The sequence below is a fragment of the Taurulus bubalis genome (genome assembly GCF_910589615.1).
Source record: "Taurulus bubalis genome assembly, chromosome: 3".
In the NCBI taxonomy this organism is placed as follows: domain Eukaryota; kingdom Metazoa; phylum Chordata; class Actinopteri; order Perciformes; family Cottidae; genus Taurulus; species Taurulus bubalis.
In genome coordinates, this window is record NC_136591.1 from 36,576,966 (window position 1) to 36,649,054 (window position 72,089).

Consider the following 72,089-nt stretch of genomic DNA (forward strand, 5'->3'; position numbering starts at 1 on the left):
TTTAACAGTATCTCTGCAAAGTTTGACTTTGATTAAGTGAAGTCAAATATTTTTGGTAATTCATTTAGTGCAGATTTCATGAACCGTAGGTTTAGGTCGGCTGAAAGCAAAAATGCCCTAACTTTCTTCCTGGACCTTGGACGCCTCTGGTTCCACAACAGATGGGCTTTGCTCAAGCAGATGCATGTATTGTTTAATCGATAAGTCATATTTCAGTTTCTTGGCTGGAATAAAAATTCAATGTGGTTGATATCTTGCTGAGGCTTTGTCTGATAGTAGTTTGGGCGTAATTGACGGATTCCGTAGGTCGTAACCTTTTAGAAAGGTGCGCCAATCATGTGTGGCATCAAGCTAGGGATATGAACATGTCTATTTTTATAACTTAATATTTATGGTTGAATTGTTATAAACCTGTACAATGGACTTGTATGCTCTTGTAAGGCCAGGCTTTGCAGTTTTATTTTTCTATGTCACATCAGTGGTTTTGGTATTGATTCATGGGAGTACGAGGACTTGGAGAGTGAGGAAGAGCTGATGGAAAATTCTGCTCCCATTTTTGGAATGTAAGCCGTTATGTCAGCATCAAAAACATGAAGCAACAAACAATAGATTTAAAGCAATTGGAGACTTCTTATCAGCTGTTTTGGGAACCTGCCATCAAAGCCAAATTAATTAAGTATTGTGATTAAAATGTGGGCTAACATAAGTCTTGGTTTTCTGTACCGATTTAATAGAGGCCAATGGATTACACAATCCTCGCTGCATGCTGATGCCACACCAAAATCAGACCGGAGGTTGCATGCGTGTACGTGGACACCCACGCAAAGACCATGTCCGAGCCTCCGAAGTGCTGCATCTGTCTGGATGAGTTCATCAGCCCTGCTTCCCTGCCATGTGGACACTGCTTCTGCCTGTGTTGCATCGGCGAATACTGGAGGATCCACGGGGCCTGTCTCTGCCCACTCTGCAAGGCCTTTTTCCCCACGAGGCCGCAGCTCAAAACAGCCCAAACGCCTCATGCTGGTGCCCCGACCGAGGAGGCAGCTGTGCCTTTAAAAGCTGGAGAGGTTCCCTGTGATCTCTGCCCAACGAAGCATAGGGCAGTCAAGTCCTGCCTGGTGTGCCTGGCTTCCTACTGTGCCACTCATCTGGAGCCACATTACCAGAGAGAAGATCTTGGGCGCCATCTCCTGATCAGTGTGGTGAAGAACCTGGAGGACTCTGTGTGTAGACTGCATGGGAAGCAGTTAAACAAGTTCTGCAGGAGCGATCGAACGTGCATCTGTGCCATGTGTGCCCAGAACGAACACAGGAGCCATCAGATTATTTCTATCAACAGGGAAGCTACAAAGAAGAAGGTAAAGTCTAATAAAACCACTACACCAGTTAACAATATAGCTAAGTTAATGTTGGTAAACACTAGGAGCATTTGCATGTTGCTATTCAAATTTCATATTTTGTCTGCCCAAACATTGGACATTTGCAACTCATTTAAAGTTGCAGGGTGAAGAAATGTATCCGATTTACCATGTACCTTTTGAGGTACTCTAGCAAATCTGTCTTCTACAATATCACAATCGCATAGAACTAAGGTGCGCTCAATTATTTTTAATGGGAAATAAAGCAAAACGCCACATCTACTTTGCTTGGTTAAGGCAGCAATACTACTTGGTACACAAAATGTACACAGGACCCGACCAGCAGTCTCATGGGTAAAGCCCTATGTTTTTGTCCCCATCACCCACGCTAACCTCCTCCCTGCGCTGACTTCCACGGCCTCCTTTAAAGCCTATTTGTGATAGATCAAAAATTCTTGTATCGGCATATTGTGTTTGACTGCTATAGTATAAACAGACTTCCTATGACCGTATAAGTTGCAACTTTCAGAGAACGTCAGGGCTTGATTAGGAGGAACAAAAGAAAAAAGACATTGGCATGACTATTATATATAAAAGGTTCTAAGTTGATCACATATTTATACAAACATACCACAGTTATAATGACCACCATGATTTCACATAATCGTAAACACAAAGCATCTTTGAGAGGTCTGTTTTGAATTAAATTAAATGTATTGTGTACAGCCCAAAATCACAAATTACTTATTTGAGAAAGCACAAAAACTCAGGAAAAGGAGTGAAGTTAGTAATGCATTAGTGGTGCATGAGTTCATAGAAAGAAATAGAGAAAGGTGGGCGTCAGCAGGGCCGAGGCAGGACCAGCTCTAAACACAACCACGAGCCATGGAAACCTGAGAGGCGAGAAAGCACAGACTACGGGGAAGAAATAGAGTTAGTAATGTGCATTGATGGGAAATGAATTCATCCAGAAGGAGATAGAGGAGCTCAGTGCATCCTAAGATGCCCCCCAGCAGTCTAGGCCTAGGTGGGGTACTATGGTACCATGAGCTCTCTAGTGGGGTACTATGGCACCATGATCTCTCTACTGGGGTAATATGATACCATGAGCTCTCTAGTGGGGTTATATGGTACCATGAGCTCTCTAGTGGGGTAATATGGCACCATGATCTCTCTAGTGGGGTAATATGATACCATGAGCTCTCTAGTGGGGCTATATGGTACCATGAGCTCTCTAGTGGGGTAATATGATACCATGAGCTCTCTAGTGGGGTTATATGGTACCATGAGCTCTCTAGTGGGGTTATATGGCACCATGAACTCTCTAGTGGGGTAATATGGTACCATGAGCTCTCTAGTGGGGTTATATGGCACCATGAGCTCTCTAGTGGGGCTATATGGTACCATGAGCTCTCTAGTGGGGTAATATGATACCATGAGCTCTCTAGTGGGGTTATATGGTACCATGAGCTCTCTAGTGGGGTAATATGGCACCATGATCTCTCTAGTGGGGTAATATGATACCATGAGCTCTCTAGTGGGGCTATATGGTACCATGAGCTCTCTAGTGGGGTAATATGATACCATGAGCTCTCTAGTGGGGTTATATGGTACCATGAGCTCTCTAGTGGGGTTATATGGCACCATGAACTCTCTAGTGGGGTAATATGGTACCATGAGCTCTCTAGTGGGGTTATATGGCACCATGAGCTCTCTAGTGGGGCTATATGGTACCATGAGCTCTCTAGTGGGGTTATATGGCACCATGAGCTCTCTAGTGGGGTTATATGGCACCATGAGCTCTCTAGTGGGGTTATATGGTACCATGAGCTCTCTAGTGGGGTTATATGGTACTATAAACTCAAGGGAGTATGAGCCCAAATGGACATCAGTGATGGGGGTGTGTTCAGGATTGCATCATGTTTAGATATTGACGGATCAATACAACAATGCCATTGAACAGTGGCTTTACATTACACTGCACATTACACAGCTTGTTACCTGCCACAGAAGGTCTGCTGACGGAGTTGTTTTTGTGTTTCCCCCCACAGGTTAAACTAAAAAGGAAATTTATGAAACTTCAGCAAGCCATTCAAGAGCGACTGAGTAAAGTTGAGAAAATCAAGCTCTCCGTAGGCCTCAGTGGAAAAAATCAAGAAGAGGCAAGGGCACAAAACAAAGAGCTCATCGGACAACTGGAGGAAGAAATCTCAGAGCTGCAGAGCAGAAGCGCTGAGCTGAAACAGCTCTCAGAGACCGAAGATGACCTCCACTTCCTACAGGTCTGCATCATGATCAAAAGTCAACCGATCACAAATCATTCAATAAAAAGAAATCACATTTCATGTTTCAAAGAGCGATATCCGTGACCTTGAACACTGCACTTACTGTAGTCTCTCTCTTGTCTCTACAGACATTTACGGCGTCGTCTTAACAAGTGGACTGACACCTTCAAGCTATTTTTTGTGGGAGAATAATCCACAGCAGACATTGGTGGACGGTGTGTTTGCTTCAAAACAAATAGCTCACCATTTTGGGAAATACAGATGGACTTTCTGGTGGAGGTAATAGTTTGGGACATAAAATGGCAAATTGTCCTGTTTACATATCTTTTTTTGTACGGAATAAACAAACATGACTTTTGACCAGAGAAAAGCTCCGTTCCCAGTGTTTCCAGTATCTATGCTGAACTAAGCTAAACTAATTTGCTGCTGTTTTATATCTATTAAACTGATGTGTGAAGTTCTTCTCATCCAGCTCGCTGCCAGAAAGCAAATAATTACATTGTCCAAAATGAAACGTGAAACTTTTAGTTTAACATATTTATTTGAAAGCCCTGTTGAGCTGTTTAGCGCAGTGTTTTTCTTTTTTAAACAATTAAAATGATGATTTCTAAACAGTAAACCTCAGGAACTACAATAATTGCTTAAATCCATGATTAATCAAAACTATAACTCATTGAGAATATATTGTATGGATGTAACTTATGCCTGGATGGATGATGTGATTTATGTTAAAGGACAATGTGAGCTTACAGTATTTGTGTTTAAATGTATTTTGGTTTTATCCTCTTTTTTTTTTTTTTTTTTTTTATTTATAGAATGTCGAAACCCAAAACAATGTATTCATGCTGAACAATACAATGCATTTTAAGTAACCTTTTTGAATTTGATCCTTTTCAGTCTGCCAGTCAAACATTGAGCAATAGACAGAATTGTAAACACAGCAAAACCTTTTGGGAAGGCAATATGTGATGTGTGTGAACTTGCTCAACGTACAACACGCCCTGCAGCCTCCAAACAAATCATTGGGTTCCTCATTTGCATTTGGAAACGCCTCTTTGAGAACAGGAAATGACTACCAGAGCTTTTGAACAGAAATGAAACTTAACAGAGGAAGGCCGGCCGAGGAAGGACACGCGCACACACACACAGACACACACACACAGACACACACACACAGACACACACACCAGGTGGGAGTGGAGACAGAACGAGACACAGCATCTCAATAGCAGAAAGGTAACATCACACTCCACTCTCTTTTAAATGTTGAACTATTACTTTCAGGTTCTGTGTAACCTTTTGTTTTGATTGTACACTGTTAAAGTACCAGTAAAACACGATGTAATGCACTTCAAACTGTGCCTGTAGTGATTTCGACTGGGTTTTTATTTCCCTCATGCTTTGTTCATTGCTCAAGTCAGAACACCTTTGTACTTTCCTGCCAATGTGGACAGACACACACAGATACCCAAGAAGGAATTATCCAGTAGGTGTGTCAGTTGCATTATCTCCCTTTTGATCAGAGTGGAATTTTATTGATGTTTCCTTGTTGTTCAGAAATAAATGTGCTTTGTCATCTTGACTTTTGAAATCTGTCCATACAAAACCTAAATATGTAATGAGACCTAAATCTATAATTTATAATACCTGTAGAGCAAATGTGTGCTGTGCATCCAGTCTCATCTCATCAGAGACGAGGAATAGTTACAGCAGCAATGTCTCTGGAAGGTTAAATAATTCACAATTTTTTAAATGGAAGCATAATTTGGCCATTTTCTCACTTTTGTAGAGAACAGTCTTTCCAAAAGTTTCAGCAACTAGTTAAATACTGGAATGAAATAACAATCTTTTCAGACCTCTGCAACTATTATATTTCATTTTCTTAATAGATTGAAAAACAAACAATAAAACATATAAAGAAGTAAAACATTAAATAGTTACCAAGTATAAATAAGGGGGGAAGTAATGTACATTTGATAAAAGCAAAATGCCAAGCAAAAGAACATCTTTAAAAGGCTGGAATATAACAACATAATCTCATCCTGTTACATTTCCAAGTGAGTAACCTCATGCTGGTCTCTTTACGCAGACATGGCCGCCGCTCAAGCGTCACCCTGCGAGACCAACTCACTGGAGAAGCATCTCATCTGCCCCATCTGCATGGATCTATTTAGGAATCCGGTCACTACGGCTTGTGGCCACTCCTTTTGTAAGGATTGTCTGGACTGCAACTTTAAATACAATTTTGACACAAAGTGCCCCCTGTGCAAGGAGCATCTGAGGAAAACCCCAGAAGTTAGCATCGTTCTGAGAACCATTATCGAACAGATGAAATGCAGGAAAGATGATGAGTACACCGGGGCGCCCGGCGAAGTGGTCTGCGACATTTGCACCGAGCGAAAGCTGAAGGCCAAGAAGTCCTGTCTCGTGTGTCTTGCCTCATATTGTTCGACGCACCTGGAGAACCATTCCACAACGCCAAGGCTGAAGGGCCACAAGGTGGTGGAACCTGTGGAGAACTTGGACGAAAGGGCCTGTCTAACGCATGGACGGCCCTTGGAGCTGTACAGCAGGCAGACGGAGACGTGCATCTGTGTGCTTTGCATTCGAGAAGGCCAGGAGGAGATCGTTTCTATTGAAGACGAATGGGACAAGAAGAAGGTGAATTAACACATGCAAGGCCTTATACGTTTCTGATTCAAATCTTGCCAGTATTGTGTAGTTACTTAATTATTGGACAAATTGATATGTGGCAAAAACACCAAAATAAGGTACACATGATGAGACGAGTTTGGATTTTTCTTATTTGTTTACAACAGGCCAAGCTTGAAAACACAAAGACAGAGTTAAACGAGAAAATTCTGAAGAGAAAAACACGGATGGATGAGACCGAATCATCTCTAAAAAGCTGCGAGGTAAGCTGCAACACATACATTACTGAGCCTGGGTTAACCTGTATTGCAAACAACTGTCAAAACTGGCCAGGCAAGTCGGCAAACAGTGTGACGTTTAAATGGAACAACTAATTAATACTTTAAGAATGTGTCACACAAACATAGCCTGTATATAAGAAATGGACGTAATCACCATGACCTTCACCCGTTTTTAAGTCGTGAGTCCGGCATTTTGGCCGTCGCCATCTTAGCTGCTTCTTCTTGCTGTAAAAGATCTTTTTAGGCAACCAAAATATTACACATATCTTTCATGAACTGAAAACACGGACAAGAACTAGACCGGACAACGCATGCCCTGATTTATCGTAATTTTTCCCTCTAGATGGTCTGTAATTTAGATTTAGATTAAAACAAATTGTGACTGGTGTAGTGTTGTCTGCAAGTGTTGTCAAAATCAAAGAGCAATTTATAAAACAGAAAAAGGAGGTTTTACATCAATGCTCGCCCTAACCCTATAACTCTAAACGCATTTTCAGGACCAGATGGACACTGAGTGGTGGGACATTGACAATGTGTTCACAGCTGTTGCTGGCATTGTGGAGGAAGCCGAAGCGGCAGCTCTGAAGCCGCTGAAGGAGAGGAGAGAAGTTATCAAGGAAGAGGCAAACACCATCAAAAAGGAGTTGAAAGCTGAGATCACCAGTCTTGAGAAAACCATTTCTAAGCTGGACAACATATCTTTGCTCGAGGATCACATCCTTTTCCTCAAGGTAAGAGAAACATGTATATGTTGAACAGAAGAAGAAAGGCGGTGTCAAGAGTCCAGCTACTTGTGGCTTGTACCGTATGGTTAGATCTTCCTGTCTACAGTCCATTGGTTGATCTCTTTCGTTCTCCTTCTCCTTTTCTCAGAGTTACCCAGCTCTTTCAGATCTGGACAACGTCAAGGACTCCACAGGGGTAGAGCTTGACACGTCACTGTCTTTTGGCACCATGAGAAACACCACAACAACCATGTTGGAGCAGATTCAACAGAAACTTGAGAAGCTGACCTCCACCGGTAGGAATTAAATCACGGTGGTCAATGTTTAACGCTTCAATGTTGCCTTATTGTTCTAAGTTCTATTTCTTCACTTCACAGAACTTCAGAGAGTTCCAAAGTTCCGAGGTACATGATTATATTTCTTCTCTCAAAAAGTTGACTTTTGTGTTGAGATCTTGTATTGATCCTAAACGTGTAATCAACAGTGGACGTGAAGCTGGACCCGACCACCGCTCACCGGCGTCTTGTTCTGTCCGACGACGAGAAGGAAGTGAAAGATAAAGGCGAGGACCGAGAAGTAGACGATGCTCCGGAGAGGTTTGATCTGTTCGCGAGCATCCTGGGGGTCAACAGGTTGACCTCTGGGAAGGCCTTCTGGGAGGTGGAGGTCAGCAACAAGGCCGGGTGGGACCTGGGGGTGACGAGAAGCGACGCCAACCGCAAGGGGAGACTCTCGCTGAACCCAGAAAACGGTTACTGGGCCATCGTGCATTATGAGGAGGAAGAGTACGCGGCCCTGGCGGCGCCACCAGTTCGCCTTTCCCTGAAAAAGAAACCTGAGACAGTCGGGGTGTTTGTGGACTTCGAGAAAGGCCTCGTGTCCTTCTACGATATGACGGCTGAGTCTCACATCTACTCGTTCACGAAGGGTTCGTTCGGCGACGACCTCCTCCCATATTTCAGCCCACATGTGAAACAGGATGAGAAAAACGCTGATCCTTTGATTATTTCTGGAGGGAAACATTGCAAGGAGGACATAGACCAGTCATGAAGACTGTTTGGGCTTAGCAGTCAAAAAACGGTTTATTATTAGGGTGAATTAGTGCCTTTGTGGCAAGATAATCAAGTTATGGAGAATTTGTTGAAGATTACTTCTTTAATAAAAGTTCTGGGTGGAACTAAAGACCAAGGTTGCGTACAAAGTTCCATGTAATCATGCTGTTCATTACACTTAAATAAATATAAGTATACATTTCCTGTTATTTCCTGTTATAACTTTCCTGTTGCGGTTTCTGTGAAAGACAAACGAAAGAGAAGCTGTGTTTTTTGGTCCTTTTTTACGAGAGAGAGCAAACCAATATCGTAGCACAAAACAAAGTAACAATATTATTACAATATACCCTGCGTCCTGATTTATACTGCAGGTTAAAGTGTTGACCTGAATTACACCAACAGCTGTTATTACATGTCTAGAATGGAGGTTTTAAATGTCTACTTTCTATAGTTATAAAGACAAATCAAAAAAAGAAAAATAGAAATTAAAATCTTAATCTCATGCTGTCATCTTGGACCAGCAACGCCATAATAGCTGATAAACATCCAGTGGTGAAATGCATTCATGGGTTCATACTTATATATTTCTTATTTCTTATTATTCATTCATGGGTTGATTATTTGAGATGTATTCACCAACAATGTGTGTAAAATCGAGAGATACATGGACTCTTGGATTGTTGGTATACTTATTATGAAGATGGGCATATGTGTGTGTGTGTGTGTGTGTGTGTGTGTGTGTGTGTGTGTGTGTGTGTGTGTGTGTGTACAATGTAGCCAGATTATGTACAATGTGTGCTGTAATTAACTTGTTTTAATCTAAAAAACTAAATAAAAATGTAGTCAAATTTCCTTCTTCCTTCCTTATTGAATTGAACTGAATTGAATGTATGTTGTATTGCACAAAATCACAAACAAATTTACAATCTGTACTAATACGACCTCCTCTGTCCAAGGACCTTCACACTAGAACAGGAAAAACTCCCCGGATGGACAGAAGTTATATAATAATATACTGTATATATATATATTTAATAATAATATAAAATCTGATAATACTTTATTAGTCCCACAGTGGGGAAATTGCAGGATTACAGCAGCAGTGCACACAAGAGACACATAGTAAATAACAAATCAAGTAATATAAATAAACAGTAAAACAGTAATACAAACAAAGAAGAATACAATAGAAATATTAAATATACAGACGGAAGATGGTATGAAAATGATTTAAATGTATTATATATTGCACCAGATGAACGTAATTAAAGTGATGAAAGGGTTAAAGTGTTATATCATTAATAGATGGCATGTGTACAGAATGAACATCATAACAGAATTACAACACATTCATTATTCTATCCAACATCCTACAGAGCTGTATTGCGCAACAATGTGGATGAAAAGAGGGCAGATTTTGTTTCCTTTTTTTGAAGAAACAAAACTGAGAGCAGATTTCTTTTTTAAACCAACTGAAACTGAGCGTGGAGGACATTGTGTAAATGGCTGCTACGCAACACAAAATTTATTTAATAAAGTATATATTCATTCATTCATTCATACTTTACACATTTAGACACTTCATACAAAATATATATACATAATTAAAGATAACCTGTTTTAGATTACAATGCATCATCAATCATAATCCAGTGATACAATATGATACAAAATCTGAATACTTCCACCATTGAAAGTTGAATTAACATGTTTTTATATGATAACTTTGAACGATGATCTCAACACAACAGTCAGATCAGTGTTGCTCAATAACACGACAATCTGTGTTGTAATAAATGGCGCGTGGGACAATTAAAGAAAATCCTTAGTGTTGTTTTGGCTGAAACGAAAGTGAAACCGTTCAGGATGAACCGAGGAACGTAGAGTGAGAGAGAGAGAGAGAGAGAGAGAGAGAGAGAGTAAGAGAAAGAGGGAGAGAGAGAGAGAGAGAGAGAAAGAGAGAGAGAAAGAGAGTGAGAGTCGGGTCACTCAGAGCCCGAGGAGCGTCGTGTCAAGAGAGCGCGAGGTAAGCTGCTGCTGATTGATCCCTGAACCATGATGCAGTAACATATACCACCATTTTTTAAACACAATCATATGCTCTGTGACGACGCTGCTGTGTGACAAAAATGTTACTTAAAAAAAGGAAACACTGTTAAAAATGTGCATACCTGTTTAGGAAAGGGATTTGACTTTTAAGTTGTGTTTTGTTATTAGGCCAGTTTATTTTATTATACAAACATAAATGTACAGCTCCCCATGCTGCATAACACAATATGACTGCTGTGCACAGAGCATGTAACCGGTAATACACACACACAAACCGCAGGTTTCAGGGCGTGTACACACACACACACACACACACACACACACACACACACACACACACACACACACACACACACACACATTTAACACAGTTGTTTAATAATAGGCTGTTGTTTAGAGTGGGAAGTAAATAGTTTCATCTGATGAAAGTTATATTCAGACTAATGTTATGCATTGCCAAACTTTGTGCAAATTTATAACACAGATATTGTTTTGTTTTTTTAAGAATTAGAAGAGAGGAAAGAGTACTATTATTACTACTATTATATTAAAAGATTATTACTGTCATCATTATTATTATTTACTACTAGTATTATTATGTTATCTATATCATTTCATGTTCGTATTCTATGCTGTATTATATTATCTATTAATATTCCATTCAAACGGGTATACACACTCATATGTTGCTTATAGCACCATGCTTTATTAAATTCATTATACTAATCTATAAAAAAAATAATCCCAGATGTACTGTGATCGGTGCCACGTTGGTTTAGCAGGAAGTAGGTGATACTGCACAACTACTCTAGAGGACCACTAGAGGGCGACTAATCACTGTCTGAATTAAACATCCTACAGGTCGCAGACAGCTCATCGCTGACATTGTAAGAAAGAAAACAACTTGGTCGGACATTCAGTAGATCTAACACATAAAGGTACTTAGCACCTCATTAACCTTTGTTTTGTACTTCTGCAGACACACTCAACACGTCAGACATGAGCCACCAGGTGTGCCACTGCGGTTGGTCCAAGACTACGACATACCAAGGCCTGAGGATTCACCAGGGGAAGAAGGGATGCACACCGAAGGGAATGAGTATCCCCGAGAGTGAACAATTCAGATTTAGCAGTTACATTCCTCAACAAATCTACCAGGGACCTCCCATAAAAATTGAAGAGCCTTCGATGAATATCTTCACCCATCCTTTCAATTTTGGTGAGTGGTCTCTAGCCATGCACTGTCTTTATCACTGGCGTCTCCAATTCACCAAATGTTGGAAATAATAGAAGTGACAGAAACAGTTAAAGGCCCTCTCCCAAACCGCTGAATGGTCGTCTTTTTGTGGCTTCGAAAACAGCATTAACTTTAAATATTCTTCTTCTTATTTTCAGTGAGTCAACAGAACACCTGGGGAAACACCTGGGAAGACAGTGACCTGTTGACCTGGACCACTCCAGTCAGGACTGAGGTATATTCAAGCAAACATATCATTGCTATATGTGCTGAACATGTCACTTCAAAATTGGCCAATCAATTTTGGACAAAACGTGTTGTTGTCCAGAATACAAAAATCATACTGGATGATAAAAAAAAGGTATAGAATTAGTGCAAGATCGTGTAACAACAATGACATTCGACCAATGTAAATCAGAAACACACTGTGCAATCTTCTTCCTCTCTCTGACAGAATGTTCCCGTGTATCCAAAACTCACCACTCTTCCAGCAACAGAAGATGCAGTAATAGAGACCATCAAATCATGTATGCATTATAATGATAGTTTAGTCAGAGCTGGAATGTAACACAACGCAGCTGTGTTCAACAGTGACCCATGCTCTTCTCCTACAGTGATGGGAACTCATAACTTGGACAGAACTCACAGAGCGCTTGATTTCTCCAGCGGTGCACAGGTACAACGTCTTTCTGTGAAAACAAGTCAAAGTGTCAAGTCAAATTTTGAGCGATCTGGAAAAGTTCGGCAAAGCTTCGTTGAGCAAAACCTGTCAAATATCATCTTCTGCTTTTCTCTGACAGATGCCACTGAGGCCGGTGTCACAGATCTTCAGCACCCAAACCAATCCTGCAGCCGCGCTGGTCACAGTGGAGGAGGCAAACAAATCAGGTATGCTCCAGTACTGTAATTCATTCAGAACAGGAACAATGCAGAGATGATTCAAAGCAGCTTTGTTTGACGGCGACGAACTGGTTTCTCAACAGTGTTTCAGACTCCACCGCTCCACAGCACAGTGCACCAAACCACCGGCAACGCTCGTAGAGCGCTTGATTTCTCCACCGCTGCACAGCAGGTACAGAAGATTCTCAACTGGATTCTCAAAATCCAGCTTCATCATGTGAATCATCTTCCAACAACCATAGCACAGGAAACAGTCAAACCAAAAGAGAGAGAGAGAAGGAGACAGAGAGGGAGAAAGAGAGGGAGGCTCAGAAACTACAAAGGGTACTGTACTTGATAATACAGTGTATTACAAACATTCACGGTTACCAGATGTTGCATCCTAATGCCGTGTTCACACCAAACGCGGCACGAATTATTCGCGAGAGTAGATTGCATGCAAAGTCAATGCACACGATAGGTTGCGAAGACGCAAATTTTCCGCCGGGCGGCGCGGTGCGAATTTTTGCGAGTTGAAATTTCACAACTCTGGCGAAAAAATCACGTGACTCAGAGTTGCGTCAGCCAATCAGCGTTGAGAATCAGCGTTGAGAAGCTCCGCCCGTCACCACCGTTGTCTTGCCGTTGCTGAATCAAACTGTTGCTGCTCCGCCTAAACCAGCGCTGGTAGCGGCCGTCATTCAGACGCTGTTGTGGGACTACGGATAATATTATGAACCCAGACACCATGGAGTTTGATGTTCCGACGTATGTGGAGTTTACACAATAAGTATAAAGCAGAACTGGTGGTTATTTCCTTGGTGGATGAAGGAAACGGTATCTGTTTTACGAAGATAAGCCAGACGCAGTTCCTGAAGGAGTTGGTGAAATTCACCGAGCTGTGTGCGGCTACAGATGGTGTTATGAACCCAAACACGAGGGCGTTTGATGTTCCGACATATTTGAGACTTCCACAACAAGTATAACGCAGAAGTAATGGTTATTTATTCCACGGTCGATAGCAGAAATGATACCTCTTTTCACGGAGACAAGCCACGCCCCCTTTGACGCGGAGCAAATATTCACACCGCATCACCGAGCGCTTGATTTCTCCAGCGGTGCACAGGTACAACGTCTTTCTGTGAAAACAGGTCAAAGTGTCGGAGACATTTTGAACGATCTGGAAAAGTTAGCAAAGCTTCGTTGAGCAAAATCGATCAAATATCGTCTTTCGCTTTTCTCCGACAGCCGTCGCTGTGGCCGGTGTCACAGATCTTCAGCACCCAAACCAATCCTGCAGCCGCGCTGGTCACAGTGGAGGAGGCAAACAAATCAGGTATGCTCCAGTACTGTAATTCATTCAGAACAGGAACAATGCAGAGATGATTCAAAGCAGCTTTGTTTGACGGTGATGAACTGGTTTCTCAACAGTGTTTCAGACTCCACCGCTCCACAGCACAGTGCACCAAACCACCGGCAACGCTCGTAGAGCGCTTGATTTCTCCACCGCTGCACAGCAGGTACAGAAGATTCTCAACTTGTTTAAAAGAGAAAAGCCAGCTTCATCCTGTGAATCACTTCTTAAGTACATGTACATTTGTATACAACCTAATATTTACCCGTTGGATATCATTCTTTGTACAAATGCATGCAGTTAAAATGTAATTTGGTCTTTCATCCTGTAGGTGGGGCAACAGGTCTGGCATCTTCCAACAACCACAGCACAGGAAACAGTCAAACCAAAAGAGAGAGAGAAGGAGACAGAGAGGGAGAAAGAGAAAGAGAGGGAGGCGCAGAAACTACAAAGGGTACTATACTTTTAATATTACAGTGTATTGTTTTTAGCAAAAACTAGCTTATGGGCTCAAGGGCTACAATGTAAGTTGGGTCACTTTGCACCAATAGGAAATGTAATGTAATTGTAATGTAAATGTAATTTGGGGCGGGCATTTATGGTCCCCAGAGGATGAATCCTACTGACTTTGGTGATCATCTGACTTTCTATGGCCCCACTATGAAGTCTCAATTGTCACTTACCCAGTGACATTTCCCCAAATCTACTCGATAGAGTGGTGCAAAGCTTTGGACAAACATTCACGGTTACCAGATGTTGCATCCTCAGTGCCTTTTGTGATCTACTGATTTTTAAGTGTTAATTGGAAAATGTTAGCATGCAAACACGCTAAGCTAGCAAGTTGATTATACGTGCTACAAGTCAGCTGGTTAGCTTTGTTGCCATTAGCGTGTCTGTAGACTCTTAAACTTAGTTAATTAGGTGACGTCATGAAACCTACGTGTATAACCAATGCTTTAGTTTATTAAACTCTATTGGGTATTTTATACTTTTTAACACCTCTAATTTAGCCTTTCAGCATTTATTAGATTGAAGTTTTATCAGTTTAATTCAGCAATGCTGCCACTGTACTTGTACCTGGAAGCTGTCACTAAAATGCATGAACACTAATATAAGTATTATTTGTTTCATTCAAGGCGAGGCAAGACAGGGTGAGGGCTGAGTTACAGCAGACAATTCAGACGAGAGAACAAAAGAAGTCTGAAGTCAGATCATCTGTAAAAGCCTGCAAGGTGAGCTGTGGCTGATTTTTAGCTTTTAGCTTTTTGGTCATTAACGTTTCTTTAACATCCTCACTACCCGTTACTCTTTTCAGGTCGCCTTGGATGCTGAATGGCTGCAGATCAACAGCGTGTTCTCAGAGGTGATGAAGGTCGTCGAGGGCGCCCGGCAAAAAGCCCTCCAACCTGTGGAGGAGAGGTCGGTCAGGGATACGTCACACTAAGACCACAGTTAGGGGCCATCAATGAATAAAATGCTTAATGTTACTGTATGTTACTTTTAGGAGAAAGAGAGTGACAAGAGAAGCACAAGATCTGGTCCAGAAGCTGCAAAAGGAAATTGACAAATTAAAAATGGCCATTGACGAGTTGGACAAAAATCCAGGCCTACAGGTAAGAAGACATCCAAGCTTTTGACCATTTTAACATTTGAGTAATCATGTTTTTTTCTCTGCTACATCTGACAATATCCACATCTAGAGGAAGCGAAGCCAATATTCACGGTTTTGTGCTCATCGATTCTGTGTATTTTTACACTTTTATTCCTCAATTATTCTCATCTTTTCTTACACAGGTTTTACCTCAAATGTGTGACTGGAAAAACATTACTGTTGACACGTCATTCTCCTTCGGTACACTGAGAACTACAACATCAATCATGATGGAAGAAATCCAGCAGGAACTGGAAAAACTCTCATCTGTTGGTGAGTACCGTAAACGTCGGATTACGAGCCGCTACTACCTTGGGTCAGTGTCCCCGTTAGCTCCCCGCTTTAGCCAGCTGGGGCTCCTACTAGCGCTACGTTACTTCCCCGCTAACTTCCGCTAGCTCCCCGAAAAGCTAGCTCCTCCGACTTTTACGGTACCCCTCAAGTTGACCAAGGTATGCATTTAATTAGTAGTCACTTGTTTTGATATACTTTCTCTTTCCACAGAACTCAAGAGGATTCCCACATTTGCAGGTGTGTGACTCAGAACATTTAAAGAAAATCTGACTGTTTAAATAGGAAAACACAGTGGTAAGGGAACGAAACAGCTGGTTTCAACCTTGACAGGTATTCTTAAGGGTAAAAAATGAAGAGGCAACACCTGAGCCTGGAGCTCTTTTATACATTCATTCAAGGTGTATCCTAATTGGCTTATTAGGTAGTTAAGAGGTTGCTCTCTTATATTTGCTTTCTTTACGGAGTATTATCCATTTAATTCGTTGACTAATGTAAATTAAAATGAAGTGCATCATGATACCATTTCCATTATTCTGCTCAACTCCAGTGGACGTAAAGCTGGATCCAACCACCGCACACCCATGTCTCGTTCTATCCCCCGACGGGAAGTTGGTGCAAGATGGGGGAAAGCACCAGAAGGTTCCCGATGCTCCACAGAGGTTTGACATGTTCGGCAGCATCCTGGGGGTCAACAGGTTGACCTCTGGGAAGTCCTACTGGGAGGTGGAGGTCAGCAACAAGGCGGGGTGGGACCTGGGTGTAGCAAGCCGCGACGCGAACCGCAAGGGGAGACTCTCGCTGAACCCGGATAACGGCTACTGGGTCACCGTACATTACGAAGATGAAAAGTACGCGGCCCTGACGGAGCCACGCGTCAGCCTCTCTCTGACAGAGAAACCTCAGAAGGTCGGAGTTTTTGTGGACTACGAGGAAGGTCTCGTGTCCTTCTACGATGTGGAGGCTAAGTCTCACATCTACTCGTTTACTGAGTGCTCGTTCAGTGGTGGGATTTCCCCATATTTTAGTCCACATCTCAAACAAAACGAGAACTCTCATCCTCTGATTATCTCTGCTGTAGTAGTGAATGTATGAAGAGCATGCGTTACCAATGCACTGCTAGTTCTAATGCAGCAGGAGATTGGGTGTAACGTAAAACAAATTTGGGTTTTCTGGCCTGATTGTCTGAGGTGTTTGGGGATTGATTACCTGTCTAAGTTTAGACTTTTCTTCTTCTTTTTAATTAATGGAGATAGAGTTGTTTTTATCATTTAGTTTCATATGCTATATATTTTTTTAACTGAATAGGTTTCTGGCATTTATATAAAAAATAAATAATTCTTGGAGTTTCTTGGACCGTGCCCGTCCGTACGTGACTTGTCCGTCACATTTATTTTTTCATATACTTTCTCCATTGTGACTTTTTTGCTCTTCAGGGTCACAAAGAAATTAAAAAAATATAAAAGATCTTCGACTTTGTATTTGTTGATGTAAACCTATTTCCCTTCAGCTTCAGAAGCATTTTTTCCCCTTTGCTTTGCATTTCAATTCCAGATCATATTATTATCATCATTGTGGTCCAAAATTGTCTGTAGAAATAAAATGATGTTACACAGACATGGCTGCGTTTTGTCTTTCTTTATTCAAGCAAAGAATATTCAGCAGAGTTAAGGATTTCAGCTGAAAGGCCGATGCTCCTTCATGCACAGGTGAGAGCAGAGTGAACCTGCAGTAAAATAACAATTAATACTAAGAGTGGTGTGATATCTCAGCCATCGCTGACAAGTGTGATACTTTCTGAGTGTGCAGGATGTGAGAAAACTGCATGTGGAACCGTGAGTGTGAGATCACCATCGCCAACAACGTCACGTGATGTAACCACAGCTTTCTCTGAAAAATAGGCGACAGGTCTTTGTTTACCCCATGATTATGTGTCAAAAAACAGATGTCCTGTAGCTGTCTTTTTGGCCAACAAACTGAGTAAAAGGTAGAACAGGTTTTGGTAGTCTCAAGAGTAGGAGCAGACTGAAGAAAGCCTGTATAGTCTGAGATTTTTTTTCTTTCTCGGATGTGGATCATGGAAGAGAGATCTCCAGTATGACTTCATGCCTAAGAAACCCATCAGCTGTTTCTTGGTGATTAGTTTGGGTACAGATTGTATGGCTTGTATGCTTTATATTTGTAAGACAAATTGAAATGTGGAGATGCTAGCCTTGTGTCCATTGTTAGCAAGGCTTCTAAGCAAAACAGTGGTGTCAGATTTGCTTCCTAGACTACAGATCATAAGGTCATCCACGTGTTGGAACAAAACACAGCCACTGGGTTGATGTAGATTTAGTCTAAAAAACACCTGGAGACTCCGAGTAGGCCTTTGGGACAAAACAAAACAAACAAACCCATACTTGCTGTCTTTGTGCACTGGGACCAAGAAAAATGCATGAGCCAAGTCACGTCCTGGCATCAGGTGGAATTGATGACGTGACCAACCATAGCGCCACTGTGGTTGATTTTCTTCACTGGATGAATGGCCGTGCTGACAGGAGAGTCATTGCGGGGAATAATGACTCCAGCCTAAAACAACAGGTCTAATTCAGTCAATCGAATATGCCACCCTTCATCAGGTCGACGTCATATTTATGACGCGCTCATAGTTCAGACCTTTGACAGCTCAGCCATGTCTACAGGTGAATGCTTAACCATGGTGTTTGTAATGTGTGTAGATTGCATGAGCACTACATTTCTGTTAACTATAGACTGGTGGATGTCAATACTGTTTTGTACACAGCACCCCTTTTGCTGTGTAGCGTTCTGGGATCCCCTTCTACGGGACTGAAATTGGTCAGCTGCAGGACTGATTGAATATGGTGAGGGGAAATATCAATGGGGATCACTAGATGCTGCCAAAGACCATTCATAGACTGAATGTGTCAGTGTGAGTACTGTATTTTGTATTTTTTAGTTCATAGACTGGCAGGGGCTCCCTCGCCGTCAGACCTGTTTTCCATCGGGTGAGTGTGGTGGTTTCGTCGGTGGGTGCCGGCAAAGAGCCAAGCAGGGTGGCGGGGAGGACAGCAGGGAGTTTGGCTGCTGCTGCTGCTGCTGAGAGGACCCTGTTTTACAGCGAGATCACTCGTGAAGGGGGAGTTGGGAATATTTCACGTGAATTTTGTACCATATGTCTCTGCAACTGCTGCTAAATTTATAATCGGAAAAATCCACAAATTAGCCGCACAGATATTTAAGCCGCATAGGTCGAAGTTGAGGGGAAAAGTAGCGGCTTATAACTTGAATTTGACGGTGCATTGTATTCTTTGTTATAACATTTCTTGAGATGGATATAATAACATGTGTCATCCATGAAAGGGAATATTTTCTCTAAATTACATGAAGGTGGTGAGATACATTGAGTGATAGCAGTTTCATATTAAATCATTTCTATTGGGATTACTGAGACAACCTAGACAGAAACTGGACACAGTTTTGTTTCTTGAGTCTTGAATTGACACATAACCTCAAGTTTAATAGGTTGCTTGTCTATAATAAATGTATATATTTTCCATCATTAGTTCATTTGCAGTTTATATTTTCTTTTACTATATATTTATTGCTACAAACATCACCAAGCCAAATTCCTTGTAAGTGTAACGTACTCAGCAATAAACCATTTCTGATGCATACTATAATCCTCTCATTGTAAAACTTTTTCCCAAATGTATATCAATACCTTCCCCGTAACTGGGAGTTTAGTTTTTTTCCAGGAGTTTGAAGAGATGAAAAAGAGCTTAAAAAGGACACTAGAAATGGCTTAGTTTGGGTTCTTTATTGTTCAAACTAAAAAGAGAAGACAACAAAATTGTCAATTGGTGGTTTAAGGCAGTGATTTTCAACCACTGGGCCGTGGCACACCAGTGTGCCGTGAGAGATAGTCAGGTGTGCCGTGGGAAAATGTTTAATTTTACTTAACTCGTGTTGTCTCAAAATGACCCATCAACACATATACATATACACTCGTACACGGGTCATTTTGACCCCAAGACAACACAAGGGTTTTAATCGGCCCCAAAAAATATTATTTAGTTTCCGCAAATCATTTTCCATCGTTGACCGTCTGAGCCTGCAATATTGTCGCTGGCCTAGTAATTAAATACTCTTCCATGCCAGTAGGTAGCGCAATAATTATCTACCATATATGCTGTATTATGCTAAAATGTGGCATTTTGTAACTTTTTTAGTTGTTGGTGTGCCGCGGGATTTTTTTTATTGTAGAAAATGTGCCGCGGCTCAAAAAAGGTTGAAAAACACTGGTTTAAGGAAGGAACCCAAATGCAGATGCACAGGTTCTAAAGTAAATTTATTTAACAAAAACACAGGCTTCCAAAAACACTGGATCAAGCACAAGAACAGGAATCAAAACTGGGATAAAAAAAACTGGCACGGGAACGAACAGGGAACCCACCAACTAACACGCAGAAACAAACAGTATTATCCGACAAGGGGACAGGAGACAAACAGGGTTTAAATACAAGAGGAAGGTGATTGGACACATCAGGAAACAATCAGGGACCAGGGCAGACAATCAACAGACAATCACGGACAATCACAGGGGCAGGAAGTGCAGGGAACACAGAGGACACACAAGACAAGGACTTCAAAATAAAACAGGAAACAAGACAAACCTACATAATGACAGAAATACATTGTTTGATTAGTTAGGATTTTGGCATCGTTGTTATTATACAATTGTAGTTTTTATCATCATTCCATCGTCATTCAGCATTGTGTTTGTGTGTGTTACATAACACATTTGTCTTATGTCACAAATGGGTTAATTTAGGCGACTTCACTTACGTATTTGTCACTGAAATGACCTAACAAGAGATCCTTTACTAAACCTAACCAAGTAGTTTTGTCGTCTAAACCTAAGTGACGACAAGGGATACCTAGTGTGTTCAAAAGTGACACCAAGAGGTCTTCTCCAAACATCCGTATGTCAAATTTGGCACAGCTGTAAATTAGTTTTGGCCATACAATAGGAATCAGATTGAGACGTCTTGCTCAAATCTGGCCACCTCTATTCAGTCTTGTGCTGCTACTTGAGGTCATCCTTCTTTGGCACAGTATTTATTTTTAGTGGCTTGCGGAAGACAATAAAGTCCAATTATTTTAATTTTATTACCTCCATGTGAAAGTTCTTGTCGAACAAAACATAACATTATTAGAAAGTGACAATGAGATTGACACAGTCCACACAAAGAAGGAGACATCAGCCGTGTAAACACTAGCAATCTAAAAACTTACATCTTAGAAAATAAATCTTCCATACAAAGCAGAGGATCTTTTTGTCTACAAAAAAAAACCTACAACCACAATATACAGTTCATCAATTCTCACATTTGACTGACCAGAAAACCACTAAAAGTCATATGGATATCGGATCCCCAAACATGAGTATTTGCAGGCAGGAGCACATACACCTGGTCTCCTTGCTGCAGCTGCAGGAACGCTGCGTTTCCTCCATTATCAGTTACGTCACAGTCTGACTTGTGAAAGTCAGACTGTGACGTAACTGATAATTTGCGGCCAACATGTTTCAAGTAATAAGCCACAACTAACGCTCTTTAACAGGGGGAAACACCACGACATAACAGTACAGCTCAGCCACTTCACAACCAGAAGAAACTCCGTCGCAGGAAGAGACAAACCCTTTTTCTCAGTAACTTTTGAAAAATCTAAGCGAAAAAACGCTGAAAAATGTACATTTACAGACACCTGTCTTAACGACAGATCAAGGATCAGCTAAGTTTTCCAACACATCCGCTGTCTATAAAATCAATTTAGATCAAATGAGTTAATACAACACATTGGAATTGATACACATAACTTGAAAGTCTACCATAAATTGATCAAACTCCAGATGACTGAGTCATTATGGCTGTATGTATGTTAGTGTATCACTTAAGTAATTACAACTTTCAATGCCATTTAAGTTGGGTTAGCTGGTAGGTTTTACAGTGTACTATACACAAACAACTGTATTCATTATTCAATTTAAGTTTACCTTTGTTCCTCAGTTCAATAATCTGGGTCTCACTCTCCGTCAGCCTGGTCTCACTCTCCTTCAGCCTGGTCTCACTCTCCTTCAGCCTGGTCTCACTCTCTGTCAGCTTGGTCTCACTCTCCGTCAGCCTGGTCTCACTCTCCGTCAGCCTGGTTTCCATGTCATGGCACCAAACTCTTGCAGGATAACACACATGTCTGGATTGCATGATTGTATTTCAATTTCTTTTTCCATGACAATAGTATCATTAATATTCTGGGCCATAATCAAGCCGCAGAAAAGCAAAACAAAATATAAAATGGTGAAATTCATGTTGAATTGAATCCAAGTTGATGCAAGATCACTCAGTAACCTCAACTCTGACTGATGTGATCCCTCTGGCTGCTTTTATGTTGTTTCATGATGACCTGTTCATTCTTGACATCCCATTCCAAAGGTGTCTTTCTTGTCATATTGTTGAGATCAATGTATGAGCAATGAGGAAATAGTAATACATTGACTCTCAAACTAACTTTAATTTGGGGTTCAAAGTTTGAAACTCTCAGATCTCCAAGTTTAGAGCCGCTTTATTGAACCCAACACAAAGTCACTGAATGAATACATTTTTATACATATTGCATCCTAGGCAGAGCAGAACTGGCTCTTTCCAGCAACCAGTTTATAAATCCACAGACTCTTCCTTCACTTTTGCCCAGCAGATCGTAATCACGATCATATGCATTGGTGTTGGAAAATAGATTAGGAATATTTCTTCACAGTTTACTTTTAGGTGTGTAAATCTGCAAAAGAACAATTCCTAATCCTAAACGGAAACCGGATTCAATTTGCGGCCAATTCTGGACAGTTAACAATGAATAGTCAGCAGTCAACAGTATAAAACAGCCAATACAAAAGTTGTATTAGGTCTTTGAGCAGTCATAATGTGCACAAAACATATTTGGTTGATGGGTCCTGCAGTCTGTTAGATTAACCGTGGACAGACAGACAGATGCACAGAGACACGCACACACAAAACTGAACACATTAAGAGTCGGACAACCATAAAAGTGGTTGTCCGACTCTTAAGTGTCAGCCAAGTGTTTCCCTGTCGCTTCATAGTCTACAACAGCGGTCCCCAACCCCCGTGCCGCGGCCCGGTACCGGTCCATGGTTCCCTTGGTACCGGGCCGCAGAGAAAGAATTTATGAAAAAATAAAAATCAAAGTTGGGAAAATGTTTTATTTTGAAAAATGACCGGATACATCCGTCTGTGTGTAGCCTCAAACGTAACCTCTTGACACATGTCCAGAGGTTCCGTGATACGTTACCCCAAACATGAAATTTAAAAGTCCGTTTCAACTCAGTGTTCTGGATTAAAATCAATGCAGAGCTCTGAAACCCTGCCTCCATTTCAACATCCTGTCTTTTTGAAGCGGGTTTTAATGAAGTTACAGAGTACACATAAAGGTTTAAGTTACGGAGTAGAGTCAGTAGACTGGACATAAACACATATCGGGGGTCGTTGTCTCCCGTCACCCCGAGATGGGACCGGCTCTTAGCAGAGAAACAAGCTCAGGGCTCCCACTAATTTGGCGTAATGGTGAGTTGTATCTTTAGGCACTTTAGAATTGTCTTTATCATTTTATTACGTCATATTTATTACGTCATATTTATTACGTCATATTTTTCACCCACACCGTGAAGGCCGGTCCGTGAAAATATTGTCTGACGGTCCGTGGCTCAAAAAAGGTTGGGGACCGCTGGTCTACAAAGTCTCCATAGTGATACATTAAGATCACAGATTAGCTGTTGTTATTCATTGTGATTCTTTCCTGCATCATATAAACTCATAGTACAGTTGGTACAAGCTGTGACTTATTGCTGGTCTTACTGTAAGTCAACGTTTTATCTTGCAGTAGCCGTGTTGGAGTTATTAAATTTAATTCAAATGAACATATAGCATTTAAAATTCTCAAATAATGTCAGACCTGATAAAGGTGCAGTGTGTAGCATGTAGCATCTATTGGTAGACAAGTAATATGATATAAATAAGTAATGTTTATTTACTGTTTATCACATGAAAATAAGAATCGTGTTTTTCGTTACTTTAGAATGAGCCGTTTATATCGACATACCGTCCGTCCTCAAGGAGCCGGCCGCCATGTTGCTACAGTAGCCAAACACTGACACTAGAAAGGATCATTTGTGTTTTCTCGTCGGCCATCATTGTGTTCCTAGACGCTTGGCACACGGAAGAAGTTAAAACATTTTGCAATCTGCAACCTCACCACTAGATACCAACAAATCCTACACACTGCACATTTAAGTCTTAACCTTTAAATTGTAATCATTATGACAAATTAATTGCTTCTCTGTTTCTCAAACTTGGTTGACCATGAAACATATACGGAGGTCCTGCTCCAGGGAGGAAGAGGGGAGCAGGCTCCACATCTACCACGATGGCACTCCTGTGGCTTTCCTGACAGTCCCTGGTTTTAGGCGGCGTGTCCCTCACAGGTGTCGGTGTTAGGCCTACGGTCTTTTATCTCGCTCCGTAGTTGAATCGTTAGGATTTCGGAATAATGGGATTCCCGAGAGTGTTTTACAGCTTGTGCGCTCTAGGCCTTCTCGGTAGGTCGTAACCCTAACAACCCAGATTAAATGAGTTCGTAGAATGTCTGAACCAGCTCATTGCCTATTTTAATACACTCACATTTGTAGACACACTGCCAAGCCTTCACCCAGGTTCGTCACCTCAGTATCACACTTTTTACAGGACAGGGGAAGGGGGTTAGTCCAATCTAAAGAACTCGTCTCAAGATTGGAGCCCAGACACTTACTGAATGGTAAGGCTGTGGATTTATTTCAGGTTTCTTTTCTCAAAAGCACTTACAAAAATTACAGTTTAATGAAACAGTGACAGTGTCAGTCTCAAAAAGCTAATAAATCCTCCTGCCTTTAAGTTGAAACAGGAGGTTCTTTGCTTTATCCAATACTATTAGCTGAGTGGTCCTATTACACAGGAAAGATTATACAAAGTCGATTATAGAAGAAGGATTATATAACACTTGAGTGACATATAGCATCTATGCAGGTTATATTGAGCGACTATACTTTCTATACTTTTCATATTTTTCATTCAACAACAAAGAAGCCACTGAAGGTAGTTAATACATTGTTTCCCCAAACATGTCTATTAGCTTCTAAGCTCACAAACACCTGGTCGCCTTGCTGCAGCTGCACAAACACCGCGTTGCCTCCGTTGTCGGCACCGTCGTTTAATGTCTCATGGTCACTGGTCGTCACGACAGCCTCGTTGTTCTTGAAGAGGGCTAGATGCACTGGGTGACTCCCTCCAGCATGATAATAGAAGGTGAAGTAGTAAATGCCTGTAATGGGTGCAGTGAAGACACCTGTGGAAATTACAGGGTGGTCACTTTCTTTCAATTCAATAACACTTTGTGTAATAAGTCTGAATAATACTGATACAAAACTAAACATTTCGGCAACTGATGGTATTACCTGTGGATGGACTGTAGGCATTACCAAGGTTTGTAATAATCTTTTTGTAGATTAAAGTTGTGTCTGTGTTGAACGGTCCAATGCCTCTATCTTCTCCTCCAACTGCTGCACTGAACACCACCTTGGTTCTTTCTGTTAAAAACAAAACATGCTGAATACATAAGTACTTCCAGAGATCATCCATCCTTCGTCTTCAGCTTAACCTGGGCCAGGTCGTGGAGGCAGCAGGCTTAGGAGGTTATCCAGACGTCCATCTCCAGCGTGTTCTGAGTCGCATGTCCAATAGTCCAATTTACCGGTTGGACATGCGAGGGAGGCTCCAGGAGGCATCCTGATCAGATGCCAGAACCCCCTCAGCTGGCCCATTTTGATGCAAAAGAGTAACAGCTCTACCCTGAACTCGCTCCGGATGTCTGAGTTCCTCGGCCTATCTCTAATGCTGCGTTTCCACCAAAAGTCAATGAACAGAATGGATGCGAACAACGTACATTTTCGCCGGGGGGCACGAATAACGCGAATGGCGTGGCGCGAATGATGCAGCGCAAAAAAAATTGCCTCATGCGCGCGAGTTGACATTTTTCAACTCTGTGTTGCAAAGCCCATCCTGCCGTTGTTGAATCAAACTTGCTCTTGGTCAGCCTGAATTAGCGCTGGAAGCAGCAGTGATCCAGACTCAGTTCCTGGAGAAGTTGGTGAAATTCATCGAGCTGTGATGTTATGAACCCAAACACGAGTGTTCGATGTTCCGACGTTTGTGGAATTTCCACAACAAGTATAAAGCAGAAATAGTGGTTATTTCCATGGTGGATGGCGGAAATGATAACCGGGGGGCGCGCAGGAGGCCGGTGACCAGAGCTCCGGAGACCCACAGCCAACTGGAGCCCTGGACACTGTGGATCCTGGGACAGGGTTCCAGGGCACAAGAGTCCCGCACAAGAGTCCGGGTAATGAGAGTCTGGGGAACGAAAGTCTGGGGAACCGGCCTCGGGGGAGCAGGGCTGGGGAGAGCAGAGTATGGGGGACCGGACTCGGGGAAACCGGCCGGGACTCAGACGGGGGCCGGGACGGGGACTCGGAAGGGGCTCTAGGACAGGTCGGGGCGCCGGTGGGGAACCCGGTGTCGGCAGCGGCTTGAAGGCGGCAGCGGGGACATGGGACGGCTGTGAGGCGGCAGCGGGAACAAAGGGGGCAACCGGAAATGTGGCTAGCAGTGGCAAACCGTGACATGAACGGTGGGTGTTCAAATATTGTCACGATCCCCGTTAACTTTCGTTCAGTGAACGTAGTACGCTTAGTAGTGTTATAGCTCTGTTAATCATTACTCCCGTATTGTTTACCTCACGTTAGCTCCTACCACAGAGCGAGCGAGCTAACGATTGCTAACGGGGTTATATATGGCTACAGGGTGGATAAAAAACTGAACGGTGGGTGTTCAAATATTGTCACGATCCCTGTTAACTTTCGTTCAGCGAACGTAGTATGCTTAGTAGTGTGGGATCTCTGTTATGTGTTTGTGAGACTGAAATGACCATGTTGTTAGGTTAGCTGCGCGCTAACCGGAAGTAGCGGTGCAGTAGCTAAATGGGTACAGGGTGGTTATGAGACTGAACGGGGCGTAATCAAATATTGTCACTATCCTGTTACTTTCTTTCAGTGAACTTATACTAACTATTAGTAATGTATTTTTCAGAGAGGATTTGCAGCTGCCAGGGTCCAGAGGACAACATGCAGCATCGCTTTAGCAGCCTCCAGTCCGTCTCTGCCAAATCATCACTGCAGGCCACAACGCCAGCCACAGCTCATCACCTCACCATATAATAATAAATTTGATTTTAGACATTTATTTACATGTTTCTACCATTTTTGTATTCATATATTTCATTGCTTTTGTGAACCTAAGACCTTTGGTAAACTAATTTCAAGCACCAAAACAGTTCGACCTCCTGAGTAAAGCTATGTTTTCACAAGAGATATGAAGATTTTTCAAAATCTAGATTACATTTTTCAGCTTTAGAGTAATATTTCTCTTTACACTTTAGCCTTATGACAATGGTGCCTCATTATATAGAGAGCTGAGATTGTTCTGCAATTTTAGATGTAAAACACATGGGTATCTATCATATGCAAGTGACTTTAAAAAGTGAATTTAAGAAATTATGTAAAATCAAGAAAATGACCCCCGACTCCAGAGGGTTAAGAGTAGACTTAAGACTTTCCTCTTTGATAGCGCTTATAGTTAGGGCTGTTTCAGGCTTATAGTTAGGGCTGGCTCAGGTTTGCCCTGGTCCGGCCCCTAGATATGCTGCTATAGGCCTAGACTGCTGGGGGACATCTTAAGATACACTGAGCTCCTTCTCTTCCTCTTTCGCTCCTCCTCTCCTCTTCACCTCTTCTTTCTCTCCTTCTGGATAAATGATTGTCTCTTTAAGGCACATTACTAACTCTACTTTCTTTTTCCATGGATTCGTGGCTGCCTGGATCCAGGGGGGAGGACCACGGTCCTCCCCCCTGGATCGTGAATGGATCGTGGTTATCTGGATCATGGACCATGCCTCCTACTCATTATATGAATAATTTCATATTCATGTAATGTGCTGTAACTCTGCTACGTTATTCATTCTGGCCACATGACATTTATTGCTTCTGTCCATCCGGGGAGAGGGATCCTCCTCTGTTGCTCTCCCTCAGGTTTCTTCCTCTTTTTTCCCTGTGAAAGGGTTTTTACTATCTTTAGTGGGGGAGTTTTTCCTGATCCGATGTGAGGTTCTGGGACAGGGATGTCATGTGTACAGATTGTAAAGCCCTCCGAGGCAAACTTGGGCTATATAAAATAAACTGAATTGAATTGAAAAAATTCACTCATAAAGAAGAGATTTTATGGCAAAGGACGCACTTTACTACGGAGGAAGCTGTGGCGCCGATTTTGCCGACGAGGACGACCCTGAAGGCTTTGACTCCTGCGACCAAGAGGAAGATGCAGACAGAAGGGATCTATTTGAAGATGGGTAAGGGTATTTAGATACTACACTTTGTGTTGCAATAGCATATTTACGGTAGCAGAGTGAGCATATTTAGCTGGTCCCTTTCTGCTTGAGTCTGGCGTAATGCAGGTACGCACGTAGGTTGTTTACATTAGCAGTTAGCACAGTTAGCTCAGGCTCTGATCATAGTCCCTGCTGGATCTCTTTTACGGGTTTTGGTGTACAATCTTAACTTTCCTTCAGTCAATTTAGCAGTGACCAGTAGTCATTTGTTTTAAAGAGAGGATTAACATCTACAGCATTGGACAACATGCAGCTTCGATCCAGCCACCGTTGTGGAAGACTGACAATGTTTACCAGGTAAACAGCTCAGCTGCACATGTACACCTGTTGAACTGTTCAAACTGTGTTGACTTGTAGTCATTTATTTTACAGAGAGGATTCACCACCACCAGCCCCTCTAGCACAGCCATCCCCACCAACCCGGGTCTGTTTTCTATTTCTGAACATGTATATTGTGTAAATATATTTTAAATTTATAATACATATTTTTATAAAAAAAAAATGTTGTGATGGTCATTTTTCATTTGCACACACCCCCATGAAGCTTTATCTGCAGTATGGAGTCATTTCTCAGTCCCATTTTCATCATTTTGGTGAAGGGTGTGAAATACCATATTAAATATAATATTTTTATATATTTTTTTGTTTTAGACATTTATTTACATGTATTTACCATTGTATTCATATATTTCACTGCTTTTGTGAACCTAAAACCTTTGGTAAATCAATTTCCATTACCTAAACCGAGTTACCACCTATATACCACCTGTAAAGTTATGTTTTCACACGAAATATGAAGAATTTCCAAAAATCGAGATTCCATTTTTCAGCTTTAATCATGTTTTGTCTTTACACTTTTGCCTTATGACAATAGTGCCTCGTTATATAGAGAGCTGAGATTGTTCTGCAATTTATGATGTAAAACATGGGTATGTATCTTGTATGCAAGTGCCTTAAAAGGTGAATTTAAGAAATTATGTAAAATCCAGAAAATCGACTGAAAATTGTGTTCCAAGAGTTCCAAAACAGTGTTCCAAGAGTTAAAATCCTTTTACATCTGTAATTATGACAGTCCGCCTGGTCCGTGTTGTCTTTTTTATACATGTGTCAGAAAATCCTTTTTTTAGGATGAATGTAATTTTCAAAATCTGCTAAGTATTTGTTATTATTATATGTTATAAAGGCTTAACAGTGTGTAAAAACAACATGTATTTGAATTGTCATCAGGTTTCTCTTCATAAACAATTGTAAATGAACATGAAGAAAACTTTTGATATTATAAAAAATAAATGTAACCCATCTTCTCAGACAGTTGTGTCCAGCTGAAGACAGAGCCCAACCTTATAAAAGAGTGTTTTTATGGCATAGAGTACACTGTCTCCTCCCCAGGCTGCCTTCTGTCTGTTCTTCACTGTCCTTCTTTGTGTTTGAGGGGACAGGAAAGTTGCCTTGAGTGGGGGGTTTAGGTGGGCCAGCCAGTGGCAGAACTCTCAGAAAGTAAACTAATACTACTACTTACAACACCAACATATTATTTACAAAGAAAACACCACTGAAAGGGCCACTCAAACTACTTAAATTATTCAATTTAAGTTTACCTTTGTTCCTCAGTTCAAGAATCTGGTTTTCACTCTCCTTCAGCCTGGTCTCACTCTCCTTCAGCCTGGTCTCACTCTCCGTCAGCCTGGTCTCACTCTCCTTCAGCCTGGTCTCACTCTCCGTCAGCCTGGTTTCACTCTCCTTCAGCCTGGTCTCACTCTCCGTCAGCCTGGTCTCACTCTCCGTCAGCCTGGTCTCACTCTTCTTCAGCCTGGTTTCACTCTCCTTCAGCCCGATTTCCACAGCTCTGAGTTTTTCTGTCATGGCACCAAACTCTTTCAGGAAAACACACATGTCTGGATCACATGATTGTCCTCCAATTTCTTTTTCCATGACAGTAGTATCACTAAAATTCTGGGCCATATTCAAGCCGCAGAAAAGCAACAAAGAAAATGAAATGGCGAAATTCATGTTGAATTGAATCCAAGTTGATTCAAGATCACTCAGTAACCTCAACTCTAACTGATGTGATCAGCTGCGTTATATTGTTTCATGATGACCTGTTAATTTTTAACATCCCATTTCATTAGTGGCTTTCTTATCATGTTGTTGAGATCAATGTATGAGCAATGAGGAAATAGTAATACATTGACTCTCAAACTAACTTTAGTTTGGGGTTCAAAGTTTGAAACTCTCAGATCTTCACCGGTCCTACAGGCCAAGTTTAGAGCCGCTTTATTGAACCCAACAAAAAGTCACTGAATTAATACTTTTTTATACATTTTGCATCCTAGGCAGAGCAGAACTGGCTCTTTCCAGCAACCGGTTTATAATTCCACAGACTCTACCTTCACTTTTGCCCAGCAGATTGTAATCACGATCATATGCATTGGTGTTGATGGAAAAATAGATGAGGAATACTTCTTTGCAGTTTACTTAAGTGTGTAAATCTGCAAAAGAACAATTCCTAATCCCAAACGGAAACAAGATTCCAAACTGAAGCAGTTCTGGACCGTTATGAATGAGAAGTCAGCAGTCAATAACAGTCTAAAACAGTCAATACAAAAGTTGTAATAGGTCCTTGAGCATACAGTCATAATGTGCACCAAAAATATTGCACTCTTTGATATTAGCTGTGGACAGACAGACGGATGCACACAGACAGACACACACAAGACAGAGCACATGATCTCCCTGTAGGTCTACGCTTGGCAGAGATTATTATTCTCCTGACCATTAAGATGCACACCAAATATCACAGAAAGTACCAGAAATGTTCTGATTGATGGAAAATAAAACATATGTGTAATATTTTTGGAGGACGATGTATGAGTTTTCTTGGCCATGAAAGCACAATGCACCAGTTCTCACTATATCAACAATGAACCAAAATCCAAATATCCTACTTGGTCAGTGATTGTTTTCCTGAGTGGTTATGGTTCATTGGTGGCGGCATCTGTAGCGAAAATCAATGAACCCTGGCCTCATTTTATGGCTTGTTTTTGAGTTTGTAAATTCAAATTGCCCTGGAATTGTTTCAGATATCAGTTCCTTATTAGCTGACACCAGTAGATTATGAGCAGGAAGATAAACAGAACAGAGACTACAGATATGATCTATGACATGCATCATAAAAGTGGTTGTCCGACCCTTACGTGCCAAGTGTTTCCCTCTCGCCCAATGTCAGCTGCTTCAGCCCCGTATGTTTGAGCGATAGCACTTCATAATACCTACACACTATTTAGCATTAGTAAAGCATGAATAAACACTTAATTCATAATTTATAAAGCATTGTTCCAACATGAACAATCATTTGTAACTCATTAGTATGCTATTCATAAACACAGTTATACATTTTTCATTATTGATTAATAAGCTGACTATTTCATGATTGGATTTTCATACTTTAAATTATGGATTACCCATTGTGTTAGTAAATGATAATACAAATGATTTAAATGTCATTCATTCATGCATTTATTTATACATATAATGATTTAGATCACACTTTATAAACGTGTTTTAATACTGCAATTCATGATTCCGGGAAATCAGTCTGAATCTTCTCCCCCTCTGCTCGAGCTAAAATACCCACAGACACAGTCCACTCCTCATCTCAGCTGCATGTGTCTGCGTGAGTCACATTCTGATAAATCATCCTGCCTTTAAGTTGAAACCGGAGGTTCTTTGCTTTATCCAAGAATATTAGCTCAGTGGTCCTATTACACAGGAAAGATTATACAATGTCCATAGGATCAGAAAGGATCTAAATAAAACTTGAGTGAATAAATTACATTTAAATATATTTTTGTATCATTTACTAACACTTAATAAATGATTTCATTAATCATCTATAAGTCCTTACTAAGTGGTTTGTAATATATATTACTTAATTTACAAATGGGGAATCCATCATTTATAAAGTATGAAAACCCAATCATGAAATGCATACTAGTCAAGCTTATTAATCAAGAATAAAACATTTGTAACTGTGTTTATGAATTGCATACTAATGATTGTTAATGTTGGAACAATACTTTATAAATGATGAATTACGTGTTTACTCTTACTTAACTAATGCTAAATAGCATGTAGTTATTATAAAGTGTTATCGCACCCCTTTTGCTATGAAGCGTTTGGGATCCCCTTCTACAGAACTGACATTGGTCAGCTGCACCTTGGTACGGACCCACATTTCCTAATCCTTCCATGGCCATCCAGCAGGTTTGAACAGCGACACACGTGGACACGGCCGTCATATAGCTCGTGTTGTGCTTGGGACAGAGACACAGAAACAGCAGCAGCCTCCTTTGTCCAGAACACATGTTGTAAACACAACCTTTCTACTTCCTGTCTCATACGTTCTCAAAACCCTCGTTTGGTCCATCTAATACCTGTGCTGTGCAGTGTAGAGAGTCTGGCTGGTTTGGTGAAATGTCAATAGGGGATCACCAGATGCCGCCAAAGACCCTTCACCATTCACTGACTGACTCCGTCACCCCCAGGACTATTTTTCTTTCTTTTCTTGCTTCTTTCTTTTCTTTCTTCTTACCGGTTACTCCCCTGCACACTTCATATTTAAACACTCATGCCACTTCAAATACACTTTAACTTAAACACACATGTCACTTTAACATACACTTACATTAACGTTATCTGTTTGTCTGAGCACTTTATTGTATACTTAATTTAATACCCATTGCACTGTTGTTGTCGTTGATTGTTGATTGTTGTTTGTCTCGTCTGACGTCTCATGTCTAATGTTATGCACCAACCGCCAAGAAAAATTCCTTTTTTGTGTAAACATTTCTGGCAAATGAACGGTTTCTGATTCTGACATGTGTCAGTGTGTGAGTACTGTATTTTGCCATGTGTGTGTTCACAGACAGCCTGGTCACTTTTAAACCATCAGGATGTGAAGTTGACAAGATTCCAACATTTCATATAGATTTCATATAAATTGATGTCACACTACTGCTTTATTTACATATTTCAAAGTAATAAAACTAGATTGTAAATGTAATTTACAACCTAGTTTCAACAACAATTGTTGTTGACCTACATCAACAACAATTGTATAGTTCAAAGTCTAGTGAAGGACAGAAAACGTGTAATTGTATCATGTGATGTCGATTTTGAGAGATACACCAACCAAAGACCAGACAAACATGCTGAAACAATGGCGGTTTTCTGCTAACATGCTAAACACATTTTTAGATTTCATTCTTAAGCTACATTATATTTTTTGTTATAACAATTCTTGAGATAAGCATGGATATAATAACATGTGTCATCCATGAAAGGGAATATTTTCTCTCAGCTACATGAAGGAGATGAGATACATTCAGTGATAACAGTATTATATTAAACATATTTCTATTGGGATTACTGAGACAACCTAAACAGAAACTGAACACAGTTTTGTTTCTTGAGTCTTGAATTGACACCTAACCTCAAGTTTAATTGGTTGCTCGGCTATAATACATTGATGTATTTTCTATCATGAGTTTATATGCACTTTCTAAATTTTGTAATATTATCTTTTACTCTTGTACTATGTTTATTGTCACAAACCAATCACCAATCAAATTCCTTACATGTGTTCTGTTGTCTAGTCTCCAAAAGCTGGAAGCTCCAGCCCAGAAAATCCAGGAAAAATCTGAATCTTCTCCCCTCTGCTCGAGCTAAAATACCCACAGACACAGTCCACTCCTCATCTCAGCTGCATGTGTCACATTCTAATAAATCCTCCTGCCTTTAAGTTGAAAAAGGAGGTTCTTCGCTTTATCCAATATAAGCCGAGTGGTCCTATTACACAGGAAAGATTATACAATGTTCATAGAAGAAGGATTATATAACACTTGAGTGACATATAGCGTCCATGCAGGTTATATTGAGCGATTACACTTTTTATATTTATTTTTTTCAACAACCAAGAAACCGCTGAAGGTGGTTAAGTCATTGGCTCCCCAAACATGTGTATTAGCACTTAAGCGCATAAACATCTGGTCCCCTTGCTACAACTGCACAAACACTGAGTTGCCTCCGTTGTCGGCAGTGTCGTACTGTGTCTTATGGTCACTGGTCATCACGAGAGCCTCGTTGTTCTTGAAGAGATGAAGATCCACTGGGTAAAATCCTCCAGCATGATAAGAGAAGGTGAAGTAGTAAATGCCTGTAATGGGTGCAGCGAAGACACCTGCGGAAATTAAAGGGTGGTCACTTTCTTTCAATTCAATAACACTTTGTGTAAAAAGTCTGAATAATACTGATACAAAACTAAACATTTAGCCAACTGATGGTATTACCTGTGAATGGACTGTAGGCAGTACCAATGTTTGTAATCACTCTTCTGTAGATTAAAGTTGTGTCTGTGTTGAAGGGTCCAATGTCTCCAGCTCCTCTAACTGCTGCACTGAATATCACCTTGGTTCTTTCTGTGTTAATCAAAACATGCCGATTACATAAGTACTTCCAGAGATCCTCCATCCATCGTCCTCAGCTTAACCTGGGCCAGATCGTGGGGGCATCAGGCTTAGGAGGTTATTCCAGACGTCTCCACAGCAACGCTTTCAACTCTCCGAGGCGTTTCCAGGCAAGACAAGACATATAATCTCTCCAGAGTGTTCTGGTTCGCGGGAGCCGTCTAGAAGGCATCCTGATCAGATGCCAGAAGCTGCTCAGCTGGCCCCTTTTGATGCAAAAGAATACCGGCTCTACCCTGAACTCGTTCTGGATGTCTGTGTTCCTTGCTCTATCTCTAAGTCCAGAAAACCTCCAAAGGAAGCATATTTTGATCGCTTATATCCGTGATCTTATCCTTTCAGTGACTACCTAACACTCATGATCATATGTGGATCGAGAGTTTTGCCTTCTGGCTCAGCTCCCTCTTTAACACAACGGTCTGGTACAATGCCAGCAGCTCTGTCCATCTCACGCTCTGTCCATGAACTCCCTCTTGTGGCAATGATTCACTCCCAACGGCATGGTACTATTGCCTCAGACTTGGAGGTATTGTCTATCATCCCGACCGCTTCACACTCGGCTGCAAACTGCCCCAATATGTGCTGACGGTCACGTTCTGAAGCCAACAGAACCACATCATCTGCAAAGTACAGGGGGCGCAATTCTGAGGTCCACAAACAAGACATCTCATCCTAGTTAGAAGAGATGGTTAGTGTTCAGGAGAAACATTATTCTGTGCTACTTCCATCTCCTGTTGTTTAATTTGTAAGACTTGTTTTGTTTTACTTAAATTAATCATGTGTATTCTACTACAATACACAAAAAGCGGTATTAATTATTCAATTTAAGTTTACCTTTGTTCCTCAGTTCAAGTATCTGGTTTTCACTCTCCTTCAGCCTGGTCTCACTCTCCTTCAGCCTGGTCTCACTCTCCTTCAGCCTGGTCTCACTCTCCGTCAGCCTGGTCTCACTCTCCGTCAGCCTGGTCTCACTCTCCTTCAGCCTGGTCTCACTCTCCTTCAGCCTGGTCTCACTCTCCTTCAGCCTGGTCTCACTCTCCGTCAGCCTGGTCTCACTCTCCTTCAGCCTGGTCTCACTCTCCGTCAGCCTGGTCTCACTCTCCGTCAGCCTGGTCTCACTCGCTCCGTCAGCCTGGTCTCACTCTCCGTCAGCCTGGTCTCACTCTCCGTCAGCCTGGTCTCACTCTCCGTCAGCCTGGTTTCACTCTCCGTCAGCCTGGTCTCACTCTCCGTCAGCCCGATTTCCACAGCTCTGAGTTTTTCTGTCATGGCACCAAACTTCATCAGGACATCACACATGTCTGGATTGCATGATTTTGTTCCAATTTATTTTTCCATGATAATAGCATCATTACTATTCTGGGCCATATTTAAGCCGAAGAAGAGCAAAAAAAAAAATGAAAATGGCAAAATTCATGTTGAATTGAATCCAAGTTGATGCAAGATCACTCAGTCCCCTCAACTCTGACTGATGTGATCCCTCTGGCTGCTTTTATGTTGTGTCATGATGTTTATTTGTAACATCCCATTTCAAAGGTGTCTTTCTTATCGTATTGTTGAGATTATGAGCAATGAGGAAATAGTAATACATTGACTCTCAAACTAACTTTAGTATTTGGGTTCAAAGTTTGAAACTCTCAGTTCTTCACTGGTCCTACAAGCCAAGTTTAGAGCCGCTTTATTGAACCCAACAAGAAAGGCACTGAATTAATACATGTTTATACATTTTGCATTCCTAGGTGGAGGCGAGGTTTATAATCCATCCCACAGACTCTACCTTCATTTTGAATCACGATCATATGCATTGGTGTTGATGGAAAAAATCGATTAGGAATACTTCTTTGCAGTTTACTTAGGTGTGTAAATCTGCAAAAGAACAATTCCTAATCGCAAACGGAAACAAGATTCCAAACTGAAGCAGTTGTTGAACAGAATTAAACAGAAAAGTTCTGATTGCTAAAAAATAAAACGTATACCTTTATTTGCTTAATTACTTACATTTTCAGCTTGTGTCTTGAACATGTGCTATATTTTTTTAGCATGATATCTGAGTTCTTCTGGCCGTGAAAGCACAATGCACCAACCAGTTCTCACTATATCAACAAAATAAACCAAAATCCAAATATCTTACTTGGTCAGTGGCTGTTTTTTTTTTTATGGTTCATTGGCGGCATCTGTAACAAAAATCAATGAACCCTTCCCTCATTTTATTGCTTGTTTTTGAGTTTGCGACATAAAATATTGTTTATGAGAAGAGATATGATCTAGACATGCATCATAAAAGTGATTGTCCGACTTTCACGTGTCAGCCAAGTGTTTCCCTCTCGCCCAATGTCAGCTGCTTCAGCCCCACATGTGTGACCCTTTTGTTTACGTTAGGTTCAGTTGGCAATCTGGTATACAGGGGTCGGAAGCATGGGTGGAGACACAAATATGAGGTTCATTTATATTGATACTATTCTCACTTTAACTTATTAATATTGGCTTGTATACCACTTTTATACTGTGGCTGTGAATTAACACTATCTATCATTGTTTTACCCATCTTTGGAATTATGCATACGGTGAATGATGCAATTAATGGACCCAGACATTGAATTGGCTTCATAAAGATAATGATAGCAAACCTGTACACCATTTTTACATTCTTACTTTTTAGTTTTAATCAATAAACACACACAAGCTAAACAACTTCATAGTCTACAAAGTGATACAAAAAGAAAAAAAGGAGATAAACTAAGATCACAGATTAGCTGTTATTAATCATTTTGATTCTTTCCTGCATCATATAAACTCATAGTACAGTTGATACAAGTTGTGACTTAGCATTTAAAATTCTCAAATAATGTCAGACCTGTTAAAGGTGCAGTGTGTAGCATTTAGGAAGATATATCGGTAGAAAGGAATATGATATAAATAAGTAACATTTCTTGACTGTTTATCACAAGAAAATAAGAATCATGTTTTCGTTACTTTGGAATGAGCCATTTATATCGACATACCGTCTGTCCTCAAGGAGCCGGCCGCCATGTTGCTACAGTAGCCAAACACTGACACTAGAAAGGATAGTTTGCATTTTCGCGTCGGCCATCGTAAGTTAAACATTTTTGCAATCTCACCACTAGATACCAACAAATCCTACACACTGCCCATTTAAGTCTTAACCTTTAATTCTTAATCATGATGATAAATTAATCGTCTTTCGCTTTTTCTCAAACCTCCTTGACCAAGAAACCGCTGAAGGTGGTTGATTCATTGTTTCCCCAAACCCATGTATTAGCACCTAAGCGCACAAACACCTGGTCCCCTTGCTGCAGCTGCACAAACACTGCGTTGCCTCCGTTGTCGGCCTTGTCGGACCCTGTACTATGGTCATGGGACGTCACGAGAGCCTCGTTGTTCTTGAAGAGGGTTAGAAGCACTGGGTGACTCCCTCCAGCATGATAAGAGAAGGTGAAGTAGTAAATGCCTATAATGGGTGCGGCAAAGATACCTGAGGAAATTAAAAGGTGGTCACTTTCTTTCAATTCAATAACACTTTGTGTAAAAAGTCTGAATAATACTGATACAAAACTAAACATTTAGGCAACTGATGGTATTACCTGTGGATGGACTGTAGGCATTACCCATGTTTGTAATCACTCTTCTGTAGATTAAAGTTGTGTCTGTGTTGAAGGGTCCAATGTTTCTCTCTTTTCCTCCAATTGCTGCACTGAACACCACCTTGGTTCTTTCTGTGAGAAACAAAACATGCTGATTACATAAGTATACTTATTGCTGGATCCAGAGTCGGCGACTTGCACAGAGTGACTGGCACCCTGAACCAAAACGGCTACAGCATTTTGCAGCACCATGCAATACCCTCTGGTATACACCTAGTTGCTCAGGGGTTCATCCTACAGCAAAAATGTAGATTACATTTTGTTAAACAAAATGATTCCATGATTTATTTTTCATCTCCAATTGTTTATTTGTTCTATGCTTTAATTTCAGAATACATTGAGAAATTAAACTGTGTGCATTTCAATAAAAACTGGAAAAAATTAGGTATATATATATTTATATATATAAATATACTGAATTGTATGAATAAGATGTTCTTATTATGTCAGTGTTGGAATAAATGATAAAAATGTAACCGCAAAGTAGTAATCCATTTTTAATACCTTTTTTTTTGCATTGAATCATACTAGGATGTTTGCTGAAATTGATTGGCTGGCCCTACCTACCCCAAAAAAATCCACCAGCCGCCACTGGTTGAAATACTTTTTTATTGTGTAGCTTTATTTGAGAGAGACAACTTTGAGGGATATCTTAATGTTATTACATACATGTAATGTAATATAATTTATTTATAACATTATAAAACTATCAAAGAGCAACGTGTAAACAGTCAGATGCCATGTATCTTTACACACACATGGCCAATAAAAGCTGATTCTGATAAGAATGTGTGTCTGTGTGTCTCAGTCAGTTTAGGCCCACTTCTATAATGCCAGAATCGGCATTATAGAAGTGGGCAGCCATCAATGGGCCAGAGCCGTTTCAGTGCTGGTTGTCGATAAACCCGGCTGCCATGTCTCAGCCAGAATAGGCCCATGTCCGTAACAGCTACATCTGGGCCAGATATGACAACAATGAATTGGGCCAAAGCTAGCTCACATTCGGCCGCATCGAGCCGGAACACAGCCGAGTCAGCCGACACTCAGCCGCAATACGGCCGAGTCCGCTGGCTACCTGGGTACTTTCAGAGATCATCCATCCATCGTCTTCCACTTAGCCTGGGCCAGGTCGTGGGGGCAGCAGGCTTAGGAGGTTATTCCAGACGTCCCTCTCCCCACCAACGCTCCAAGGCTTTTCCAGGCAAGACAAAATATATAATCTCTCCAGTTTGTTTTGGGTTGTGGGAGAAGTTCAGCAGGCATCCTGATCTGGTGCCAGAACCCCCTCAGCTGGCCCCTTTTGATGCAAAAGAATAGTGGCTCAACCCTGAACTCTTCTTTGCCCTATCTCTAAGGCTGAGCCCAGAAAACCTTCAAAGGAAGCATATTGTAGCCACTTGAGCGACCTCATTTCTGTACACATGACACCTATTGTACTTCTGTCCATCCGGGGAGAGGGAACCTCCTCTGTTGCTCTCTCTAATGTTTCTTCTCTTTTTCAGCCCATTAAACAGTTTTTTGGGGGGGAGTTTTTCCTGTGTGGATGTGCGATCCCAGGACAGAATCGTATGTGCACAGATTGCAAAGCCCTTTGAGGCAAATTTGTAATTTTGGGCTATACAAAATATATTTAATTGAATTAAATCCTTTCAGGCACTACCTAACGCTCATGACCATAGGAGAAACAAGAGTTTTGCCTTCTGGCTCAGCTCCCAATGAACATAACGGGCATAGCACTATTGCCTCAGACTTGGAGGTATTGACTCTCATCCCTCATCCTTCACACTCAGCTGCACACCGCCCCAGTGTGTGCTGAAGGTCACCAACAGAACCACATCATCTGCAAAGTGCAGACTTTTTAGCAACTTTTTAGTTTTAATCAAATAACACACATACGCAAGTTAGAATAATTATTAGTCTACACAGAGAAGAAAGAAAGCAACACAGGTTTGTACGAAATAGCCATATCAAAGCTGTTGTTATTAATTTTGATTCTTACCTGCATATAAACTCATAGTACAGTTGGTACAAGCTGTGACTTATTATCTTTCTTACTGTAAACTGACTTTTTATCCCGCAGTAGACTAGTCCATAGCATTTAAAATATTAGAATTCTTCACGGGAGTATTTAAACAAATTGGTGAAAGATTTTCACTCTACCTTTGCGCTGCAGTTCAAGAATCTGGCTTTCACTGTCCTTCAGTCTGCTTTCACTGTCCTTCAGTCTGGTTTCACTGTCCTTCAGTCTGGCTTCACTATCCTTCAGTCTGGTTTCACTGTCCTTCAGTCTGGTTTCACTGTCCTTCAGTCTGGTTTCACTGTCCTTCAGTCTGGTTTCACTGTCCTTCAGCCTGCTTTCACTGTCCTTCAGTCTGGTTTCACTTTTCTTCAGCCTGCTTTCACTGTCCTTCAGTCTGGCTTCACTGTTCTTCTCTCTGGTTTCACTGTCTTTCAGCCTACTTTCACTGTCCTTCAGTCTGGTTTCCATAGCTCCCAGTTTTTCTCCCATGGCACCAAACTCTTCCAGGAGCTTGCACATGTCAGGGAAGCATGCCTGGGATTGAATTGTGCTTTCTGTTACAGCAGTACTGACATCATCCTGGGCCAAAATCAAGCCCCAGAACAGCGTCACAAGCAATAAAATGGTGAAATTCATTCTCCAAGTGAATTCAAGGTGGCCCAGTCACCTAAATCCCGACTGATGTGATCCCTCTGGCTGGTTTTATGTTGTTTAAAGACCTCTTCTTTTGTAACACCCCCTTTTGAAAAAAGGTGTATTAGGCAATCATAGTATGGATTACATTTACTGGCAACCAGTTAACCTTTGATATCCCAGGACATTATAAACAGAAATGTGTCTCAATATTTCACGAGAATAATATAATGCATTTAAATAGATACATATAAATATAAGAATATGTCATGTAGAAATAACCACAAAAAAACAGCATTGGTTGTAAAATACTTTTCATCTTTCAATAAAGTGTTTGTTTGTCTTCTCTTTATCAAGTAGAAAACAAGACATTGAAACAGAAGATGAGAAAGGGCTGAACCCCGGTCTGTGACATCATCAGGTAGAAAACATCAGGGGTGTTAGCTTCTATTAGCGGAAAGGCTAACAGACGCTAACATTCATTGTGAACCTCAGAGGTGAGAGATTGCTTCCTTTTTTTACGTCTCCATTCTTCCATTGGTAACTGTGTGTTTCACGTCACATTGCTATGAATTGTGGGTAATTCCCTTGGGCAAAGTTGGCATCTAATGCTGATTTACAGAAAGGGTTCATAAATCAGCTCACCACAGTGCCACGGTCGCAGTGGTGAGCAGGGGTCGTCCTCCAATCAGAGGATCGACGGTTCGATCCCTGGCTCTGCTAGCCTGTATCGATGTGTCCTTGAGCAAGACACTTAACCCTAAATTGCTCCTGTAGCTGCGTCTACGGTGTATGAATGTTAGATAGTCCTCATGTGGCACCTTGCATGGTAGCTCCTCTCATCAGTGTGTGAATGATTCCTATGTAAAGTGTCTTTGAGTATTCAGAAAAGTCTGCCGCGCGCGTATCTGTGTGTGTGTCTGTGTGGTGAAATGTCATTAGGGGATCACTAGATCAGTGTTTTTCAACCTTTTTTGAGCCGCGGCACATTTTCTACAATAAAAAAATCCTGCGGCACACCAACAACCCAAAAAGTTACAAAATGTCACATTGTAACATAATACAGCATATATGGTAGGTAATTATTGTGCTACCTACTGGCATGGAAGAGTATTCAGTGTTTCAAGTAAACCAGATTGCTCCATCAGACAAAAAAAAAGAAGTGTTATCAGTGTTGAAAATAAAGTTATGCAAAAAATAACTCATATTTAGTTACTACTAAATAGCGTATTGTGGAAAACAATAAGCTATTTTTTTGCAAAACAAAACAGAATGAGTGCAGATGTGTGAGCATCAGTATTAGTGGCTGCAGTGAGCTGCTTTCCTCTACACATCTTTTTAAAACGGGGTTGTAGATTTGATACGGCTCTCAATTCATCCTCGATGATGATGAGAGACGCAGCAGCAGAAAGCCGACTTCACGGAGATCTCATAAAGATCGGCTTTTGGCGAAATGACAAGAATCGGCGAGTCACGCATGCGCAAGCGTAACCTATTAACGGCAGACGGTGAACATTTAAAATCAGCATTTCCTCTTGCGCCCCACCTGTAATAAATACCGCCGGAACTCCGCCGGGCAGAGCAGAGCAGAGAAGAGTTGTAGACGCGACCCTGAAATGTCATGCTGTCTGTAGATAAGATCAATAACACACGGCCGTTTAGTCTGTTTAATAGCAGAACAAGGTGTAGACCTGTTCTATATTACTCTGCCAGCCACTATATTGCAGGCTTGGATGCTCAACAATGGAAAATCATTTGCGGCAACTAAATAATATTTTTTTTGGACCAATTAAGTGAAATTGGACATTTTCCCATGGCACACCTGACGATCTCTCACTGGTGTGCCGCGGCACAGTGGTTGACAATCACTGCACTAGATGTCGCCAAAGACCATTCATAGACATGTGTCAGTGTGTGAGTACTGTATTTTGCTGTGTGTGTGTTCACAGACAGTCTGGTCACTTTTAAACCATCAGGATGTGAAGTTAACAAAATTCCAACATTTCATATTGATTTCATATGAGTTGATGTCACACTACTGCTTTATTTTCATATTTCAAAGTAATGAAACTAGGTTGTAAATGTAATTTATTGGATCCCAATTATCAGGCTCAGTATTGACCCGACATCTAAATTCTCTGTAATGCTTATTGCTCAATAACGGCTTTCTGCTTACATGATGATTTTGTTCTCTAAATTACATGAAGGAGATGAGATACATTGAGTCATAACAGTTTTATATTAAACATATTTCTATTGGGATTGCTGAGACAACCTAAACAGAAACTGGACACAGTTTTGTTTCTTAAGTCTTGAATTGACACATAACCTCAAGTTTAATACGTTGCTTGTCTATAATAAACTGATATCTTTTCCATCATGACTTTATTTGCTTTCTATTTTTTAATAGTTTTTACTATATGTTTATTGTCACAAACCAATTGCCAAGCCAAATTCCTTGTAAGTGTAACGTACTCAGCAATAAACCGTTTCTGATGCATACTATAATCCTCTTATTGTCAAAATGTTTTCCAAAGTTATACCAATAACTTACCCATAACTGGCTGAAGCTGTAGTATTCCTGTTTGCTTTGACTTTTATATTACCAAATAAATGGCTTTAAGCTGCATTATTCAATATATTCAATGGCAACATTGAATAATATCATTATTATCATCATACGTATAAATATAATTGTACTTCATGTAGAAATAACCACAACAAACAGCATTGGTTGTAACATCATTTTGTCTTTCATCTTTTAATATGAGAGCAGAAACAAATCAATTTGTAACTTTTGTATTTCCCTGTATCCCAATAGTTTTCCAAGATTGTAATAATCTTAAAACTGTCCAGTGATTTCAGGTTAATCTCTTAAATATACTAAGATAAAGTATTTGTTTCTTTTCTTTGTGTGCGTGCGTGCGTGTGTGGTGAAATGTCATTAGGGGATGCCGCCAAAGACCATTCATAGACATGTGTCAGTGTGTGAGTACTGTATTTTGCCATGTGTGTGTTCACAGACAGCCTGGTCACTGGGATGTGAAGTTAACACTATTCCAACATTTCATATTGATTTCATATAAGTTGATGTCACACTACTGCTTTATTTACACATTTTAAAGTAATGAAACTAGGTTGTGAATGTAATTTACTTCGCAGTGAAACATTGATTTCATTATACAGGTTCATAATCAAGCATGCACTGTGCATCAGAACTATTCGGTCCTTCATCAGGGGCCAGATCTGTGATGGCAAGGCCGCCCGCTGTTAAATAAATAGTAACTAAGGCAACCTCTGCATCAGTGCCAGAACCATGCTTGTATATGAACTCTGAGTCAACAACAGTTCAATGTCTAGTGGAGGACAGAACACGTGTAATTGTATCATGCAATGTCCAAACATATTGAACCCTGCAGGCCTCGAGGTTAGAAAAAGCAACGTTTTTGGAGGGTTTGTAGACATTGGACCCCAATTATCAGGCTCATCTAAAACCTGTAATGCTTATTGCTCAATGAAGGCTTTCTGCTTACATGATAAATAACAGTTTTATATTAAACATATTTCTATTGGGATTACTGAGACAACCTAAACAGATACTGGACACAGTTTTGTTTCTTAAGTCTTGAATTGACACATAACCTCAAGTTTAATAGGTTGCTTGTCTATAATAAACTGATATCTTTTCCATCATGACTTTATTTGCTTTCTATTTTTTAATAGTTTTTACTATATGTTTATTGTCACAAACCAATTGCCAATCCAAATTCCTTGTAAGTGTAACGTACTCAGCAATAAACCGTTTCTGATGCATACTATAATCCTCTTATTGTCAAACTGTTTTCCAAAGTTATACCAATAACTTACCCATAACCGGCTGAAGCTGTAGTATTCCTGTTTGCTTTGACTTTTATATTGCCAAATAAATGGCTTTAAGCTGCATTATTCAATATATTTGATGGCAACATTGAATAATATCATTGTGCTATAGAGAACTATATTACACACATTGTTCTGTCTCTTTCAGCTCATTGTTTGGGTTCCATGGCATATTTTTGTAGGACAGACACAATTAGAAACTAGCTGATGAACAAGGGCCAATGCCTTTTCCAGGAGTTTGAAGAGACGAATCAGAGTTTAAAAAAGACTTAACAAATGGCTTAGTTTGGGTTCTTTATTGTTCAAACAAAAAAGAAAAGACAACGAACCAATTCTTTCGATTAGTTAGGATTTTGCCATCGTTGTTATTATAAAATTGTAGTTTTTATCATCTTTCTGTCGTCATATGTTTTTGTGTGTTACGTAACACATTTATCTCATGTCACAAATGGGTTATCTTAGGCGACTTAAAGACCTTCATTTGTAACACCCCCTTTGAAAAAAGGCATATTAGGCAATCAGAAAGTAGTATCGATTACATTTACTGGCAACCAGTTGACCTTTGATATCTCAGAGCAGTGTAAACAGAAATGTGTCTCAATCTTTCACTAGAATAATAAAATGCATTTAAATAGAGACATATACATATAAGTGTATTTCATGTAGAAATAACCACAACAAACAGCATCGGTTGTAAAATAATTTTGTCTTTCACTATTTAATGAGAGCAGAAACAAATCAATTTGTAACTTTTGTATTTCCCTGTATCCCAATAGTTTTCCAAGATTGCATTAATCTTAAGACTGTCCAGTGATTTCAGGTTAATCTCTTAGATATACTAAGATAAAGTATTTGTTTCTTCTCTTCATCAAGTAGAAAACAAGACATTGAAACAGAAGATGAGAACGGGCTAAACCCCGGTCTATGACATCATCAGGTAGAAAACATCAGGGGGTGTTAGCCTCTGTTAGCACAGACGCTAACATTTGTTGTGAACCTCAGCGGCTAGAGATTAGCATATTCAATACAATAACAAAGGACATATAACATTTTAAGCTGCAACCCTGTTCATCAACAGAGATGCGCATCCTCTGCTTCTTTGAAAATCTCCCTCCATGACTGACAGTGAAAGTTTCCCAATGGGTTATTATGTTTGTCCCTCACAGGACACCTTACAGGAAGCAAACACAACTCGTGTTTGCTGCTAGATGTTAGAAAAAGAAAAAACTGGAACTACGTTTGGGTTTAGCCATTTCTGGCTAAATTATAGTGGAGTGAAATATGATGGTCAACATTTATTCATCATCGTCGTCATCGTCATCATCGTCATCATCGTCGTCATCATCATCATCATCGTCATCATCGTCGTCATCGTCGTCATCATCGTCATCATCATCATCGTCGTCTTCATCATCATCATCGTCATCATCATCATCGTCATCATCGTCATCATCGTCATCATCATCATCATCATCATCATCATCTGGGTCAATCTTTCCAGACAGAACGTCCTCCATCCACTGCTCGAGCTCGTCCGCTGTTGGCATGTCGTCCTGGTCGTCCATCTCCATCCACACGCTGTCGGCCTGCCGATGACGGGGAAAACAAAAATACTCACTCAAGGACCAAATGACTTCCAGTGCCCAGTTTACAGCTCAAAAAGAGGCTCCAATGATGAGTGAAGGTGCAGACATTTACTGATGGTATGAGGGTAAAACCAATAGTATATGGGAGCTGAAGTGTTTTGCTTTTTACACTTCAAACCACTCGAAATCAATGTTTCATTGCAGGTTCAGGCAAAGGATGAGAGAGGTTGCTTACGTCCTCAACATCGACCACACCAATGTGAGGAGAAGAGAGGTCGATGCCGAAGGTCTTCTCCCAGTACGGCACCAGCTGATAGGGAGAGACAGACAGGTGGTTAAAGGCTTATACATCCTGATTGGGTTTTTGTAGACAGAAAAATGTAGGACAAGACATCAAGACAACATATGTTTGGGTAGTCAAACGTGCCATATTCCAACCTGGACAATATGTTTAAGTGAGAGATGTTCATACCAGGGGGAAGTTGTCGGGGTCGATCCAGATGATGCTGAGGTTGGGGTTGTCAGTGTTCTCGCGTGCTACCTCCTTCAGGATTTCCAGGAATTCAAAACCGTCTGAAGAACAGTTCAAGTGTCAGCTTTGGTTTGTGAGCCTGGTAACCTAAAGTATTGGCTAGATATTCTATCGTAAAGCTGGTTGACGCTGGTCTACGTGGATATCCTTAATGCTGTACAAAGAGGCGCTGGGGTTTTACCTGGGTCATCTTCCTCAGCAAAGGCAACAATGTGTTCTCCATCAATGTCATCCTCCTGTGAGCACAACAAGAAGGATAAGTTTATATTTCCACACCAGATTGACTGATAGGACAAATACATTTTATGAGAGAAGAAAGGGAACTTTGTTTAACAGATGACTTTTTGAATAGCAGCTTCAGATCTCTTACCCAGATCTCATACATGCTGTGGGGCTCAAGCTTCCTCAGTGTGGGCCTGGAAAAAAACATTACAAATATAATTAGTATCCATTGATTTATACTGATGGGGGGAGGGAGGGAACACATTTGTTTGACGAAATGATATTGCTGTTTTCTCATGTGAAAGTTCCCAAAAAATACTCAAAAATGTCATAAGATTATCAACAATTATTGTGTACATTCTGCAGTGATTTCAGTGATGGTTATTGTACCTAAGTAAAACTAGCAATACCACAGTGTGAAACTGCTATGTAATAAGCAAAAGTACTGAATTTTGTTTTGTTTTGCTTGAATTTATCCGTATTAACTAAATGTTGATTGCACAATGTAATGGCTATAGAATAATGACATAATTGGCTTTTAGAATAATTCCATATCAGTTTCACTTTTACTATTAAATTATGTTTGCCACCGGGCACAATGTCCCGGGAAAATGAAGACTTTATTCATAGCAAAAGGGAAGAAAGTGATAAAAAAAAATACCAAAGTAAGATATTTGCAGTTACTATCCACAGGAGAGGAAATTACAGGTGTTGGAACAACTGAAGTGACTGTGGCAAACACAATGCAGTGTGTGTCGTGTGTATAGCTACCAGACTCTAAAGGAAAATGGAAAACACTCTGGTTGTCTTTGCATCAACTGCAAATACTAGCAGAGTACAAGTACCTCAATACATAGTATCACACAAGGTCTCACCTGTCATGCTGTTCAATGTATTCGACGAGCTCAGACTCGATGTAGGGCTTTCCTGGAATGGTGACGGGCTCCTCCATGAAGGGCTCATAGAAGTCGACTTCATTCATCTTCAGCTTCAGCTTCTTGGCGATCTGAAATAATGTGAAGAGAGATGAGAGGCAGGAAACACAAGAACATTTCAACATGTCTCCTCTGATCTTTTCTTTTGAACTCAAATTCATATTTGTCATGCAGAAAACACTCAAACAAACAATTCACACCTTGGGGTCGAACGTGGCAAAGAATTTGACGAAGGGGTGGAACTCCTCGGCAGCGTCGTCATACTCAATGAAGTCTGGATGGGGAACGTAAGGGAGAACATCATATTAGGCTCATGGTAGGAGTTTATTTGAAGTTTCATCTCTTTGAAGCTGAGTCGTTGGATCATAAACTTCGACCTACGAGGAGATTTCTCGCTCCTGAAGTAGCCGACAAGCTTGATGACCTCATCCATGTTGTGGAAGCCCTTCAGCTCGCGCTCGTTGTCGATGATCTCCACGGGGTCCTCGACCACCTGACGGGAGACGCTTTGGATCAGTCCTGACATCAAGGTGCCACAGTTATGACGACAAACGTAGTCTTTGTTTACCCACAGTGCTTTGCACCAGGCCAGAAATGACTCACATCATAGAGGAACTCCACCAGGGTGTCGGCTGCCAGCTCTCCATCATACTCGATGATCTCGTTGTCGGCAAATATGTAGATGCTCTCCACCTCATCCAGACCTGCAGAACAGTCATTACACCATTATACCGGAAAGATTAGCTCACATATTCTTTCATAGAATAGAAAAATAAGTTATCAATATGTATGTTTATGTAGAATTTTAACTCATTATATAGTGTGGTTGATAAAAGGTTCCTTAAAGCGACTCATAATTATTTGCTGCACTGTTGCTGTAATGTTGCTTAAGAGGAATTATTGTAAATAAATACTATTTGAAATAGTAAATTAACTATGAGTGAGAAATATTTGCAAAAGACATCATATATGCAGGGCGTTACATATATTTGCTTAGTAATATAGAATAATGCATGAATGGTAATGCATTCATTCCCTAGCTTATGTAAATATAATGTAACTGTTTAAAAAAAAAATTGTCACCTTTTTTGTTTTGAGATAATAAGTGCCTTTGTGGTGTTTTTTATGTGTGTATTTTATGTGTGTCTGCTAAAGAATCATACATCTGTCATAAACAACAGCTGCATAGTAAAAGTATATACAGTTGGATTTAGTTTACACTTTCTGATGGAACGTCCATATTTTCATTGGTGCATGTCGCATTTTGCACTAGCAGAACAGGTAAAGATGTGTCTATCACAGAGCAGTCTATTCTTGGTGTGTGTCAAGATAGACTCTTCTTAAAAAAAACAAAAAAGAAGACTACAAACATATTCATATAGCTGATTTTTCTTGCACATAAGGCTCATGGGTTTGGGTTTACAGCTGCCGTTACAAAGAAGCTGTGACATCAAGTCAACACTTGAGGTCAGGCTTGTTTCATATTTGGTTTATATTCGCTTTATACAGATTGCATCCCACATTTACAAAGAATGTTGAATTTTTACATTTGCTATTAACATGACCTTACACTTTATTAACTTTATTGAATTTTTTGTCCATCTATTTGTTTTTTGTCATCTTTTGTTGAGTCAACAATTTCACCACCAAGTCCCTGTCAGTGATTGGCATTAAAGTTTACCGAGCTTCTTGGCGACAGCAGAGTCCTTCTTTTCGTCCACCAGGCCGAATCCGATGTCCTCGTCGTCGAAGTCGCCCAGAACTTGGGCTGCGAGCTGAGAGAGAGAGAGAGAGAGAGAAAGAGAGAGGAAGTTGTATTTAGTACCACTTGACAACTGATTACGACCTCTGCGTGTCGTCCGTCCATGGTGGACGTTTCCTAATCTCAGAATTCCCTTGGAAGCACACTTTCAGTTGCGTTTACACGAGCCACCCCTTTGGCATTTCATCCTAATTTCCAAGGCCTTAAAAGCAAAAGCTTTAGATCGCTGCCTTGCACTTTCTAAAACGGAGTGAAACCGAAGCCAACAATTGACAGCCCTCATAGCCGGCGTGAGAGGAGCACAGACAGCGGGGTTTCCAGAAGAACAAGAGGGGCAGAACTTGAGCCAAGTATGTCGAGGGGAAGAGGCGCTGCGACAGGTGCGGTGGAAAGGAGAGGAGTGCACACTTTGCGAAAGTAAAGCCGCTGCATACGTGCACATATACTGTAAATATACAGGCCAAAGCAATGAGCAAAACTGTATTTCTCACAGTTTTATACAAATGTACATTGCCGTTTTCCCCGTTACATGTGAGGTTACGCTCTGAATGAAGTGAGTCAAAAGCGTTATGTGGCGCCTTGCGAAGCATTCGGCTGCTGCTTAGTGCCCAAAAGCACCGGCAACAAATAGCTAGTGCAGTATGAATAGTATCGTATTTGCTATGTTGCTCTTCACAGGCAATCTTTAATGCCATCCATTATTTTGGGCTCCGCAGTCCAGACACATTAGCTCATGATTGGACCCAGCGCCAATTCTCCTCTAATCTGGTTAGGAGGATTGGCCTCTTTACTTTGAAACTCTAAAGCAAGATAATCGCCATGTAACAGCTGATGGGAAAGGTTCCATTTAGGGGGGAAGGCTTCTTTTACTTTAACATGTTGTGTCATTCCTATTCTGCTTAGCTGTGCTGATAGTTCCAGTTGTAGCATTTTGGGAAATACGCCAGAATGCCAAGAATAATATCTGTCTGTTCAGGATGAAGCTACAGCCAGAACTCCTGAAGTTCTGCACTTCCAACCCGTTTTCACTCCCTTTGTCTCACACTGACGCACAGTTCCTCTTTGGCGCCTGAATGCAACGTACCGGCCTTGCAAACTGACTCCAATGTGCACGCTGAGAGCAACTGAAGTAGTAAAGAGCGAGATAGTCCACACGGGGCTGTCGTCCAGGAAGCCGCTGCTCGCATCTCGGGTGAAACTAAAAGCGAACGTTGACAGTTTGTCACGTCTGTCAAGTTAACGCTGTATTCCTAAACCTAGCTAAGTGGTTTTGTTCCCTAAACTGTAACTTTTCTGTGAGGAAGGACGTTCATTTTGAAAAGACACTCTGCATGTAACGTGTTGACATGTCCTACAAAGTGACGCGAGAGGGGTACGTTTTTGCTCAGCATACAGTTTCAAGCTTGGGAGCATTTTCGCGTCGGGGTGAGAATGTGTCGACTGTGTTTTTGCAAAGCTAAGCTAAGCTATCTGCCTGCTGGCTGTACCTCCATATTGAAAGCACAGATGTGAGATGATATCCGTCTTCTCAACTAACTCTTTTGTTTAAGTGTATTTCCCAGTTCAAAACTACAGATACCCACTGAGATACTCATTTCTCTGACCTGTGTCCCACCACCATTCAATAGAGCTGAAAGGGATTTCCTTTGTACTGCTTGTGCTGCATGTAATATTTAATATTAAAATGCATTGAGGAGCACATATTTCCTATGATTCACCTCCGTTGGAATTAGGGTGGTGGCAGAAACTCTAGAGACCAAAACTAAGACATCACTAGTCGAACACTTTACGATCATTGATGGCTGCATGGATGAATGGGTAAGGGGTGTTAGAGATTGATTAATAGGTTAGATGGGAGCCTCTCTCCTTCACAAGTAAATCATCTTGCTGCTGCTGGACTTTGACAGCATCTCAGTCTCTTTGTGGTGTCTGGTTGTGTTTCTTACGTTATTGCATCTGTTTTAAGCTAAACTGCAGTCAAGGACTGGAAGAGAACAATCGCCAGATACTGCAATTTGTGTTTAGTTTTGCAGGCACAGAGAGGCAGACCTTGACATACCTGAAAGATAAATCCTCCTTGTCTTGTGATCAACTGCAAGAAGAGGTCACGCTTTAGGGCAAAGCACAATAGTCACAGCCTCCAGGTTTACAACAAATCGGATCGGCCTTCACAGGAGACGAAATAGTTCCAAATTTGAGATTGTGTTAAGAACTTAAAGCCCCATTCACACATGACTATCTGGAACAATTTACTTGAAAGTCCCCTTAAAAGCAGTGCACGTAATTATGAATGTAGTCATAACAAACTATAGTTGTACGCATCTTTAAGCACATTTTAAAAGACCAGTGTGAAGGATTTAGTGGCAGATTGCAACCGACTGAATGCCACTCCGCTCACCACTCCTTTTCCAAGAGTGTCGCTCCTTTTTATATTAATATTACAATTGATAAATGAAAAAGGTGATCATGTTTTTTTTCTATCCTATGCAAAAATGGAATTTTAATAAAACAGTCTTTGTTTTATGTACAACAATATCTGTTTGATTGAGAAATTGGTGAATGGGGCTTAAAATAAGAAAATCCAACAAGTATTGAATACATGTTAGTGTAGTTGTTGAATAACTAGGTGTTTCCTAATGTTTTCAATCAGCGCCTGGAAGCAGAAGTTACGGAGAAACACAACCATTTTGAACACTTTTCTTGTGTTCAAAATGAATGGATGGAGAAGCATTATAAACTCTGCAGCAAACTCTGTGCAAATTACACTTTTTCTTAGAAAATACACTGTATTACTGCTGAAGTACTTTATAGAAGAGAATAAACAATACAACACCAATGACTCTATTTAACATGTTTGTCCAAAACTACTCTCCTCCATGTTGCCACATGGCATGGCCATATTCTTACCACTGGGGTATTTATAAAAGAAAAGTCCCGCAGCTATATAAGGGCGCGTGAGAAAGCAAGTTGAGGAGCAGAAAAGAGGATCTGTCACATATAGAAATGGGTGTGGGAAGGGAAGGAGGGGAAGGCAGATTGGGCTGATGAATGGAAGGAGACACTTGACCCGCGAGTTAACACTTGGCAGCCGTCATCTCCTCCTATAGTTTCATCCTCCCTCATACATCTCTCATCTCTGCTTTCTGGTGTTATTCCCCTCTCACCCTCACCACCTTTCCTGCTCTCCGTATCCATCTGGATACGTTATCCTGACTTCGTGTCCCTGACACCGTTCCTCATCTGTTCCCTCGCCATCATCCCAACCCCGTCCAGAAGTGTGAGAGGTCACCAGCGTGAGCGCTTGGCTCCGTCTCCCGGTGCCCAGTCAGTGTCGGCTAGTCGAGGGGACACGAGTCGAGGGCAGACTGCCACGGTGAGTTGTCAAAAACGTGCTCTGGGTCCCCGCTGCGCTTGGCTGTGGCCCCGGAGGGTGAGCTGGGAGAGGGCGGAGGGGCCGCAGTGCAGTGGAGGGGGGTCACGTTTCTTGTAATATGGCCGCCCACATGCTTACTCAACACGACTCGGTGCAGGTTCGCCTTCAGACTGTTTACTTTGGTCAAACTGGACTTGAGTGGCAGGTGGTATTGCTGCTTAGTTTGTCTAAAAATGGCGTAGCGTTCTAAACATATCAGTCTCTGGTTTGTTCTCTATTTGCTGAACTGGTTGGACTCATACGATTGGAGCCATAACGTTTCAGATTCCACCTGACACAAATGTAAAAGTAACCACTTCTACCTAAACAAGTGTAAAAAGTAACCACTTCTAAAAGTAACCACTTCTACCTAAACAAGTGTAAAAGTAACCACTTCTAAAAGTAACCACTTCTAAAAGTAACAACTTCTAAAAGTAACCACTTCTACCTAAAACAAATGTCAAAGTAACCACTTCTACCTAAACAAGTGTAAAAAGTAATCACTTCTAAAAGTAACCACTTCTAAAAGTAACCACTTCTAAAAGCAACCACTTCCACCTGACACAAGTGTAAAAGTAGCCACTTACCTAAACAAGTGTCAAAGTAACCACTTCTACCTAAACAAGTGTAAAACATAACCAATTCCAACTGAAACAAGGGAAAAGAGATACATTCGTCTTGAAATAAGTGTGATGTGTTTCAGCGATGAGAATTAAAAGCCAGTGGATCTTTGGAAAATACTTACAAGAGGCAAGATACTTGACCTTATAAGTTACTATTTAATGCTGTGTAATGTGTTATGGTTATTGTTGTAAAGTATTATGAATATGCACTAGTGTTTATAACTACGCTATGAGCATATTATTACATTGTAGACATGGGCATTATGCAAAGTGTTTCCTTACTTTGTTGGTGTAAAAGGTGAGAAATTCTAGCTGACAATTTTTTTCTTCATACTAACAAAAGTTCCCGTAATCTTTTGAATCACTGCATGCACATTTGTGTGCGTGTAGTGTGTTTATGTGTGAACATGGTTTTTACTTGAAATGCAGGAAAACCAAAATTGCAAGTTTTAGCCCAGTTATTAAAATCTGTAGATTTCTCCAGAAACAGAGAATGCTTGCATTGTTCTCCAAACTGTTTACTGCATATTACATAAAGGGCATCTTGCAATGATGATGTAATCTAACTGTCTTTTTTTTTTAATAATCCAAATAAAATATGTTTCAGATGTATCTTTTTTTAATCCTAAATATTTACATATATACTTTTTATATGTATGAATGTGATCTCCCGTGCTGGTTTCCATTCATTTCCACATGGTGCAGAAATCAACCGGTTTGAGACGTAGAAGTTAATGTGAAATGTGTGTTGTTTGGTTGTAAAATATATTGTTGCGTAATAATGCGACTGAGTGCAAATTTATTAGCAAAATTCTAAATTTTGGCATCGTTTCATGAGAAAAATACAAGCAGATGAGACTCAACTCACAACCTGTTGAGCCCTATGGTGCCCTAAAATAAAGGTCCCCTTATATATCAGATCACAAAGTACAAATCAAGAAAAAAAGATGGTATGAATCAAATTAAACATACAATTCAGGGCTACAATAATATATAATCCCCATGTACAACATCTAAACACAATTTAAACAATAAATAGGATTAGAGGTTAGTGTTTAGGGTGAGGGCTTAAAGGGCTGCAAAGGAAGAGTAGAAACAAAGTTTTAAAAAAGTAATACAAAAAAAAGTTAGACCCCTTGGAATATGTTTAACAGTAAGTGCAGCAAAATCACACCATCATCTTTTTCAACTTTTCCCTCACATGCTACCCAAAATAAAACTGCTGAATCTGTACATCAAGGAGCATTAAAAGGTGTTCAAAGCAACACGATTTCCCATCTTCCCGTATGAGCAGCTGTCTTGGGATCTGTGCAAAAAAATGTGAAGTTCATCCTGCATTTCCCCCCAGCCAGACTGTAAATTAATAATGGCTGCTGTAACACATCAGGACTCCTCACCAGGCGCTTACATAACACTGCGCCAGGGCGGTCATGAAATATTCAGATGGAACGGCGGCGCGTCAGCTCACGTAGCCGCACGGCTTTCAGCGCTGATGGGAACGATGCTCGTGAATGTGTTTTGGAGACTTTGAATCTAAACGTCCTCTGATTCCTTCAACGTAGGGTTGTCGATTTTCCGCGGGAGATTGTGATGAAACGCATGGAAAGCCTTTAGAAACCTCACAGGCACACGAGCTGATTCACTACATCAAACTGCGAGGGCGCACGTGTCTGGACCATCTGGGAATGACTCACCGAGACGGCGACGAGCCACATTACCACACGCTCGGCTAATCAAGGCTGCTTGATGAGTCACGTGAAAGCCAGCAGGTGTCCTTTGCAACACACTTTGCAAAGGACGAGCAGATGTGTTTAGTTGACTCAAGTTATTGTTGATTCGATGGGTGACGGTAAAAAAAAAAAAAGTAAATGCTTTCTTCAAATGTGCGTTTGCAGCTAATAACACTAACGATCACTATGTTGCATTTGAGTGTCCCAGTAAATCACGTCAGTTGTCAGGCATACACAATCCCACTGAAATACATAAATAGGCCTTTTTCACACAAAACAACACTGTAAAACGGTAAATTACATTACGGTTGAATTCCATTTAGCTGATTCAGTCTCCCGGTGCTCGCTGGGACATTTGAACCTGTGCTATTCCTGCTGTGATGACTCAAACGGTCTGCTTTGAAAAAAATGGGTTATGAAATGGAGCAATCCTTAATTAAAATTATTAATAACTCTTCCATGAGACGTGTTAATAGGACATGTGCTGAGACAATCGTTTGCAGCTCTATAAATAAATCTTGTGAATAGGGTGATAAAGTCTCTGTTGTCTTTATTCAGGCCCGTCTCTTCATGGCGTGAAGATGTGAGTCGAGTCTCCGCCGTCCAAATCACACTCACATTTCCCACGGTGCACCTTCTTTCTCTGCATAATTTTTCTCCCAAGAATAAACGATTAGAAGACGTTCCATGATACGAATGACGAAGGAGGAGATATGATGTATGGGGACAAAGCACGATCATGTACCGTAAAAGTCGGGTTATACGGCGCTACTACCTCCGGTCAGTGTCCCGCTGTAGCAAGCTAGCAGCAGCGCTAGCTAGTTCCCCGCTGCTGCTGCTACTGGCCGCTGCTGCTGCTACTGTCCGAGTCCCCTCTGCCCTTCGGGTATAGAGCCGGGGCTGGTCCCTACCTTTGGTGGTTGTCGGGGAGCTAGCGGATAGCTAGCGGAAGTTTGCACGGAACTAGCATGAGTGCCAGCTGGCTACAGCGGGATGCAAATGGGGGCAATGACCGAAGGTAGTAGCGGCGTATAACCCGACTTTTACGGTATGAATGATGTGCAGCAAGAACGTACCGCATGCACACTGCGTGTCACATGGTGCAGACACACAGCATGTGTACGGCACAGGGTTCTTGGTACAACACTTGGATATGAAGACGGTGAGTCAACCGTTGGGTTGGGAGCGGCGGAGGCGAGTGTGGACGTGGCCGGGGTAAATTTAGGATGACAGAAACAGCATGCGGCCTTTCTGCCTCGCACACCGGGAACTATTTTGGCCCGTGTTTGGGAGCTGCTGACAGCTTGGTTCCTCACTGAGCTGCAAAGCTCCCACCTCAGCTAATTTTTGATGAAATGAAAACTATAGTAAAGAAGGAAGTTGTTCACTGGCCTCGCCCGTGCAGCAGGAAATACATTCAGCACAGATTTGCCTCTTGGTTTGTGGCTTATATCACTTTTTTCATTACATTTTGGCAGCTATAGATGACAGCATGAGGACACCGTTTCAATTTCTATACCTAGAAGATCATGCCAAATGACTGCACACAGTATGTGTTTACCACACTGTCAAAGCTCTGCATCGTACCAACTCTGATAGCATTTCAACCATCTTTCCCCTTCTGTGGACACGACAGAACTGTTTATTTTATCAAGTCAAGACTCTCTATCGCAGCCACACTTCAGGTGCAGGCGACAGCTGCTTGATGGAGCACGATAGCGGAGGATGAAGCCGTCAAGTGTTTTCTCCCAAACCCAGTTTGCAGATGTGCAGATGCCGTCTGTAGAGGCTGCTTGTGAAACATTCACCGCACCATTCATCTGCAGAGCTTCCGCTGTGATTCAATAGAACAAAATATCTCAGTTCATGTACCTCCGAAAGGGTGAGGAGAGGTAGAGGGAGAGTTTCGTTATAATAAATCCACGGGTGAACTTGCGGTTCGTCATATTCAATCTGTACAAAACACCTCTCCTGAATAGACAAAAATCCCACTATATAAGTATCCTATTCTACAGCGTTTCCTCAGGTCATATGCACTACTTGCCTCACAGGTGAACTGTAATGCCTGTGACTAATGCGACGTATAGATATTTTTGATATTTTTGAAAGGTAGAGATAAGTGAAAAAACTATATTTGGGATATCTTAACACTATCCAGTAAAGCATTTAACACTGGTCCTTATTGTGCATCAGGCAGCAAATATATATAGTTTCAACAACAGCTGAGACCCTCGAAATCAATAGGCAACCACTTCTATTATTAATCCTCCACAAACAACAGGTGGCTTTTGACACGCAACAAACCAAGGACACGTCATCTAAACATAGCTCCTGTCACATCGAATGACATCACATCGGACCAAACGGCTCTTGATTCAGTGCCTTTTTCACACCGTTAATTGGGGGGTCCAGATGGAGGAAGGTCGAAAGGTCGCGAGGAGATCCATCGAGATGTGACGGCAGTGTCACTTAAAGGGATGGAGATGTTTAGTTCTGACAGCTGTGCTACTTGAATGAGGAAAATGAAAGGGGTGCTGAACAAAGTGTCTTGAAGCGATATGCCTAATGTTAAGCTCCTGAGGTAAAGGGGCCACGGGGGCTTGGCCCGGTGGCCCGGCCTGTCGGCCAACACTACTTGTGGTAATGATATCCGATCCTTCTTATGCATTCTGGATGTGGAGTGGCAATGTCGTCGCTTAAAATCAGAGCCAATGCTTGTTATCTGGCTGCCGGTCGGGTTCACAGGTTGCCGCGTTGGGTCGGCGTCGCCGCATGAGTGTTCATTCTGACCATGATTTTCACTTTCTATGCACTGAGAATTGCAAAGAGCTTGACGGAGCTTTCAATAGCCTGGCTACAAATAACAAGAGCCAAATTGCCGTTAAATCCCACCGGCTTTAGGTTCTTAGCCCGATAAATATGGAGGTTTCAAGACAGAACGAACGGCGGATACGTTTAAAAACAAGAATCTTGTAAAAAAAAAAGAAGAGGTTTTCAATACGGATATGATGGCTGAATACATGAAAAACATGATATACTGCAGTGATCAATCAATTTCTCTAGCAAAAGAGGGAGTTGGTCAAAGGTACATGAGCAAACGATGGCATTATGAACTGAGATATTCAGACATTTTAGGACAATATTTCCAACCTGGTCTCACAGAATAATGTGAAAGGACCTCAACCTCTCACTAGCACCTGATGTGCTGGTTGCATGGGTAAAATGAAATGCCAATGGAAAGTCAATTAGGATCCTTTTTTCATTGTGTGCACACAAATTAAACTCATCCATGTGAAATTGCAAGGGTCAAAGGTACAACTTAGTAGTTTTGCTGCCTAAACCTAAATGTACGTACTTATTTCAAAGCCGATCCATTGTTTCTATGTTTTATTATCATTGTTTTATTACCCGTATTGCTTTTACTGGGGTAGTAGAAGAGCCACAGAATATACTGACAGCTTTATAATTCCATATTTAAATATCTGGTAGTGATTAAACGGATTACAGGGCGATGCAAATTGAAATATCCGGTGTGTTTATTTCAGACAGTTTGGAAGAAAGTTTAAATACAGCCACCAACTATAGAATGTTTGAACCCGAATTGTCTGAAAAACATAACTTTTAATTTTTTTACATCTTATTTTGTCAAGTAAATCTCTACATGCATTTGTGTTGTACTGGGCGTATGTACATTTGATTGAGGAAAAGCTTAATTTGGGGTTTTATTTAGAGGAACATTGAGAAATTGGGGTGATTCAGTGCACATACGCTAGTATGCTCCCATCATTCTCTCCCTCCATCGGTTCCATCCACTATTGTTTAAAATGAAAGCATGAAATGTTTTGTTCCGGTGAAAAAGGAGGAGGGCTCAGACAGTCAGTTTGGATAGCGGTTACCACGGCGACAGTCTGACCTTTTCCCAGCTCTCTTAGAAGATGGAAGCAGATTAGAAAAGACAAAGCAGGCGCCTCCTTTAAGCTATGAAGATGTTTTATTTTTTTACCGTTCCACTACTGGTGCTGTTCTGTAAGTGTCTGCTAAATATGCAAAAAAAACAACACTGTATGAATTTGGGAAAAACGTGAGTCTACAGCCACTGAACAGCACTGCGTGGAGCTAGACGCTAGCTTCAGGGGCTAATATGCTAATTAACTAGCACCAAACCCAACGTACAGTTTAAGCTAGTGGGAGTACGATACATTTGTAAAGTTTTTTACAAATTATAATTGGACAAAAGTTGAGCTGGTGGTGTCTCGAAATGAAAAAAGTTGATATACCAAAAATTACGATTAATCCTCAGGGGGGCATGAATGTGTGAACCAATCAAACTTCACTGTAAACGGTTGTCAACTAAAATGTCAACCTGATGGTGCAACCTAGAAGAAAGGTCAGGGGATCACCAAAGCTTTATCTTCTGGGGACCATGAATATCAGCACAAAAAGGTCATAACAATCCATTAAATAGTGTGTTGTAGTAGTGGCGATGTACTCTGTTAACATGAAGATGAAACGATTAAAAGTCTGTTTTGTTGTATGTATTGTTATGTTATGTCATTGTTGAAACAGTACGTTGTACTATATATTTGACTTTATATTTGCTGTACTTTTATGTTGTTCTCTGCCTTCTTTTTATTTTTTGTCTTGAACTGTGTAATCAACTTGCCGAAGGGTTGCATTTTAAATTTGGCATGTTCCCATCAGAATGACATCAATGAATGTGCACGAACTTCAAGGAAATAGAAAGTAAACCTACATTGATATGTATAAAATATATTTCTGGTATCTGTGGGTGTTGCAGATAGAATATGACGTAAAGAAAGGGGGGTTTACACTGTGTGTGTGTGTGTGTGTGTGTGTGTGTGTGTGTGTGTGTGTGTGTGTGGTAAGTAAAAGATCACTGCAATCCGAGCTGTGTGGATTGATGAGCATTAGCATTAACAGTATGTTGTATGGCAAAGGTCAGAGTTCAAACAGAGAGAGAATGAATAATCAGAAAGCAGAGAGACGATGATCAGCACCAGCGTCTCAACATTAGATGGGGACCTCCATTTTTGATATTCCCAATGTAATAAGAAGTGTTAGTCAGTGCAGCGTGCAGCCGTTATTAACTGAGTCACCGCCTTTCGGCGTATGGTTGTTAATTATGCACCCTCCCAGTTTGTCCTTATTCATATCTTCAGATGACTTCTGCTTCAGTGGTAATAATGAGAGATATTTCTGTCTTAGGAGCTGCCGATGAGTCGCGCTCATTTTAACACCAACCAGCTCACCAGCTGTCAACCCGTGCTCCCTGAATATGCTTGCAGCTCATTAAACAGACTGTTGTTCAGTGTTAAACACCTGCGATTACTCTCCCAGATATTATGCGGAACTGAAGAGCTGCTCGGTGAAAGCTGCTTTATGTCAAACCAAACATAGATATCGTAAAAGAAAGCTTTTTATTTGGGCACGCGGACCAGATTAATGCACCAACCTTCAGATTAGAACTTGATACATGCAAAACTTTGTGTTTTAGTTAAACATGTGATGGATTAAAGGTGACATGTTGGACATATTTTTGGAAGTGACTGGTTAACTCTTTCCTTCACAAGCTGAAAAAATGCGTGGAGAAAAACAATCTACTTCTGGCGGCGCCTGCAAGATCTGTCGACCAATTTGCTGAATCTAATTTACTCTGTTTCTATTCATATCACAGAGGGAGCTGGTGGTTGAAAAATGAAGACAGGCCATTTATTTTCTTGTGTGCCTCACAGTGTGAGTGGAAAAACCCAACGAAATAGCTCCAGGGAGCATATCTTCAACACACACACACACACACACACACACACACACACACACACACACACACACACACATATATATATATATATACATATATATATTTGGTCAAGTCAAAACTGAAAAAAAGCACAGATTTAGCCAGAATTAAGATACAGTGAAATGAAAGTATGATTTTTTTTTTTGAACAGTGTGGTGTAGGCAGATACAATATGATTCCTTGAGCTCTCCCTTTAATCATTAATGCTTCCTGATTCATAGGTGGTAATGAGCAGCTATTTTAAGCCCCCACCCTGAGCACCTCTAGTGCTCTTTCCTGATTGGCTGCATGGTCACAACTGGCAGGAAGTGATTAATAGAGTGACAGTACAGCAGAGACTCCAATAAGTGTCTCTTTCTCAAGCCAAGAAGCACTACTTGGCAGCACCGATGGGAAATTGATCGGGCAACGACTTGGGTGTGCAAATGATGGTTTAGAAGTCAGGCCTGCACCCAGAGGGAGTTGTGCAATACCAAACAGAGCAGTGTGTGTTGCCTGGAGAGAACTGATGGAGCAGTGGGAGCAGTAGTTGAGGTGAGATATGGCCCTAAACTTTCTGTTTGCCCCAGGAGGGCTTTTAGCCTCTTGCTAAGCATGCAGAGCTGTCCCGGGCTATTTACAGAGGTGACTTATGCAGGCTAGTGTAAGGTACACTGCGCCTCTGTAAGAAGACACTGCTGCTCTGACAGGCAAAGGATTACTGTGGTGAATACAGTAGCTGACACTGGGGTCCAGGTGCATCGACTGTGGGCCGGCGAGTGAAGAGCCTGTTCGATTTATTTATCCAATAAGCGTTCCCAGAGCATGCATTGTCTTTCTGCCCGCTGATTAGCAGCAGTGCCGGAGCAATTTCAGAGAAAGTACCTCAACAACGACAGCTGAAGAATGAAATGGCTTTTTTAAACTGAGCTGTAAATACGATGCACCATATCTGGAAACATAATCTACAATACAAGACATAGGAAGTTCAAAATATTCAAGATTGTCCTGGAATTTCGCTCAATATAGACGTGTAACGAGGTCCGATCAATACCGTGACAAATATACCATTATGTCTACAGTGTGCAATAGCTCGATGAAAGAGGGCCATCATGTGACAATAGTCTTGATTCAATTGTACCAATAAAGTAAACTTTGAGTAGTCCTGAATGCCATAAAAGTGAAGCACACAAAAACTAAACAGACAAAGAGGAGATATAAGTGATGTGTGAGACTCTTCGAGATCTGGCATTTTATTACCACAGTAACCTGGCGAGCATGATGAAGGCCGAGGAAGGCCTTCACCAAAAAAACAAGGTTATGCAAAGTGTCGTTTGATCACATCAAAAGGCAAAAGTGTTAATAGATATTCCGAATGGCCACATTGTCTGTTTCAGAGAGATGAAATAATGGCCGGACTCATTCTCATAGTCAGTGCCTCCATTTTGCCTGTTTCCTAGGCCCACATTCACCAACTTGCATCCTTCAGGTTAGCATCTATCCAGGCTGCCACACCAAAAGGTCCACGAATCCCCCCAACACAACCTCACCCCATACTGTCCACCTGTTCCGTGTGGCCTTCTTCCTTACCTGTCAACGGAACCTGTGAACCCACTTATCTGAAACTCTTAAGTACAAAAGCCATGACTGCGTCCATAGATCTTCAACTGAAGCCAAATTCTCCACGTGAAACCCTTTCCATTCCTTCCCCGCTTCCCAGCATGACCCTTCCCCCACATGGGCCACAGATCCATCCACTGTCATGCTTTTGGCGGAGACCCACCTCCAAAGCCAGCTCCTCTATCTCAAACTGCTTCGTGGCACTGCGGCTCCCGTCCACGTTTTTGTGGTAGTAGATCACCATCACGTCGTACTTCTTCATGATGGACTTGTAGTTCTTGGCGTTGAAGTCATGGACGCGGTCTTTGCCATCGTACTCGGGGACCTCCAAGCCCTTCTCCGCCCAGGACAGGGTCCCCAAAGATAGGAAGACCCCCAAAAACACCCAACCCCACTTCATGGCTTTCACCTCGGTGGTCACTACCTCAGAGCCTGAAGTAGAAGGGGAAAAAATACACTTGAGAGGGTTGACGTGGTCCCAACGCAAGTTGGTGTTACGGAGGGAGAGTTAGGAACACAGCCCGCTTCCTTTCCCCACCGGCGAGAGAAGAGCAGGTCCGGCAGTGACACCCCTCCTTTAAAAAAGAGCTACACGTGGTTTTGCTGATGCCGCTTGCCAAAAAATGGAGGAGGGGCCCTTTTGGGGGGGGTGACGCAAATCAGTATGTGAGTAGGTCGAGATCCCACTCATCCAAGAGCCGTGAACAAGCCAGAGGGGCTGCCAAAAAAGTAGGACGACATTGAGTGGGATGGGGGGGGACGTGGTCAGAATAGCTCGGGTAGGAAGATGATGGGAGGAGCCACGCTTAGGTCAGACCGCCACCTGTTTGAAGCCGCGGCTATGAAAAGGGACAGTGGTTGAGTCGGGTGTTCGCAGAGCCACAGATACCAGCTCAGTGTCTTGGAGGACTGAAGGTATAGATGGACGCACGATGAGAGCCCGGGGAAATAAGAGATCCAAGATGCCATTCCCATATTAAGTTTTGCGGAGGAGCCGGAGTCTCGCTAAAAATAAGGCCTCTGTGGGACAGCGCTGTGGACAAGATGGCGTCCACGCAGAGGGTCAGAGGGTAGGCGCAGAGAGAGACATAGTCACGCACACAGTAGAGCAGGGTGTGTGTTTGTTGTTGAAGTCGCACTGAAATTGAATGTCTTAATAACTGATTGTTCATGCTTTAATAGTAATAATGCAAAGAATTTAGAGGATCTTTTAATTTAATCTTCTTTTCTGGTTGCTGGACTATTGCTTATGAGATGAGATTGAGTTGGCCAGTTTTACTAAAGTCTTAACAGATAATGGAGTATTGTATTTGTGTTAGTTTCCCAGAAAAATGAAATGAAATTTGTACTTTGAATATCTGTCTTTTCCTTAAATCTGTCGTACACTTTAGAATCAAATCAATTATTACAAAAGAATCTTGCAACAAGTATGTATTTGAAAATGTTTGACTGTAACTTGATAGAAGCGCTGTTTGGAAACATATTTATGTGATTAAATCGTAGCAGAAATACAGGAAGTGTTTCCCTTTCTCTGGTGTCAAAATTGCAACTTTACGTCTGACTAGAAGTTCAAACACAATATCTGCCAACCTGATCTTGAAAGTCATGAGATTATTATTGTTTGAATGCACTCATTTCTGGTCTCTCGTCGGTAAACCGGAACTACATCATGTGTATGTGGGACGGTTGACACACTGGTGGCACTAATGCCATATTTTTTCACATATGTGCACATGGAGCATATTTTGGGAGAGAAAAAAAGATGGAAACATGGAATGAGAGAGAAAGATGGATGTAAGCAGCAGAGGGACAGTGTGAGATCTTGCCAGCTATTCATTTACAATGAGAAAGTGGAGAGGGCGGCTATTAATAACAATGTGTAATATGATCAGCCTCCTCCCTCTGCAGCATGGCGGCTCAGACGTGTGCGTGCCTGTTTAGATGTCAGTCAGGGTATTCAGAGTGTTAACACATTAGATTAAAGTTGAACTAAGTTGAATTAAATAACGGTCCTACCTTAATTTCATGAAAGTGGCACCACAGGAATGTTGTGATGTGCTTCCATGAAGGTGGGGGACAAAGTGAAATCATCACAATCTGTGCAGGCGGAAATGTTCTGACCTTAAGTAGCAAATATGAGTCAAACTCTAATAAACAGGGTTCATTTTTTCCTTTTGATGGAAGAGAAACACATCTTTCGTTCGATGCTGTTTATCTCATAACCCCACAACGGTTTCAGTTTATTTTTACCATAAAAAGAAATACAGCAAGGATGACACATTCAACACTCAACTTCTCTTTTAAACTCCGCTGAGACGCTTGTGGGGTCAGATAACACAAACTCGTGGTGTGCAGTCAAAGATTTTTCACACCTACAGAAAAGAAAGGCAAAACAAAACAAATTATCGGTAGCACTTTATGATAACTACACACTATTTAGCATTAGTAAAGCATGAATAAACACTTAATTCATAATGCATAAAGCATTGTTGTAATGGTAATGGTCAAACGTATTAATCAAGAATGAAACATGTATAACTGTGTTTATGAATTGCATACAAATGAGTTACGAATGAGTATTCATGTTGGAACAATGCTTTATAAATGATGAATGTATTGTTTATTCTTGCTTTACTAACGCTAAATAGTGTGTAGTAATTATGAAGTGCTACTAAATTATCATTAAGATTAAAAAAAACATGTTGCGCTGTCATAAAGTGTAAAAGTGTAGAAGCGAGCTTCCATTACATAAAACATGAAAAAGATTTAAGGCGGGACTTTAACCGACATTTCCCCTCCCATGTTCCTTGTACGTTCATGCATATCTGTATGTGTAGATGCATGTTTGTGACAGGGTGCCCACCCATAATAACTGTTGCACCTCTGAGGTAAACAGCACCCCCTTCTGGCAGTTGCACTACTTGCTTTTTTGCATTATTACGAGTCCATCTTCTCCCTCTCAGCCCTCACTTCACTCTCTTTTCAGATCGACTCAAACAAGACGAGTAATCACACAAGCGTCTGCACAGTTTATGCCGAGGTCATTAAACTGTGTGTGTGTGTGTGTGTGTGTGTGTGTGTGTGTGTGTGTGTGTGTGTGTGTGTTGTTGCCATGGCGACTGGAATAGACACAGCACTCTTCATCAGATGTAAAATAAAAAGAGACACAACACATGGTACACAGCAAATATGTTTCATATCGTGGATTCGAGGTGAAATGAAGAGAGAATGATGTCCAACTATCGGTTCCAATTATTAAAAGAGGAAAATTCTTTGAAGGGTTTCATACGGGAAGGAAATTAGATAGAGAAAGAAAACAGGAAAATGTGACTGTGTGACTAATTCCTATATTAGGAATTACTCATTATGACACATGCAGGGTAATCACGCTCGGTGGAGATGATGGTACCGAGCTCTAAGACTCCTGAAGAGTATGAAATGAGGACACATGCATCGTGCTGTGGTGTGTAACATGTGATGGTAAACTGGTGGGCTTCCTTCAGCAATGGGAGGTTGGATTTGGGAATCAAAAAAGTTGCACTGAGCATCGGCGGGACAAGGCGAAGTCAGAAGATAAGTGAAAGAGAAGATGCAGGTCATTTGCTCCGCTGCACTTTTGCTTGCAATACTTCAAATGAACCCACTCCATCCAACTTTGATGGATGTTATTTTTGATTAATAATCATCAGTAACGTGGATACAATGACAAAGTGGGTAAAGGCAAATAGAAGAGCCAGAAGAGCTTATATAACGTATACATAATGCAGCCTTTACAAGCTGCGTGATTGCAATCATGTTCATTCATTTTCCTCCTCCGACTCCCATCAACATACTGCAGCAGTCCCCACTTGAAATGGAATATGTTTTAACATGTACAATTAGTTTTGACTCGTTGTTTATCTAATCAGAGTGAGCTGCCAAATCAGGCCCAAGTCACAAGTCCACACACACACACATACACACACACACACACACACACACACACACACGCCACCTCCCACCAGGACCGGTCTGGCCCTGGTGTCCGCTCCCTCTCTGTCCCACACCCACGGTCCGTATGCTGGCAGAAATGTTGCTAAGCGTCGCCACACACAACCAGCACCCTCTCCTGCTCCGACCCCAACACACACCGACACACACCGACACACACAGACACACACAGACACACACAGACAAGCCCAAACGCTTGTAAAAAGAAAATCACAGAATAAGATGCACGTAAAAGCAACGCATAGATGCACAATATATATAGTCAGATGTACAGATAAACAATTGTAAAGAGCCACTCAAACACACACACACACACACACACACACACACACACACACACACACACACACACACACACACACACACACATCTCTCTCTTGGTAAAGTGGTGGATTGGCACTCTTTGTGAAGCATCGGCCAGCCTCTCAATGCTGGTGTCCAAGCAACCAGAGAGGGCAGAAAGAGTGTACTTTCACACACACGTGCATGCACACAGCACAGAAAGGACACACACACACACACACACACACACACATATATAAATATATATATATATATATATATATATATATATATATATATATATATATATATATATGACTGAATCGCCTTGGCGCAGTTTGAGCGACGGCAGACGCAATGAAATATTGCATGTTTTCAAATGTAAAAATGTATCTCCTCAAGGATTATTGCAAATAAGTAGTATTATATATTATTATATTAACACCCCAGTTTTCCATGACCAATTTGTACTTCCTGTTGTGATGGGATTGATACATATTTAGTGTCATTTGCCCTTTACCTACATTATTTCACTCAATCTTACACTGAGTCGCATATCTTTGATTACCATTATGAGAGTGTATCTTTTATTATAATCAAATTAGGACTTTGACTACTTTTTTTGCAAAATAGGAGCAGAACAGCTGTACATACATGTAACAGGTAACAGCTGTACATACATGTAACAGGTAACAGCTGTACATACATGTAACAGGTAACAGCTATACACATATACAGGTAACCACTGAGCTTCATCCTATGATGAGCTGACTTTTGCTTGCCAGCTAACGTAGTAGCTAAGTGGCTAGCTTTCCTAGGACAACATCATATTTTAAGTTTGATAATTTGATGATCAAAAAAGACACACATGCAAAACTTCGAATTAATGCTGATTTATTTATTATTTATTTTATAAAATTATATAAATTAGTATTAATCTTTATTAATTCATTTTTTCACCCATATTTTAATTTGATTTCACTTTTAAAGGAAGGTTATAACTGTGCTCGGTCACTTCTCGTGTACCTTTTCCCATACATGCGGCTGCAATGCATCATGTTTGTATTTTATTTCATCTGCTATGAATATTCAGCTGGTCGGGGAATGACATGTGATCCTAGTGACGTGCAAAGGAAGTGCAACACCTCATCAGGGGCATTTTGGGAGCGTTAACTGCTCATTTTAGGAGTATTCGAGGACATCTGTGCCTGGAGTTAATTTCTGAGCCTGCAGGCTCTTGCCAATACTGTGAGACTATTTAGTCTTTGTCAAGAAATGTCAATATGAAAAGACTCTTTGACAGTTGTCGGATGACTGGAGGATGAGATGTTGCTTAGTAACCGAAAAACCTGACAGACTGACTGATCGAGCCTCAGACCGAGCAGTTGGTGTGTGTAGGACGGGTGTGTGTGCGCGTTGTGTGTGTGTGAGGTGTGTGAAGCGGGGAGACAACAAGGGGAAAATGCAATTATCACTCGAGTCAAAGCAAGAGTCTGAAGCAGACGGTCGTTCAGATCGTTTTTATGGTTAATATTGTGTGAATAAATGATCAAAAAACAGATTGTCTTTGACTTTTATTCCAAACCTGTTGCAGCAGAGTCACTTATTCCATGTTTCATGCAAAAACATTTTGTGATTCCAGCTTCCAGCTTTTAATCATTTAAAATGTTTTGGTTTTTACTATAAAAATCAAGTGATTAAAACAAAATAAGTTCTCTTCCCTCCCTCTATTCCTTCCCTTCCTTCCATCTCTTCCCTTCCTTCCATCTCGTCCCTTCCTTCCATCTCGTCCCTTCCTTCCATCTCTTCCCTTCCTTCCATCTCGTCCCTTCCTTCCCTCCCTTCCCTTTCTCCCCTGCATCTCTTCCCTCCATTCCCTGTCTTCCCTTCATTCCTTCCCTTACCTCCCCTTCTATCTTCGGTCTTTTCTTGCGTGGGAAGAGACATCCGTAACTCTAAGTAAAGGATCTGAATACTTCCTCCTCCACTGACGGACACGTTCCAGAATTAAAATGTTTTTCAACTTGTTTTTGCGACATTCTTTCACTTCAGCTTGGCTGGATCATTTTGGGGATTGTTGAATATCTGGCAACGCCGTTCCAGATTGACAATAATCTCTCGTTATATCTCCAGTTAACTTTGAGACCCTGTTCCCTCCACAAACCCCCAACACACACACACACACACACACACACCGAAACAGTCGTGCTTCAAGAAGAAGTGTTTTGTATTTTTACAACCCGCTGAATATCGCAGGTCATTTCCCCAGCAGCTTCCAGCTTCTCCCCCCGACACGCAGCCAGTGTTGTGGCTAATGAGCCGCAATCGATGCCTCAGCAGGTTTCAAGAGCAACCACCGAATGTGCCGACCCTTTTAGGCCCTAAATTGCAGAAGGTAATTGGTCTGGTGGGGATGGTATAATTTAGGAACTGCTGGTAATTTAGACCAGTTATCTCACCCCGACCCGGCTCCACATGCGGTGGCACGACCCATGAATACCAAAATGACTCAGGGGGACGGGGAAAGCGGCGTGGATGTGGAGAATTCATCAAATGTGACTTCTGGGATTGGTAGATTCTCCGGGGCCCTTTATGACGTTAATGAAAGAGTTTACCGGCGAAGAAGGAGAAGCTTCGAGGCGACCCTGTTGATGGAATGTGTCACATGTCATGTGCGATGAGCAGCTTTTCATGATATACGGAAAAATAAAGAAAAATCCCTTTGGTTCATCCGGTCATTGCTCAGAGAGAAACGAGCGCCTGATGCATTACGACGAGGAGGAGGAGGAGGAAGACCAAAGCTCCGAGTGACTCGAGTCACCCCGGGGAGATGTCGGACCCCGACTTATGTCCATCGCTCTCAAAAGGCACGATGATTATCTTGAAATAAGACTTGACTAGGGCAGTGGTTCTCAAACTGTGGGGCGCGCTGCCCTAGTGGGGCGTGGCGGTATTACAGGTGCAGTTAAAATACTTTATTTGCGTTGTTCTAACAAAGGGATTGCACATTTTCTACTCCTAACTTTATTCTATTATTTGAAAAAGCACAGCTGGAAGAGTCACAAACGTTATTTCAATAAAAAGTCAGCAGGGCATGAACATTGTTCTTCTGCCAAAGTGGGGCGTGACAAAAAAAGTTTGAGAACCACTGGACTGGGGGTTAAAAACTACCAAAGTAATAAACTCAAATGAATTAAGCCCTGAGCTCAAAGCAACACATTCACAGCTGTTTTAATTGTGACAATTGAAAAGGGGGCATAATAATCACTTTTGTATTTATTTGTATTCATGTTATTCATCGTAATAGTGGTGGTTTTATCGTTTGAGCTGAGATGAAAATGCAGGCGAGCGCCTTCCAAGTTTGAGTGCGTTAAAAAAAAAAGGGATAAAAATGTCTATAAGGGAGGATTTTGTTTTAAAAGCGCAGACAGGCGGTGAGTGATGACTGCGGTGAGGTGGGATGGCAGGATGATAAACGACAGAAGACACCTGCTGGAAGAAGACGAGGAGAGAGAGAGAGAGAGAGAGAGAGAGAGAGAGAGAGAGAGAGAGGCTCTCCACTGATGAATGTTGAAACCCATTAACAGCTCACCATGTGTCCTTTACATCACCAGCCATGTTTTTTATGCCCGATTCTAAGCATCGCATTGGAAAAGCTGAGTGGAAACTGCAAAATTCAGGAGAGAAAGAACTCTTATGATGGCTGGAGGTGAGTTTTATGTTGTTGATGTCCTGACTGGATTATTGAAACGGCCTTTTCAGAATAAGATCTGACATAAAGTGAGGATTCACATGTATTAATGTACTGTCTGTCCTGCTTATTGCTGTATATGTACATTTGTCTTGTTTAGCGTTGATGAATTTTATGTGCTTGTACCGTAGGTACACTTTTATTTTGCTTTGATGTGAATTAGTTGTGTCTATACGTCACTTTCTGTCTATCGGTGAATCTTAGTTGCATTAAGTTATTGGAAATGTGTGTCATAAAAAAAATCTGGCCAGGGTCAGCAGATGATAATTAGCCTCTCTGGCTCACTTACAGTGTTGCTGTTAATGAGTGTGCATTGTCCCTGCAAAATAAACAAATAAATGAATAACACTAAGTAAGTCTTCCGTGTCAACAGTACGGGGTCAGCATGCAGACGTGGAGGAAGTAAGAGATCTGAATGAAAGGAGCGCAGTGACTCTGCATTTTCATTGTTGCTCTTTCCACTGACTCATCCCTTTCAGTACGCACATTCACACACGGTGACACAACAGTCTCTGTCTGTTTGCCTCCTTTCCTGTCTCTCTCTCTCTCTCTCTCTCTCTCTCTCTCTCTCCATCCATTTCTCTTGGTTCCCTCCCTCCATCCTTTCTCTCCAGCTGAATCCTCAGCGTTGTTTTGTTCGGGACAACTTCCTTTCTGTCTCTCTCCTCCTCCTCGGGCCCCGGCCTTGTGAGGAGAAAACAAGAACGTCGCT

The 72,089-nt window shown here is 41.3% G+C and overlaps 3 protein-coding genes across 4 annotated transcripts; 2 read left to right on the forward strand and 1 right to left on the reverse strand.

Annotated features, from left to right (window-relative positions):
- Positions 1–4,692: 4,692 nt before the first annotated feature.
- Positions 4,693–8,743, forward strand: LOC306733943 (E3 ubiquitin-protein ligase TRIM38-like). The gene is made up of 7 exons (XM_079215255.1): positions 4,693–4,879; positions 5,733–6,304; positions 6,463–6,558; positions 7,074–7,307; positions 7,450–7,597; positions 7,679–7,705; positions 7,786–8,743. Exons 2-7 carry the CDS (start codon positions 5,735–5,737, stop codon positions 8,349–8,351), a joined length of 1,641 nt encoding a protein of 546 aa, XP_079071381.1. The 5' UTR covers positions 4,693–4,879; positions 5,733–5,734; the 3' UTR covers positions 8,352–8,743.
- Positions 8,744–15,446: 6,703 nt separating this feature from the next.
- LOC306734464 (pyrin) lies at positions 15,447–16,910 on the forward strand (the record flags this gene model as incomplete). The annotated part of the gene is made up of 4 exons (XM_079215821.1): positions 15,447–15,485; positions 15,667–15,796; positions 16,028–16,054; positions 16,365–16,910. 4 exons carry the CDS (start codon positions 15,447–15,449, stop codon positions 16,907–16,909), a joined length of 741 nt encoding a protein of 246 aa, XP_079071947.1. The 3' UTR covers position 16,910.
- Positions 16,911–45,416: 28,506 nt separating this feature from the next.
- On the reverse strand, positions 45,417–63,886 carry casq1b (calsequestrin 1b). Of its 2 annotated transcripts, XM_079214804.1 has the most exons (12): positions 63,518–63,886; positions 52,232–52,264; positions 50,092–50,185; positions 49,014–49,114; positions 48,792–48,903; positions 48,611–48,684; positions 48,351–48,481; positions 47,624–47,669; positions 47,435–47,489; positions 47,194–47,294; positions 46,957–47,031; positions 45,417–46,721 (listed from the first exon to the last, which is right to left on the reverse strand). In XM_079214804.1, the coding sequence occupies exons 1-12, from the start codon at positions 63,752–63,754 to the stop codon at positions 46,431–46,433; spliced, it is 1,350 nt and encodes a 449-aa protein (XP_079070930.1). In that variant the 5' UTR covers positions 63,755–63,886; the 3' UTR covers positions 45,417–46,430. The 2 variants fall into 2 exon arrangements, with proteins under 2 accessions (XP_079070930.1, XP_079070931.1); XM_079214805.1 differs by lacking the exon at positions 52,232–52,264.
- Between the last annotated feature and the right edge of the window lie 8,203 nt (positions 63,887–72,089).

Bases quoted from the DNA above. Each gene is read 5' to 3' on its own strand.
- LOC306733943 (XM_079215255.1), top strand. From the start codon at position 5,735: ATGGCCGCCGCTCAAGCGTCACCCTGCGAGACCAACTCACTGGAGAAG. The intron at 6,305-6,462 runs GTGAATTAACAC...TGTTTACAACAG, and splicing joins ACGAATGGGACAAGAAGAAG to GCCAAGCTTGAAAACACAAA. The intron at 7,308-7,449 runs GTAAGAGAAACA...TCCTTTTCTCAG, and splicing joins ATCACATCCTTTTCCTCAAG to AGTTACCCAGCTCTTTCAGA.
- casq1b (XM_079214804.1), bottom strand. From the start codon at position 63,754: ATGAAGTGGGGTTGGGTGTTTTTGGGGGTCTTCCTATCTTTGGGGACC. The intron at 47,490-47,623 runs GTAAGAGATCTG...TTGTGCTCACAG, and splicing joins ACAGCATGTATGAGATCTGG to GAGGATGACATTGATGGAGA. The intron at 46,722-46,956 runs GTAAGCAACCTC...CGTCATCGGCAG, and splicing joins GTGTGGTCGATGTTGAGGAC to GCCGACAGCGTGTGGATGGA.